This window comes from Protomyctophum parallelum (assembly GCF_964188405.1).
Source record: "Protomyctophum parallelum genome assembly, chromosome: 18".
NCBI classification, from domain to species: domain Eukaryota; kingdom Metazoa; phylum Chordata; class Actinopteri; order Myctophiformes; family Myctophidae; genus Protomyctophum; species Protomyctophum parallelum.
This window is the reverse complement of record NC_139716.1, coordinates 37,584,995-37,657,083: the sequence shown is the minus strand read 5'-3', so window position 1 is coordinate 37,657,083 and position 72,089 is coordinate 37,584,995. Positions and strand designations below refer to the sequence as shown.

At 43.6% G+C, this 72,089-nt stretch overlaps 1 protein-coding gene and 1 long non-coding RNA gene across 2 annotated transcripts; one reads left to right on the top strand and one right to left on the bottom strand.

The window, feature by feature from the left end:
• The first annotated feature begins 34,994 nt into the window (after window positions 1–34,994).
• On the top strand, window positions 34,995–51,505 carry LOC310875834 (protein TEX261). The gene is made up of 7 exons (XM_083789232.1): window positions 34,995–35,181; window positions 46,586–46,665; window positions 47,295–47,448; window positions 47,984–48,051; window positions 48,666–48,768; window positions 49,230–51,299; window positions 51,350–51,505. The coding sequence occupies exons 1-6, from the start codon at window positions 35,112–35,114 to the stop codon at window positions 49,343–49,345; spliced, it is 591 nt and encodes a 196-aa protein (XP_083645358.1). The 5' UTR covers window positions 34,995–35,111; the 3' UTR covers window positions 49,346–51,299; window positions 51,350–51,505.
• On the bottom strand, window positions 49,618–53,720 carry LOC310875835. Its single transcript, XR_014570691.1, has 2 exons — window positions 51,753–53,720; window positions 49,618–51,549 (listed from the first exon to the last, which is right to left on the bottom strand). It is a non-coding gene; the product is annotated as an uncharacterized lncRNA (long non-coding RNA).
• Between the last annotated feature and the right edge of the window lie 18,369 nt (window positions 53,721–72,089).

Sequence of the window (72,089 nt, the reverse complement as noted above, 5' to 3'; positions counted from 1 at the left end):
GATCCAGTCGCGGTGTGCCGCGGGTTCGACTCCCGGACCCGACACGGCCTTTACCGCATGTCATCCCCCCATCTCTCTCCCGTTTCCTGTCAGCCTACTTTCTATCCCTTGAAAAATCAATAAAGGCGTAAGCCGCAAAAAAATATCTTTAAAAAAAAAAAAGTACTAAAACTAATCTAAACTAAAACTAAGACTTATTTCACGCTAAATTAAAGTATAGCGAACAAACGAATTACAACAAGTAAACTGAAATTCTAAACATGAAGCCAAAACTAAATAAAACTAAAACTGTATTGGCAAATTGAATTAATCAATTAATCTATTATTGTGAGAATTGTTGTTGCTTTTGTAGGAGGCCTTTATTTTATGCTACTTCGGATAAATTCATACATTTTTACAGCGCCAGTTGATGCTTCGTTATGCATTATAATGATTAAGATGCTTCACATTGTGACGTTTTGTTTGTTTGTTATATTGTTTAAATTAAAGCAATAAGCCACAAGAGGTCTCAGGTTATCCTGTTATTATATAGAGCGTCGCAGTCCCGCCCCCTTTCATGACGTCGAGAGACGCGGAAAATAATTCCCCGTTCATTTTCCTCATAGACTTTTCAAAAAGTATTTATTTAAAGATGTTTACGCTGCGGACAAAGCCAACTGGAGTTGTGACAAATCATGACAATAAACACAACGTTTTGGGCCGATCAAATAATTTATAAGAAGAAAAACAAAACAAAAGGTGTTGTATCCTGTCTTTTTTTCTCCTTCTTTCTAATTATTTGATCGGCCCAAAACATTGTGTTTATTGTCATGATTTGTCACAACTCCAGTTGGCTTTGTCCGCATAGTGTCTTTAAATAAATACTTGGCCCAGGCCGTAGCGTAACGGTCTGGGCACCGGACTGGTAATCCAGTCGCAGTGTGCCGCGGGTTCGACTCCCGGACCCGACACGGCCTTTACTGCATGTCATCCCCCCATCTCTCTCCCGTTTCCTGTCTGTCCCTTCAAAAATCAATAAAAGGCGTAAGCCGCAAAAAAATATCTTTGAAAAAATAAAATAAAAAAAAATACTTTTTGAGGAAAATAAACGGGGAATTATTTTCCGGGTCTCTCTCGAGGGGGCGGGGCTGCAACGGCCTATTTTAATGGCTGAGATGCGTGGTGAGATGACGCAGATATTATACAAAGTAACCTCAGACCTCGCGTGCATGGCTTATTGCAATAGCAATGATAACATTATAAAATCCTAATTCACAAAAGTAGTTACACTTTGCGCCCACAGAGAGAGCCCTTGTTTACTCAGGGAGCCCAGCCAAACTTCAGTCTCATGGTACCTAACGTATTCGATTCAAATTAATATATTTTTTAATCCAGATTTAGCTGATATGTCTGTGAACATCACGTCAGCTGTTCTCTGTGACGGGGGAATATAGGAGGCGCTTGCTGTCTTTACAAGGCCGCCCTGGAGCCACACATTCATAGTCCTATAGAGTGCGGGCGGTGCTTAGACGGCCGCACGGCGCAGGGTTTGTAAGGAAATCAAGCGCTTCCATTCCCTAGTTCAGCTACAGAGATGCTGGATCACGCTAACGCACCTGGGATTGATATAAAGTGATTGAAGGTGCAAATTATCATGAGATTTAGGCTAAGTGGTCTAATCAGAAACCAGCCAATCAGAATCAAGTATTGGGACTAACCATTTTAGAACGTTTAATTCAGAAAAATGCACATAAAGTGCACAAAGACCCGCACACCGTCTGCACACCGTCTGCACACCGTCTGCACTTTATACGAACTTTATTTAGGTAACGTTTTGGTCAAAGATATTATATCTGGTATTCTCCAGATGGATGGATGGATGGATGGACACAAATCCAGTATTTTATTCTCTTATAGTGTTTTCTCTAGCTCTGTTTGGATCCTCATATCTATACGATTTGGCTCCGAGAAGAGGTTCCATGTCAGGATATCCCTGCATCGTTAGAACGGGTGTTGAGCCGTCCAAAAACAGTGACGAAAACCCTTTTGCAGTATCGTTTCCAAAAAGTAAAGGTATCAGCACCGAGCTACATGATAAACTTAGGCACGTGCAATTTTAGGACAGTGCAGTGTTGTTTTTGGCAGCAAATTTCTATTTTAGTTTTAGTCATAGTCTGTTGAATAGTTTTAATTTAGTTTTAGTCACATTTTAGTCACCTGGGATGTCTAGTTTTAGTCAACTAAATCTCATACGATTTTAGTCGACTGAATCGACAGTTGATTTAGTCGATCAAAATGTATTTTGGCAGGCCTTGATGCCGTCATAATGACAGATCTACAAGCTCACAACGTGTCGCAGTGCGATGCGTTGTGGGCTTGTAGATCGACTATTTTCAGCATGCAACTAAAGGTAAAATGTCTTCTACTGGATCTCTTGTCCACTAGTCCCTTCCTAACATTTTAGTCTAGTTTTTATTTGTTGACGAAATTGTCAGTATATTTAGTCTTAGTTTTAGTCATCATAGCTTAGTTTTCATTTAGTTTCCATTTAGTTTTCGTCAGTGAAAAAAGGTAGTCGACGAACATTTTTCGTCTTGGCTTTAGTCGACAAAAACAACACTGGGTGAGTGAAAACCGTGAAACAACTGCTTAAATCAGGCTTAAATTAAATAAATAAAAACATGGTACTGGCTGACTTCATAAGCTTTGAAAGTGGTTGTTTCTAAAAAATGTTATGTGCCTATCCTAAGTTAAATCATCTGTAGTCTATACAATTAGACAGAAGACTACAGTACATTAGAGAACGTAGAAGACAATATTGGCCTGTTATCTCTCCTAATGGTACCACATCAATACAGCATGGAAATGTGGACAAAATATTATCTAACTATTACAAAATATTCCATTGTTTTGGGATGCCAAATAAATAATGATGACCTTGATATGAAAAGGTTCAGAGCATTCAATTTAGCTTGTTTTCTATAGCTCTCTGTTGGTGATTGTAATTATCGATCCAATGCAGTCAGTCCAAGCTCAATTTGCAGCAATTTGACCATGAAGGTCTGATTGAGCAGTGATGGAAAGAATTACTCAATTGTTTTACTAAAGTAAAAGTATCAATACTGCAATATAGAACTACTCTGTTACAAGTAAAAGTCCATAATTCAAAGTGTACTTAATTGAGTAAAAGTACATGTATATGTAAAGTACATGTGTGTATAGGGTGGCAGTGAGTAATACATGTATTTATTATTATTATTATTATTATTATTATTATTATTATTATTATTATTAGTAGTAGTAGTAGTAGTATTAATAATAATAATACAAATCTTCAAAGTAACTATTAGTCGACTAAAATGTATTTTGGTTGACCTTGATTGCGTCGTAATGGCTGATTTTACATTTGGTTGTATGCTGAAAGTAGCCGATCTAAGCTCATGTGTCGCACTGCGTTGTAGATTGGCGTTGTAGATTGGCGTTGTAGATTGGCTATTTTCGAAGCGCAACACCCGAGCGCAACCATGATCTCTTGTCCACTATAGTCCCTCCATAACATTTTAATCTAGTTTTGACAACATTTTCAGTATATCTATAGTTTTAGTCATCATGGCTTAGTTTTTATTTAGTTTTCATTTTGTTTTCGCCAGTGGAAAAAGGTAGTCGACAAAAACCTTTTGTCATAGTTTTGGTCGACTAAATAAAAAATGGAATGGCTGCTATAGGAGACAGATAAAACCTGAAATGAACCGTCCGGAAGTGTACCTCCGTCTCCCGTCCGCCTCAATGTAAACATATTCATGTCTCGGGTCTCGTTGGAGCCTTCAAAATAAGGGTCTTCAACTGAAACCCCCCCCCAAACAAACACTGGCAGTGCATGGCGGGATAATGGCTCAGGAGGTAGAGCAGGTGGTCCAATGTTCCCCTCCTGTTCCATAGACTGTAAAAAATATGGACAAAGCGTTCCCCGGGTCTAACATGAACGTAAAATGAAGCCTGAAATCCCTTGCATTCTAATGCACTGTAAGTCGCCATCTTTCAAGATCCGTTTTGGCCCAGCTGGCCATTGGCTGGCCCAGACAACGAGGCGGGACTTCCCCCCTTCTTCTCCGTTGGTTTTTATTTTGACTCGAGTGGGTGGGGGATCCCGATCATAGACTGTAACGGTAGCCACGCCCCTCAGAACATACGCGACTTTATGGTAATTTCTTTTATAAATGGGACCATCATTTTCCAAAAAGAATATTATGACATTAGAAATGAGACTTTAAACTAGTGACTGGAAGCAGAAAGTATTCATGACCATGTTTATTAAGGTAATACAGTCTAGGTGAAGTTGGGCCAAAATACATGGGCCTCTATGGAGCTATGGGGCTTTTTGGGTCCAGTCCAGCGCCACAACAGGCCATTATATGAACTACCGATTTCAAATGAGGCTTCACGAAATATCTGGCTGACTGCCCCCCTGTCCTGTTCACATGTCGAAGTGGTAAATGGTGCATTCATATATAGCGCTTTGCATAGATGTGTGTGTGCATTACATTCACGCATACATTCACACATCAATGGCGGAGGAAACCATGCAAGGCACCTCGGGAGCAATTAGGGGTTCAGGCTCTTGCTCAAGGACACTTCGACACTAGCCCTGGGGGAACCCAGGATCGGACCGGGAACCTCACAATTTATCCATCCGGCCCTTTTACCTGATACTCTACCCCTGAGCCACTGCCTCCCTTGTCCGTGGGCAAGACACTGAACCCTATACATTGCCTCCAATGTGCTTTGAGCACTTGGTAAAGCGCTTATAAAAATGCAATTAATTAATTATAATGAATGAATACCTGCCACTGCCAGTCAATGTGTTAATAATAATAATGCACACCATTACTCATCATAATCTTCATCATCAGGCTGGTGCTGACCACATGGGACACTGCTTTACCCTCTTGACCCCCGGAGGTCACGGCAGGTTGTCTTCATTAGTGGCATACACCCCCCCCCCCCACCCCTACAATGACCACACAGATATACTGGGGCGCCGTGACCCCTGCACATGACCTTTGACCTGTGAAACTTCACCTTCACTCATCCTGACATGGCTGCTGCTATTTGGTCTGTGTGGTCATTACGCACGAACGCACGCACACATGCACACAATTGTGAGCTTGTAGATCTGCTATTTACAAAAAATGTTTCAATGTTAAATGAATGGCAGCCCTGCGAAGTGAGGGGCGCTCTTATCATCATATACGTCATCATACATCATCTCATTCTCAACCAATGGCACATGATCTCCCTGCACCCAAACACGCCGGCCAATCACAATTTGAGTGTGTAATTTGCACACTTTTGTCTTCAGTGTTTGTGTTTTCACAAACACTCAAAAGCAGAGCAATTCTCCATTCATTGTCAATGGGAATGTAATGTTTGTGGACAAAGTTTGTGGACAGACTAGACACCAAAAGCTGGATAGGAGGGGCTAGCGCCCTCAAAAAGTACTTTTCCGCCACTGCTAGTGGTGCAGAGAGAGAGAGAGAGAAGAGAGGAGGAAAGTATTGGGCGAGAAAAACTTGGAATGACCGTCAGAGAGGAAGCGGGGGGCGGCGGGGGGCAGCGGATGGGCCTTCTCTTTTAAAAGCCCCCCTCCTCCTCCTCCCCCACTTTTCAACGGACGTGTGAACAAAGGCGGAGCTCAAACTGTTGGACCGCTGCCTGGGGTGTTTACAGACGACCCCCCCCCCCCATACACACACACACACACACACACACACACACACACACACACACACACACCAAACTGTTGGGAGGCAGACTGGGGTGTTTACAACGCTTGTATCTATAACCAACAAATCAAGACCACTCCCCCCACACCGGCCGGCCCCACAAGCCCCCCCCCCTCCCTCATTGGGGGCCACATTAAGGAGCCCGTCCAGTCCAGCTGGGTGTGATCTGCAATTAGCGAGCGAAAGCTGTCAGCACGCATTATGACCGGCGCGCTTTTATTTTGGAAAGAAAGGGAAGGGGGGGCGGGTGAGGGAGGAAAGGATGAGAGAGAGAGAGAGAGAGAGAGAGAGAGAGAGAGAGAGAGAGAGAGAGAGAGAGAGAGAGAACTTAAGCTCACACCAAACGGAACATACGGCCAGGGTCATTTATTTATATTCATCACCACCACGGCATGCTAGGTCGTGATGGACATTTTCATCAAACCTTATGTCTTGCCACAGACATTATATGAAATGAGCCGTCAACAATATCACCAGAATAGACGTACGCCGTAAATGTATGCCACATTTGACAAGTGAGGATGACGACAGAATAGTTTTTGGTTGAACAGGAAGGAGTGTTCCGTTCCGTTCAAAGGGGATCTTGAACACGTCCAGGCCTCCGACCATCTTAGCAGAAATCTCCTCTCCGACCCTGGTTCTCATCTTTGTCATCATCACTTCAGCTGCATGTCGATTTGGCCGCTCCATAAAACATGCACAGCGATCGTTCCGGAGTACGACTCTTTCCCCCCGACAACGTCAGGCAGTGGTTCTAACACTCTGTAAAGGCCTATTAATACAGTTTTAGGTGATAAGGTGACCACCGAAACTTAGTAAGCTTAGTAAAAACAGAGAGATGTGTTGGACCATCTTTAAAAGAAAATTAGACCGACGTCTAATAGACGACTATTTCTCAGTGGGTGAGGTTAGGGTTAGCGACCTGCGTGACCGGTTAAGACTGAGTTTAGCTTAGTGACCTATATGTGACCGGTTAAGACTGAGTTTAGCTTAGCGACCTATATGTGACCGGTTAAGACTGAGTTTGGCTTAGCGACCTATATGTGACCGGTTAAGACTGAGTTTAGCTTAGCGACCTATATGTGACCGGTTAAGACTGAGTTTGGCTTAGTGACCTATATGTGACCGGTTAAGACTGAGTTTGGCTTAGCGACCTATTTGTGACCGGTTAAGACTGAGTTTGGCTTAGTGACCTATATGTGACCGGTTAAGACTGAGTTTGGCTTAGCGACCTATATGTGACTGGTTAAGACTGAGTTTGGCTTAGTGACCTATATGTGACCGGTTAAGACTGAGTTTGGCTTAGCGACCTATATGTGACCGGTTAAGACTGAGTTTGGCTTAGCGACCTATGTGTGACCGGTTAAGACTGAGTTTGGCTTAGCGACCTATATGTGACTGGTTAAGACTGAGTTTGGCTTAGCGACCTATATGTGACTGGTTAAGACTGAGTTTGGCTTAGCGACCTATATGTGACTGGTTAAGAGTGAGTTTGGCTTAGCGACCTATATGTGACCGGTTAAGACTGAGTTTGGCTTAGTGACCTATATGTGACTGGTTAAGAGTGAGTTTGGCTTAGCGACCTATATGTGACTGGTTAAGAGTGAGTTTGGCTTAGTGACCTATATGTGACCAGTTAAGACTGAGTTTGGCTTAGCGACCTATATGTGACTGGTTAAGACTGAGTTTGGCTTAGCGACCTATATGTGACTGGTTAAGAGTGAGTTTGGCTTAGCGACCTATGTGTGACCGGTTAAGACTGAGTTTGGCTTAGCGACCTATATGTGACTGGTTAAGACTGAGTTTGGCTTAGCGACCTATATGTGACTGGTTAAGACTGAGTTTGGCTTAGCGACCTATATGTGACTGGTTAAGAGTGAGTTTGGCTTAGCGACCTATATGTGACCGGTTAAGACTGAGTTTGGCTTAGCGACCTATATGTGACTGGTTAAGAGTGAGTTTGGCTTAGCGACCTATATGTGACTGGTTAAGAGTGAGTTTGGCTTAGTGACCTATATGTGACTGGTTAAGAGTGAGTTTGGCTTAGCGACCTATATGTGACCGGTTAAGAGTGAGTTTGGCTTAGCGACCTATATGTGACCGGTTAAGAGTGAGTTTGGCTTAGTGACCTATATGTGACTGGTTAAGAGTGAGTTTGGCTTAGCGACCTATATGTGACTGGTTAAGAGTGAGTTTGGCTTAGCGACCTATATGTGACTGGTTAAGAGTGAGTTTGGCTTAGTGACCTATATGTGACTGGTTAAGAGTGAGTTTGGCTTAGCGACCTATATGTGACCGGTTAAGACTGAGTTTGGCTTAGCGACCTATATGTGACCGGTTAAGACTGAGTTTGGCTTAGCGACCTATATGTGACCGGTTAAGACTGAGTTTGGCTTAGTGACCTATATGTGACCGGTTAAGACTGAGTTTGGCTTAGCGACCTATATGTGACCGGTTAAGACTGAGTTTAGCTTAGCGACCTATTTGTGACCGGTTAAGACTGAGTTTGGCTTAGCGACCTATATGTGACCGGTTAAGACTGAGTTTAGCTTAGCGACCTATATGTGACCGGTTAAGACTGAGTTTGGCTTAGCGACCTATATGTGACCGGTTAAGAGTGAGTTTGGCTTAGCGACCTATATGTGACTGGTTAAGAGTGAGTTTGGCTTAGTGACCTATATGTGACTGGTTAAGAGTGAGTTTGGCTTAGCGACCTATATGTGACTGGTTAAGAGTGAGTTTGGCTTAGCGACCTATATGTGACCGGTTAAGACTGAGTTTGGCTTAGTGACCTATATGTGACTGGTTAAGAGTGAGTTTGGCTTAGCGACCTATATGTGACTGGTTAAGAGTGAGTTTGGCTTAGTGACCTATATGTGACCAGTTAAGACTGAGTTTGGCTTAGCGACCTATATGTGACTGGTTAAGACTGAGTTTGGCTTAGCGACCTATATGTGACTGGTTAAGAGTGAGTTTGGCTTAGCGACCTATGTGTGACCGGTTAAGACTGAGTTTGGCTTAGCGACCTATATGTGACTGGTTAAGACTGAGTTTGGCTTAGCGACCTATATGTGACTGGTTAAGACTGAGTTTGGCTTAGCGACCTATATGTGACTGGTTAAGAGTGAGTTTGGCTTAGCGACCTATATGTGACCGGTTAAGACTGAGTTTGGCTTAGCGACCTATATGTGACTGGTTAAGAGTGAGTTTGGCTTAGCGACCTATATGTGACCGGTTAAGAGTGAGTTTGGCTTAGCGACCTATATGTGACTGGTTAAGAGTGAGTTTGGCTTAGTGACCTATATGTGACTGGTTAAGAGTGAGTTTGGCTTAGCGACCTATATGTGACCGGTTAAGAGTGAGTTTGGCTTAGTGACCTATATGTGACTGGTTAAGAGTGAGTTTGGCTTAGCGACCTATATGTGACTGGTTAAGAGTGAGTTTGGCTTAGCGACCTATATGTGACTGGTTAAGAGTGAGTTTGGCTTAGTGACCTATATGTGACTGGTTAAGAGTGAGTTTGGCTTAGCGACCTATATGTGACCGGTTAAGACTGAGTTTGGCTTAGCGACCTATATGTGACCGGTTAAGACTGAGTTTGGCTTAGTGACCTATATGTGACCGGTTAAGACTGAGTTTGGCTTAGCGACCTATATGTGACCGGTTAAGACTGAGTTTGGCTTAGTGACCTATATGTGACCGGTTAAGACTGAGTTTGGCTTAGCGACCTATATGTGACCGGTTAAGACTGAGTTTAGCTTAGCGACCTATTTGTGACCGGTTAAGACTGAGTTTAGCTTAGCGACCTATATGTGACCGGTTAAGACTGAGTTTGGCTTAGCGACCTATATGTGACCGGTTAAGAGTGAGTTTGGCTTAGCGACCTATATGTGACTGGTTAAGAGTGAGTTTGGCTTAGTGACCTATATGTGACTGGTTAAGAGTGAGTTTGGCTTAGCGACCTATATGTGACTGGTTAAGACTGAGTTTAGCTTAGCGACCTATTTGTGACCGGTTAAGACTGAGTTTGGCTTAGCGACCTATGTGAGGCCCCGTCCCCTTTCCCACCAGAACCCTGGTGCTTTCTAGAGAACGGGCCGCCAACCGACTTGCGTTTCCTACCAGATTTAACCGGAGCTTTTGTGCTCCGGTTCAGTTGGTGCAGACGCTAAAACGTACCTAAACATCTGGAGCTCCCGTTTAGAAGATTCGATACCACAGAGTTCAGGGACTTTGTTCAAACTGTGATCTTTAAGGGGTTTTGGTATAGGTCATTCCACATTATGGTGGCAGAATGCATTTCCCAAGCTTTCCTTCTCCCCCATTGAGATGCATGTTAAATATCTCTGTATAAAACATCGGTCATTTCAGTAGCAAGAGCTTCAAAAGGCCTGCAGTATATAGGCTCTATATGCACTGGAGAAATGTGCATGACATTATTTCACATAAACTACAAATACGAGGAAATGAGTGAGAAAAAGTATCCGACTCAATCAACGGTAGAACTACGGTGATTAGTGTTATTGCCATCACCTGGGTGGGTGAGTCGTGTATACTTTCCCGATGTTAAGCTGTGTTGTGTGTTCAACAACACAGCCATGATGCTGCCCAGGGCAAAATTACATTGACAGAGCCATGAGGTGGCGAAAGCTCCTTATAGCAACAGTTGCTATAAACTATTTGGATAATTGGACAATCACCTATTTGGCGTGGGATTTAGCAAAAGGCTAATTCTTGCGCAGAGTCCCAGAGAAAGGAAATGGTCTCGTCTCATGCATTTATCAAAATCGGGGTCCATCCTCGATATATATAAATATTAAAAATATATATCTAGAATCCTAATCACCGCGTGCTATATACTGTAAATGATACGAAGATGTTAAAAAATCTGGTACACGCACCTCCCCCCCCCCCCCCCCCCCCACCCCCTCTTTGTCGATGCTCACTGGCACAGGAGGGGATTCCTAGTAGCACCCCCTCCCACCCCCCACCCTGCCCCGGCCAAAGCTTTTTTTTCTCACAACACAATGGACACATCATTAACTTTTCGCTCCGTCGGAATGCTGAAAGACCCCCGTCAACCCCCCCCCCCCCCCCCCCCCCACCCCCCCATTACCCCAGTACCGCTCCTCATTTGCGAAGGCCAGGTGTGCCTGGACTCAAAGGAGGGAGGGAGGGGGAGGGAGGGGGAGGGTGGGAGGAGCATTGGAGCGAACCATTATGAGGCCCCTGAGCTTGTGTGTGTGTGTGTGTGTGTGTCATGCCACACAGATGCCTTCCTATGCAGCGCTTGCACCTGCAAAGACTCAGCTAGCCTGCATGCATGCAATCTCTCTCACTCACACACCCACCCACACACACACACACACACACACACACACACACACACACACACACACACACACACACACACACACACACACACACACACACACACACACACACACACACACACACACCGAGTCATTGTCTGTGTGTGAAAATGTGTGCAACAGGTCAATGGAGGACGAATGGGGGGGACTACAAGTCGATAGGGAGGGTGGAGAAAGAGAGAGATAGAGAGACAGAGATGGGGAGGGTGGAGAAAGAGATAGAGAGACAGAGATGGGGAGGGTGGAGAGAGAGATAGAGAGACAGAGATGGGGAGGGTAGAGAGAGAGAGAGAGATGGGGAGGGTGGAGAAAGAGAGAGAGAGAGAGAGATGGGGAGGGTGGAGAGAGAGAGAGAGAGAGAGATGGGGAGGGTGGAGAAAGAGAGAGAGAGAGAGAGAGAGAGATGGGGAGGGTGGAGAGAGAGAGAGAGAGAGAGAGAGAGAGAGAGAGAGAGAGAGATGGGGAGGGTGGAGAAAGAGAGAGAGAGAGAGAGAGAGAGATGGGGAGGGTGGAGAGAGAGAGAGAGAGAGAGAGATGGGGAGGGTGGAGAGAGAGATAGAGAGACAGAGATGGGGAGGGTGGAGAGAGAGAGAGAGAGATGGGGAGGGTGGAGAGAGAGAGAGAGAGATGGGGAGGGTGGAGAAAGAGAGAGAGAGAGAGAGAGAGAGATGGGGAGGGTGGAGAGAGAGAGAGAGAGAGAGAGATGGGGAGGGTGGAGAGAGAGAGAGAGAGAGATGGGGAGGGTGGAGAGAGAGAGAGAGAGAGAGAGAGAGAGACATAGGGAGTGTGGTGCTAGAGAGAGAGAGGGGGTGGATTAGCAGGACTAATTGTGTGTAATTGGAGTGGATGGGCTGATCAGACGCAGGTTGTGGAGTAATGGGAGTTGTCACAGCACATCAGAACCGGAGGGCTCAGAGTGTTCGCCTCATGTGATAAACTGTAACCTAGCCTGAGAGAGGCCCAGGACCCTTTGTCCAGAGGAAGGGCCGTTTCTAAGACCCTCACCCACCTCCAGGACCCTCTGTCGCCCCCCCACCCCCCCCCCCCCCACACCCTCACCAACCTCCCAACCAGCTCAGTAACTAACCTCGTGGTTAGAGTGTCCGCCCCGCACCGAAGAGCCACCGAGGGGAAGCATTTGAAGCCAAATGGACATGCTGGCCCATCTGCAGCTCTTGCGCCACTGGGCCAATCATCGTATATCTACAGGGGTCCTTGAGGGAGTCCCCACCCAGCTAAATGATAGTTAGGAACCAAATGAACCCTTAGGGCCGATTCATATACTCCTATTGTACCGCTGTTTCGGCACTGTAGTGCCGAAATGATTTCTGCTCGTCAGAAAATTTCAGTAGCACTGAAGAGTCGACTTTAGGACTGTACCCGTCCCCCCCGAACCTCAAATGACGTCACATTGTAGGCTCTACAGAGCCCAACTGACTTTTATTCGGCTCTAAAATAGGAGTATGAATCGCGCCTTAAGGTGGTTGCACACTGGACGCGTTTTTCGGAAAACCGATGGAGAAAAGCCGCAAAAAATCCGAAACATGCGCTCTGTGTGCAGGGACCTTTATGGGTCTGTAACTAAATTAACATTGATTTTACAATATAAATTGGGGTCCCAGAGATATAGGAATGCCATGCCAATGGGGGTCTGTAGACTAATATATGCATGTCAAACTGGGGGGTCCATCTATAGGTAGGCCAACCCAGCCAGCCCACCACCACCAGCCCACTACCACTGTCTCTACCACATAAGGTTTTGGCTGTGCATTCATTGACAGCCCAGCCACTGCAGCAGGCAATCGAATATAGACTGTCATAAACGTGCATTGGTCACGGTGTCATGGATCACCACAGTGACAGAGACAACTAGATAAAGTGCCAATCGGCACAGGTCTCCACCAGGATTCTTCCTCAGCCTAGTGGGAATATGCGTGCACAGTTTCATCGCAATCGGACGCTGCGTTGAGGAGTTGTGGCCATTTGCTACTCCTGAAAACTGTAGGAGCCAATCGTGGCCAATCAGGATGGAATATGAGAAATCAAAAAATCCTGTCTTGATCACATGACTATGGAGATCATGTGTACCGATTTGCGTGAAATTTGGATAAAATCTGAAGGAGTAATAATAGAAAATGTGTTTTACATATGTCGGCCTCCTGGTGGCGCTATAAAGAGCAGATGTGAAAAATTCCAGACAAAGGTTTTTCCTTGGCCTCTAGGGAGTTGGCATACAAAGTCATCCACAGATCCGTGCAGTTAGAGGTAAAAACACTTTTCGGCCAGTTATAGCGCCACCTTGAGGCTGAGTTGAAATTGTTCATGTGGCATTTCGTCCTCGGCCTAGTGGGAATGTGGGTGCACAATTTCACGGAAATCACGCAATGTGTTCATGATTTGCAGCATTTTGTTTGAAACTGAGCACTCCTGTGAACTTTGGAAGCCAATCTTAACCAATCAGGATGGAGTCTGAGAAATCTGAAAGACCCGTTTCGTTGAATGGCTCTAGAGAGACTGTGTACCAATTTGCGTGATGTTTGGACAAAATCTGTAGGTGTACTGTGCAAAAAGTTGTTTTGCACAAAGCGGCCTCCTGGTGGCGCTATAACAGGCCGTTCTGGAAAGTTTGGGGCAGAGGTTCATCGTTGGTATCCAGGGAGTGTGTGTGCATAATTTGGCATCGACCGGGTTAACGGTGGCCGAGATTAGCTGCTCACGGACACACGGACGGACGGACGGACACACGGACGGACGGAGTGCAAAACATACTCTCCCCACATGCCTTCGGCCTGGTGGAGACAAACAGGACAGGAGGTTTGCAAAACAGCAGTGTGTGTGTGTGTGTGTGTGACTTGTGTGCGCGGTTGTCACGGGCTGTGCACGTCCAAACTCATTTCCAACTAGAAAAAGTGCCCCTCTGGGCACAGGTCTCCACCAGGCCAGGTCAGGTTGTGGCCTCCTGGTGGCGCTAAAATAAGCCAATGTGAAGCGAGGCGAGTGGAGGAAACTTTTTTTTGGCTTTTTCCATCATGTAACCATGGTTTCACCATGGTTTCCATACATTGTTTGGTCGAATTGCAGTTGTTCATGTCCAAAAACGAGGCTTGATTTCATAGGGCGTGCCAGATTGATTTCAGCCGTCACATTTGTTAACGCTCGGAACAAAACTAAGGAAGGATCACCTGTTTGCGATCACTTCATTAATGTCATGCGGTCAATGTACTCCAAAACTGACACTCGAATTCGAGGCAGATTTTACACTCCATTGATAAATGAGGGCCATAGTGTCTATTTTACATCATGATGATGTATACGATGATAACGGGTGTGATTTTTTCCCTTCTTTTTTTAGGGGCGTGCCTATAGTGTCTATTTTTGTCCTATGCACAAAGTGCATAGGACAATGAATGGACATTCCATTGACAATGAATGGACATTCCATTCATATGTACCACCCAGCAAAACATTTCCCTCAAGTAAGTGTAAACAAGTAATTTACAGAAAGCAGGTTGATTTCTTGGTACCTATATACTAACTGTAGTCATTAATGTAGTGTGATTTCATGTAAATAAACATAGCACTCTATGGTGTATAAGTTTCATTATATAGATATTCATATTCCACTGTTGTTACTCCACTGTTTCTTGCACGTATGATTCTTGATGACTATTTCTATGTATTTGACGTATTACATTACGTAATACATGTAATAGTTGCTTACTGTAAATCGCTCTGGATTAAGAGCGTCTGATAAATGTCTACATTGTGAATTGTAAATTGTTTGGACGACCCATTTTGGGCGGGAACCCCTTTTGGTGTTTTGAGCATTATGTTATACTTTAGCTAATGAAAAATAGCAGATCTACAAGCTCATACGAGCTTGTAGATCTGCCATTTTTGAAAATGTGTGAAAATGTGGTGCAAATCTTTGAATATTATATATTCTTTCAGAGCGAACGTTTTAAACTCAAATCTTTGCTTCAGGTGATTTAGTCGACTAAAGTGTGTTTTGGCGGGCCTCGATGCCGTCGTAAAATGACCTATAGGCCTACTGTTTCTTTTGTCCACTAGTCCCTTCCTAACATTTTAGTCTAATTTTGTATTTGTTGACGAAATTGTCAATATATTTAGTCTTCGTTTTAATCATCATAGCTGAGTTTTTATTTAGTTTCCATTTAGTTCATCAATACATGACAATACATCATACAAATACAAAGTAGTTATCATGAATCATACGTAAGCTAAACGTAACGGAATATCTATACAATGAATATGCATATAAATATACTATATAGTGCTTGCTATATGTCTACATAAACGCTAAGTCTACATAAAATGCTGTCTAAGTTACATAAGTTGAGCCTTTGCACACGCCTGTAGGAGGTCGAGGCGAGGGCAAGTACTACGGAAAGTGCTACGGGCTAAGATTCTGAAGAGGTGGGTTTTCAGACTGCGGCGGAAGACTGGGAGTTAATCCGTAATTCTGATTGCAATTGTAAGTGCATTCCATAGTTTTGGAGCCAGAAGGGAGAAGAGTTTGGGACGTGTGCAGCGTTGTCACGGCATTTTTAGCGAGGGTACATGCAGCTTCCCTGCATTGGCTAATCTGAGTGCTCGGGAGGGTTTTTAAGGTGATTGTTTTGATTAGAATCTGAACCTGGGATTAGAATCCGAGATAAATCGGTGTTAATATTTCGGCTATCGTTCAAGTCAATGATTTATGCCTTATAGACAAACGAGACACTGATAGACAGTAGGCCTAGTATAGCACGATCTCAAGCTGAATCAATATAAAACATCAACAGAGATAGAGAGGAGCTGAATGGGTCTGCCGCGCTATGAGCTTGTAGATCTGCTTAAAAAAAAAAAAAAATTATGATCAGTACTTTATTTTAGATTTTTTACAAACACATAAAACATAAGACCTACAATACAAACACAAGCAACAACAGCAGAGTACGTATTCATGGATAGACAATTAAGATAGATAAGATAAACAAAAGAAAATAAAAATAAAGGAAAAAATAAAGGAAAAATCAAATTAAAATGTGAAAATAGTTTACATTTACACGACCAAACGCAGCATCATCAACCGTATCATAATGTGTAGTAATACAATAAACAATCAAGAGGGCATTGCCTGACCATGGATCACACCTAGGGACCTGCAACATGACTGAGGAACACGTCCCACTTCAGATCATATTTATCCAACTGATTATTCATCTTAAAGGATAACCTCTCCAAAGCAGCCACAGTACCGAGCTGAGTGAACCATACATGTGCTGGAGGTAAAACCTCAGACTTCCATTCCTTAACAATGATCTTCCTGCCCACCATTAATGCTGTTTGAATCCAGTCAGCTAGAGGTGCAGGGAGGTGTTTTAGTGGCGATGGATCACCCAGAATAAAGAGAGCCGGTGTATAAGGAATATCCTGGTTTGTGATTTGCATTATATTCTCATGAATAGCACACCATAGTCTGTACCCTAGGGCACTCCCATAATACATGAATAAGTGTACTGAGGTCCTCATCACACCTCCAGCAAACCGGACTATCTCTGAGCTTAGCCTTGAACAATCTTCTCGGAGTCCAGTAGACTCTATTCATTATTTTAAATTGAACTAATCTGGTTCTAAGTTCACGGGACATCTTCTTTGAGTTCCGTAGAATCATCTTCCATTCACCGTCAGTAAAGGATTGATTTAAATCGACCTCCCAAACACTCCTTACGCTTGAGGGCTGACCTTGGTGTGCTATCATAATTGAATAATATGTTGACGCCTCATGCCCAGTTCCAAATATTGCTAACACTGTTTTCAAAAGGTCAAACTCTGTCGGCATATTGGGGTGAGATCTGCTATTTTTCAATAGCTAAAGTATAACATTATGCTTAGAACACCAAAAGGGGTTCCCGCCCAGAATAGGTTAACACATTGACTGCTATGATTGTTTCAGTCGACGTCCATTCATGTAAAAAGGCCCAATCGAAATAACACCATTTTAGTGACATCATAACCTTAACCCCCCCCCCCCCCCCAACCCCTCCCACATTATCATACAACAACAGCTGAGCGGACAAGGCTTAAGTTCAGGTGGGAGGTGCTAAGGTGAAAACCAGGTATACTTAATGAACTGGTGGGTGTGGCCACATCAAAAAACAACAAAAAAACATAATTTTAACACTTTCTATACTCTTTTTTGAAATAAATCTTCCTCCTAGTATAATCATTGTACTTGATGATTATGTTTTAGGGGGGGAAGTGAGGTGTGGGCCTTATTCAAGGGGCAAGAATTACACCGGGCCTTAAACTGGAAGTTACAATTTACAATTTAAGCATTTTAGCAGACGCTCGTAATCCAGAGCGATTTACATTAAGCTAGGACAAAAAACATGACAATACATCATACAAATACAATTATCATAAATCATACGTAAGCTAAACGTAACAGGGAATATCTATAACATTAATATGCATATAAATATACTATATAGTGCTTGCTATATGTTTACATAAAATGCTATAAGTCTACATAAACTGCTCTCTAGATCTACATAAAATGCTGTCTAAATTACATAAGTTGAGCCTTTGCACACGCCTGTAGGAGGTCGAGGCGAGGGCAAGTACTACGGAAAGTGCTACGGCTAAGATTCTGAAGAGGTGGGTTTTCAGACTGGGAGTGAATCTTTTTTCAGAATCAGAATCAGAAGACTTTATTTCCATGACATGTAAACATTGTAAACATGTTAGGAATTTGGTTTGGTGGCGCAGCAGAGTGCAGTTACAACAACATTAGGAGTGCAAAACAGGACAAGACAGTCTGTAATCTGAAATTCTGATTGCAATTGTAAGTGCATTCCATAGTTTTGGAGCCAGAAGGGAGAAGAGTTTGGGACGTGTGCAGCGTTGTCACGGCATTTTTAGCGAGGGTACATGCAGCTTCCCTGCTCGGGAGGGTTTTTAAGGTGATTGTTTTGATTAGAATCTGAACCTGGGATTAGAATCTGAGATAAATCGGTGTTAATATTTCGGCTATCGTTCAAATCAATGATTTATGCCTTATAGACAAACGAGACACTGATAGACAGTAGGCCTAGTATAGCACGATCTCAAGCTGAATCAATATAAAACATCAACAGATAGAGAGAGAGAGAGAGGAGCTGAATGGGTCTTTCCTAAATCTGCAGCAGTCCAATTAAGTAGGGTTTCATCTCCACTGCATATCGCACAGGCACACACACACACGCACGCACGCACGCACGCACGCACGCACGCACAGTCGCACACGCACAGACACACACACACACACACACACATGCGCACGAACGCACGCACGCACACACGGACACAACCAAACTTAACACCGCAGAGGCGTAGAAGCTGTGCACAGTCAGCTGTGGCTTGCCAGTAGGCAAAAGTAGTGGTGGTGGGGTTGCCTATATGCGGGTCATGGAGGTGTGTGTGTGTGTGTGTGTGTGTGTGTGTGCGTGCGTGCGTGCGTGGCGTGCGTGTGCGTGTTTGGAGACTTAACCCTGGCAAAGCCTGCTGCTGCGAGAGGTCATGGCCTTTACAGATTCACTGCCTCTGCATGCAGTAGGGAGGACATACCACTGCCTCTGCATGCAGTAGGGAGGACATACCACTGCCTCTGCATGCAGTAGGGAGGACATACCACTGCCTCTGCATGCAGTAGGGAGGACATACCACTGCCTCTGCATGCAGTAGGGAGGACATACCACTGCCTCTGCATGCAGTAGGGAGGACATACCACTGCCTCTGCATGCAGTAGGAGGACATACCACTGCTTCTGCATGCAGTAGGAGGACATACCAGTGCCTCTGCATGCAGTAGGGAGGACATACCACTGCCTCTGCATGCAGTAGGGAGGACATACCACTGCCTCTGCATGCAGTAGGGAGGACATACCACTGCCTCTGCATGCAGTAGGGAGGACATACCACTGCCTCTGCATGCAGTAGGGAGGACATACCAGTGCCGACCCCATGCAGGGAGTTGGCCAAAATGTCCTCAAAGTCCCGCATCCATCTGATGTTTCTGCGTGGTATCGTTGTGTACATTTTGCCTGTCATTAATGTTTTCGGTGAATTGAGTATGTGAGGACCCTAATGGAAACGAGCCATTCATTATTAGGCTTTCTTGGTTCCATCCTTTTAGCAGACCTTGTATTGGACTCTACTTCCCTGCATGTGCTTGTACTGTTAATAAAGTAATCAATCAATCAATCAATCAATCAATCAATCAATCAATCAATCAATCAATTAATGTGTAGAAAAGAGTCCCCCTGGCCTATAGAGCGTCGCAGTCCCGCCCCCTACCAGGGCCCAGGAAATGATTCCCCGTTCATTTTCCTCATAGACATTTCAGAAAGTATTAATTTTATAGACCTTTTAAGCGTCGCACAAAGCCAACTCGAGTTGTGAGAAATCATGACAATTCTTTTTGTTTTTCTTTGTAATTATTTGTTTGGTCCAAAATATTGTGTTTATTGTCATGATTTGTCACAACTCGAGTTGGCTTCGTACGACGCTTAAAAGGTCTTTAAATAAATAGCCTACTTTTTGAAATGTCTATGGGGAAAAATGCATTGGGAATTATTTCCTGGGCCCTGGCGTCGCCATGAAAGGGGGCGGGGCTGCGACGCTCTATTCCCATTGATTGGATCCACCCCACTCACCTGTCCTCACTCGCTCCTCGTTAAGGCCTATTCATAGTCTGGATTTTCGGTGGTAAGGTGACCACCGCTCCGGTGGTGAGCTGACCACCGGAGCTGAAATAACGTTGAGCGGTGGTGAGTAAAAACAGAGAGAAGGGCTGGAGCGGTGGCGGTGGTTTGCTCTTCACCGCGGCTCGTGACGTCATGTTGTAGTTCGGTGGTCACCACACCACCGTAAATCCAGACTATGTATGAGCCTTTAGTGGCCGACTATATAATGTGCTTGAGTGCCTGTCCATGCAGTCATTGTTTGTCAGCAGCAGCAACTCCACCTGAGGGTATGATTCACTTACCTCCGATATCGATACCCAGGGTGCCGTATCAATTTATACTGCGAATATTAATTATATTGCGATTCGATTCGATATTGCAATTTATTGTGATTATTTTCCCCTCAATTTACTTTGCTTTTATTATATTAGAACATGTTAAAACAATTCTAAACAATATAGACATACATGGGCCACTGGCGGCCTGGGGGCCACACGCGGCCCCAACACCTTCACATGGGCCACTGGCGGCCTGGGGGCCACACGCGGCCCCAACACCTTCACATGGGCCACTGGCGGCCTGGGGGCCACACGCGGCCCCAATACCTTCACATGGGCCACTGGCGGCCTGGGGGCCACACGCGGCCCCAATACCTTCACATGGGCCACTGGCGGCCTGGGGGCCACACGCGGCCCCAATACCTTCACATGGGCCACTGGCGGCCTGGGGGCCACACGCGGCCCCAATACCTTCACATGGGCCACTGGCGGCCTGGGGGCCACACGCGGCCCCAATACCTTCACATGGGCCACTGGCGGCCTGGGGGCCACACACGGCCCCAATACCTTCACATGGGCCACTGGCGGCCTGGGGGCCACACGCGGCCCCAATACCTTCACATGGGCCACTGGCGGCCTGGGGGCCACACGCGGCCCCAATACCTTCACATGGGCCACTGGTGGCCTGGGGGCCACACGTGGCCCCAATACCTTCACATGGGCCACTGGCGGCCTGGGGGCCACACGCGGCCCCAATACCTTCACATGGGCCACTGGCGGCCTGGGGGCCACACGTGGCCCCAATACCTTCACTAAATCTGATATAATACTCATATATTTCAGCTGTTGCAATTCCAAACATGCAAACATGACCCGCATGAATTACTTCAGTCGATATATAGCATAATGACTATTATTAAAATGTTATTGTCTTTTTTTTGTGTCAACTGTATTTGTGTTTAGTTCATAGAGTTAACATAATTTTAACTAAATTAATTTGAAATTGGTTACTTATCAGTATTCCAATTCAAAAATAGCAAAAAACGAATTCAGGATTTGAATTAATATCTAACAAAAATAGCCGAAAGCTCATGCTATGACAGTAATAAGCAATGTGGCCCTCTGCAGTGAGTGTGGAAATATAGTGGCCCTCTGCAGTGAGTGTGGAAATATAGTGGCCCTCTGCAGTGAGTCTGTAAATATAGTGGCCCTCTGCAGTGAGTCTGTAAATATAGTGGCCCTCTGCAGTGAGTGTGGAAATATAGTGGCCCTCTGCAGTGAGTGTGGAAATATAGTGGCCCTCTGCAGTGAGTGTGGAAATATAGTGGCCCTCTGCAGTGAGTCTGTAAATATAGTGGCCCTCTGCAGTGAGTGTGGAAATATAGTGGCCCTCTGCAGTGAGTCTGTAAATATCTGCAGTGAGTCTGTAAATAATATAGTGGCCCTCTGCACGGTCAAAGTTGCCCACCATATAGACCAGACCACCACTGACACATTGAGTGCAACAGGTGGTCCAAACAAAGAGTTACGCTGCCCCCTACAGGCGGGGGGAGGGGGCTAACCAGGGATTTTAGACCAGGGCTCTTTGCAGTGGTGGAAAAAGTACTCACATTGTTTACTTAAGTAAAAGTATAAATGCAATATAGTTACAAGTAGAAGTCCGGAATCCAAAATGTACTTGAGTAAAAAGTATTGGCATCAAAATTAATTTAAAGTGCCAAAAGTAAATCTATACTCATGGTGCAGAATGTCCCCAAGTGTGTGTTGAAATGTCTAAAGATATTTTGAAAATTGCACATTTAGTGAAGTGGAAGTACAACATTTGGAATCCAAGATGTAGTAGAAGTAAACAAATACCTAAAAAAAATACTTAAGTACAGTACTTAAGTAAAGTTACTTTCCACTACTGGTGCTTAATTACCGGCATGACTTAACCCATTCTGACTGGGCACCCATTTTGGTGTCAGCATCATGTTGTGCTTTAGCTATTTAAAAATAGCAGATCTACAAGCTCATATCGCGCCACCGAGTGGCGCGATATGAGCTTGTAGGTCTGCTATTTTTGAAAAATCGAAGAGCGACTGACATTTCTAGAATCTGATCTCAGGTCAGAATGGGTTAATCAGACCAGTGTGTGTCCAGTGGAAACCTCGTATGAATCTGATCTCAGGTCAGAATCGGTTAATAGTCAGAGTTATTTAAACTAGAGCGGTGCCCGGCTGAGAGCACCGAGTCGGTAACGATGGAGGTTGGAGATCCATGCCCCACCCGGCTGTGCAATACCCGCGTCAGAGTACCCGTTGTACCCGCGTCAGAGTACCCGTCACACCCATCTGTCTGTGTCCCTTTTATGCCCATATATGGACATTTCTGTATCTGTCTCTCTGGTCCCTTTTCCACCGGTTCATGGGAACCGCTTCAGTTCAGAACCAGTTTTTAGTCCATGAGCCAGACCTCCAAAAAATTGGAACGTTAATTATCAATTGAGTGTGCAAAACCATATATAAAATTGTTTATAGGATTATCATATATTAATTTACTTTTACAATTTAATAGCTTTTACCCCGCTCAATTCATAATCTATACGTTCCAATTTTGGATGTCTATGTCCCTTTATTACTATGGAGTTCTGTATCAAGGCATGCACAGATATGGAGTGTTGTGATGTCAGAACAGGCCAGCTCCATATATGGGCCCGCCCGAGTCTGGGCGGAGAGGCGGTTCTGGACAACCGTGGGTCCGACCGACACGACACCGGGCCCTGCACGTCCCTGTGGGTGTGTGGAACGCGTGTGTCGAATTTGAAGTCGGTGAGACGAACGGTTCTGGAGTTACGTGGTTGTACGTACACAGACAGACTTACAGAGAAATGGTGCATTTACAGTAGATGATATCAGGGCACATTAACCATGTGTTCATTGTATAATGATGATGATATGTAGCTGGTAGCTTATGGAGGGGGAGGGGCTGATGGCAGATGGTTGAAGGAGACTTGAGGGTCAACGGAAAACCATACACGAGAGATATAAAGGCTCATACATAGTCTGGATTTACGGTGGTGAGGTGACCACCGAACTACAACATGACGTCACGAGCCGCGGTGAAGAGCAAACCACCGCCACCGCTCCAGCCCTTCTCTCTGTTTTTACTCACCACCTCTCAACGTTATTTCAGCTCCGGTGGTCAGCTCACCACCGGAGCGGTGGTCACCTCACCACCGAAAATCCAGACTATGAATAGGCCTTAAGTCTACCACCGCTCCAGTGGTGAGCTGACCACCACTCCGGTGGTGAGCTGACCACCGGAGCTGAAATAACGTTGAGCGGTGGTGAGTAAAAACAGAGAGAAGGGCTGGAGCGGTGGCGGTGGTTTGCTCTTCACCGCGGCTCGTGACGTCATGTTGTAGTTCGGTGGTCATCTCAGTGACGTCATGTTGTAGTTCGGTGGTCATCTCAGTGACGTCATGTTGTAGTTCGTTGGTCACCTCAGTGATGTCATGTTGTAGTTCGGTGGTCACCTAACCACCGAAAATCCAGACTATGTATGAGCCTTTAGTCAACTAAATATCCACATATCTTATTTTATATTTTTTAAGGTCCGGATTTTCACCATGTACCCTTATCCCTTATCCCTGAACTTTGAAAACACATATTAATGTAAGTTGAACATTTTGTTCAACTTACATCGACATGTTGTGAGCCTGTAGATCGCCTATTTATATGGTACTAAATAGTCAAAATAGTCAAATGAAAAAGGGGCAAAGACGTTTAGGGGTATATAAGGCACTGGTGAAAATAGAGTCAGTCAAATGGAAACCCAGACGTTTTTATTTCCAGGAATTAGTCAAATACATGTTTGGTTTGATTTAATTGTAGTAGGCCTACCAATTGACGAAATAAGTATGGCCATGATTCATTCTGACAGTAAATTCCAATTTAGTCTTAATCTTATATGAACACACCATTTAGTTTTAGTCCTACTTTAATCACCTGAAATTGTTCAGTCTTACTCTTGTCTTAGTCGACTAAATATAAAAACTCTTTTTAGTCTTAGACTGGTTCAATTAACACTGACACGCACGCATGCATGCACGCACGCACACACACACACACACAGAGAGAGAGAGATAGGGTGTTTTGGTTCAGTGGAGTCACCGGGAGTTCAATGATATCTGGGAGGCTGTGGTGTCACAATGAATCTGCTCACACACGCACACACACACACACACACACACACACACACACACACACACACACACACACACACACGCACACGCACACGCACACGCACACGCACACGCACACTCCTCGACCCTCTCCTCTATATTTTATCCTCACTCACTCTTTGTCGTTGTGATTCTTTTGGACGTTGGTGATGTTTTATTTAGACAGGCGACTGGTCCTGTCTCTTGACGGGAGTCAGATTTGAACCGGGGTCCCATGGTGGTGCACGGCGACTCCCCATGCATACTGGCGGATGTAGGGGAGACGTCCCGCTCGACGTCCCGATGTCCATATTATAGCGGGACGTCCCCTGAATGCGTCGGCACTTCGTTTCTGTGTGTTTTCAGGTTAGCTTGTTGCGTGTCAACGTTTCAAGGAAGGAGGCATTGACGGGAGTCAGATTTGAACCGGTGACCTGGTGGTGGTGGTGAGTGGTGAGCAGGGGACGTGCACACGTAGACATCAAAGGGGTAATAAAAGGATAGAGACCAAACCGGAGCGTTAGCCCAGCGTTTTGTCCCCTGCCTCACGGGGTGACCAATCAGAGCCCACTATATTCAAAGTGAGATTTGTTGTTTTTGTTTTGCTGCTATGACGTGCAGGGAATTTATTTGTAACCCCGCCCCCTTTGGAAATAAATCGTATTATAGTCCCAGACTAATATTCTCTACGCAGTGATGTTATATAGTCTGGAACTTTCCCATGCTATGGCACATTTGTCTGGTTTCCAGGCTGTATCCCCTCCCTTCCTCCTGGGTCTACAGAGACCCCGTGACCCGGCCCTGGCCCTTGTGTGACCCCTGCATGCAGGTTATAGCAGCGTCGGCAGCTGATGGTGTAAGACCTGATAATCCTATAACTCTGTTATTATCGCTGAGTATGTACAGTGTGTGTGTGTGTGTGTGTGTGTGTGTGTGTGTGTGTGTGTGTGTGTGTGTGTGTGTGTGTGTGTGTGTGTGTGTGTGTGTGTGTGTGTGTGTGTGTGTGTGTGTGTGTGTGTGTGTGCGTGCATGCGTGTGTGCGTGTGCACGTCTTTGCATTTTGCACGTGTATGAGAGTGCGTACATATGAGTTTTTTGTAAATCAAACTAATCTATTGAATCAATACAACTATATTTCGTATTTCTTTTGAGGGGCACTATAGCCAATCCTATAAACAGCTACACTGTGTGTGTACTATGTCAGTCGTTCTGAAACATTTTCATGTCAAGGACCCCCGAAGATATATGTAATAGGCCCGCCGACCAAAGATTTGAGTTAAAAACATTCGCTGTGAAAGAATATATATATTCAAAGATTTGCGTCACATTTTCACGATTTATCAAATATAGCAGACCTACAAGCTTGTAGCGTGGCACTCGGTGCTGTGCTATGAGCTTGTAGATCTGCTATTTTTCAATAGCTAAAGCGTAACATAGTGCTTAAAACACCAAAGGGGGTTCCCGCCCAGAATGGGTTAATAAAACATATTTTAAATATTGCTTTGATGCTCATATTAACCTTATGAAGTATTAAGTTGTTTTTATTTAATAGCACATGTGCGTTCCATATACAGGGCTGGAGTCGGACAAAGTACAAACACTCAACAAGTGTTTCAGGATACAGATCACGGATAGAGGAAACATCGCCTCCTCCATCACACACGCACACACACACACACACACACACACACACACACACACACACACACACACACGCACACGCACACGCACGCGCACGCGTGCACATACAAAAGCAGTTTCTTGCTGCCCCCAGCTGCTTCTGTAATGATGGGCCTTTTTCTTTGGTAAAAACAACACAACACTCGGTACAAAAGTGCCCCAACCCCCCCCCCCCCCCCCCCCCCCCCAACAAACCCTCTCACCCCAAACCCCATAATTAGCGCTCATCACTGCCAGAGCAGGAGAATAGAGCCATTATTTTCTTTAAAGAGACGCCTGTCTTCTTCGCCCCCGACAGACAATGTTTTGCCTATACAAGAGTATCAGTGTACTGTCCACGAGAAACCTTGTATCTCCATGTTTAAAGGACCTATAACATACAATTCTACTTTTTCCATTTATTTTGTGTTTTTGGGGCTCCCATGTGTCTATCCCTGCACAAATAACCAATTTAGAACAATCAGGCTTTCATATCTATATGGTTATATGGAAATTGCTCTCAGGAACAGCTCAACTGATTTTGTCCTCATTGTGATGTCATCAATGTCACCCTACTTTGTATAATTCCTCCTCTTCTTCAGTCTTCAGGTCCAAATTTGCATTTCCACTTTGTTTACAATTTACGATTTGTTTACAACCATTGTTGATTTTCCAAGCTGGCATGGAATGGAAACAAGCCTGGTTTTATAGCATCAGTATAATGACTCAAATATTAAATCATCTGCACATCAGCACCCCCACCACCTCAGGACATTGTGGTACTGCAGCTAAAACTGCTTTCAAAGTCCAGAAATAAATGACATGGACTGGTTATATCAGAGTGGTGATTGAGGCTCAAACCATTAGAAATAACTTTGAGGGATATAGACAATATGATATTAAATATTAAAAGCCGTTTAAAAATGCATGTTATTTGTGCTTTAAATGTTTGATGTATTTTCCCGTTAGTGAATCCCCTATATTTTGTCATAAAACATATTTAAAATAAACTGCCCATCTGGCCCAGGCTGCCTGTGTGGTGGTCCGGGCACCTTATAGGCTGCAATGCCACCCTGAGTGGTGTGCACTGACATTTTAAGGCGCAGGTGCTGAATTGTAAAAAAAGGGCACCATGTGCGGCACCAGCTGGAACCGCCGGCTGCGTTTATAGTGTGTGAGATTTATAGATTATTGGGGCATAAATAGATAATACATTAGCAGCTTTTAATCCATATCATGGGCCACATACTGTACCATGGGCCACATACTGTAACAGGGGCACCCACACTTTTTTGACTTGATAGCTAATTTCAAAATGCCCAACTAAACGAGATCTATACCCACCAAAATAAAAATATCCCATTGCTGAAAAGATAGCTGAAAATAGTCATTTTGGAGTACTGACGCTGATGTTACATATAAGGTGAAAATGTAATTGGTTTTATTTTTATTTTATTACTTTGTAATGCTTGAAGTCTGTGTGCAACATTTGAGCTGACAGGCCATTTTTATATCAATCAATCAAGTCAAGTTTTTATATCAATCAATCAAGTGATAGATTATAAACATTTAGGGGCATGTGATCTAGCTGCACAGCCTTTGTGATCTACTGGTAGATCATGATCTATACCTTTTGGGCACCCTAACCCTCTCACCCCAAAGCCCATAATTAGTGCAGAGCAGCAGAGCCGTTTTCTTTAAAGAGACGCCTGTCTTGTACACTGTACAAAAATAAAATCCCTTAAAGAGGGCACTTTTGGACAAAAATAGCAAATATAGCAGATCTACAAGCTCACAACGCGTCGCGCTGCGACGCGTTGAGAGCTTGTAGATCAGCTATTTCCGGGGCGCAACCCAGCACTCTTTAGCTACTGGAGATATATGTAACGACATGGTTTTCGAAACAAATTAGTTCAACGCAGTAAACGTTGGGAGGCGTCCTATCATCCGACAGGGGTGCGCTGCGGGTCGGGAGAGGGTTGCGGTTAGGCGTTTTGCATTTCTTTCACCATGTAGTAAACGCTGCATTCGTGGTCTGGAGAGGGCAGTTGTTTTACAGACGGGTAAAAGGGCAGGGGCTGAAGCCCCCTTTGAGGTCTATGTGTGCACGTCCCTGCTCCCCATCTCTCTCCCCATTTCCTGTCAACTGCCCTATATCAATAAAGGCGTAATAGCTCAAAAACAAATCTTAAAAACTAAAAAAACTAAAACAGCTGATCTAGATGTATAGTGGTTAATTACAATTTACAATTTACAATTTAGGCATTTAGCAGACGCTCTTAATCCAGAGCGACTTACATTTAAGCAAGAACAAAAGCATGGGAATACATCACATAAAAGCATTTATCATGAGACATGCGTAAGCTAAGAAGGTAACAGTGGAATATCTATATGATGAAACTATACATACACTATACATAATAAACTATACATATTCACTACTATGCTATACATATGTACTATGGCGTGCTATGACTATATACAATACAATTATAGTGCTGTCTACATAACATGCTATAAGTCTGTGTCAAATGCTATCTAAGCCAACAGAAATGCTATCTAAGGGGTTAGGGTAAGTGCTATGGGCCATGATGGAGTCTGAAAAGGTGGGTTTTCAGGCTACGGCGGAAGATTGGGAGTGATGCTGCAGTTCTGACTGCAATGGGAAGTGCATTCCACAGTTTTGGAGCCAGAAGGGAGAAGAGTTTGGGACGTGTGGAGCGTTGTTGGAGTAGTCAGCTGTGGGGTGGGGGTATAGGGAACTGTGACGGACATTGTTTGTTTAACTGTATGTAATGTGTTTTATTTTCGTTTTATTTTTCGTTTTGTCATTATTATTTATTTATTTTTGTTCTTTATTTATTGTTGTCAAAACATTTCGTGATGAGATTTTGTTTGTATTTGTGCTGCCATGGGGATGTGGGGGGGTGGGGGGGGAAATATATGTAAATTGTTTTGAAAATACTTGTACCTGTAAAGAAAATCAATAAACATGTTTAAAAAAACAGCTGATCTATACAAGCTCAAGCTCACGATGCTGAAGTTGCAGATCATGCGATGAGGTTTTCCTTGTTTTCTTTTCGAAAGTAGTTTTTCAATTTAAAGTGAACTATAGTACCATTGATTGATTGCGCAATGTCAAACTGTTTCAGGTGAGAACCAAAGAATAATAAGTCCTTTATGTGGGTTTCCTTCTCTCACCGTGAGCTTGTACATCTGCTATTTTTGAACATTTCTGAAAAAATATTGAAAGTGTGAGAACTACTCATTTAGAAGGTCTTGCTTTGTGACTATATGAAATAATAACAGAATATGTACTAGCGTGTGGTTTTATGTTTTTCCTGCATGTAAAGTTTTGGACATAAAAGGTTTTGACACGACAGAGACTATAGCAAGTGTCGCTTTTGTACACCCCCCAAATGACCCCCCCCTAACATCCACCAACCACCAACTGACCCCCCCACCCCATGCACACCCGTCCCCATTTAGGCACAAAGGGGGCCTGGCAGGGGTCCTTACCTGTGAAAGGGCCTCCAGGGCGGGCCCCCCCACCCAGCCCAACGCCCCCCCCCCCCCTCCCCAGGTTTGGTGAATGGCTCTATTTGTCTGTTTTCATAGACATTTTGAAAACATTTGAAAACACCGGCCATTCACACCCCCTCAGACAGGAAGCAATGTGCGTGCGTGTGTGTATGCGTGCATGCGTGCGTGCGTGCATGAATGATGATGATGATGATGATGATGATTGCAGAAGCCATTTAACAGTTTTTCGTATGTAATTAATTATTATGATTTCTGTTTATTATTTAGTCTATTCAGTTTTGAGATAATTATTTAGATAATTGAATTTAATTGATTAGTTCACTGAAGGGCACGCCTCCCCAGGCCTAATTGACAGAGAAGAGAGAGCATATCAAGGCTGGAGTGGAAACACGGCTTTTACCATGCAGGCCAGCCAGGAGAATGCCACAGAGAGAAGCTGTTTGTTCTGTAATGCACTTAAAAAAAAAAAAAAAATCAACTTCTGGACAATGGTTTCTTCTTGCCTGCGTATACAGCCCAAGTCTGGGTGCAGCAGTGAGTTTTGTCTGTTTGTTTGAAAGCTGACAGCAAGTACAAAGTAAAAGCCATTTCCATTGAACTTGGAACAAGAGGGCTCGAGCCAGGAATTGGACATTCTGGTGAAACAAGAAGAAAAATAATTGGAAAAGGCCAAAGGATGGAGAATTGGAATCTGCAAGGAATGCAACACCAACAGCACAAAGACAGCAACAGCAATAGGAGTCAGCTGGTACTGTATAGAAAACAAACATCGAATTTAAAAGGCTGTATTTTTCGTGTTTGTCACTGCTACCTTGTTTTGGTGACACGTTTGCTGGCACTGCCGTCCATTGTTTTATTATTGATGTGTTTGCCACTGCTGGACTTTTATTGGTGTTTTCTTTATTTTGGGCAGTTGCAATATTGCAACTGCCACTGAACTATCAACAGCGCGGCTGCGCTCCTTTGAAGTTTATGTATATGCACTGACTGCACTTTATCGTGTGATGAAAGGGAAATTGCAAATATGTTTGACAAAGACATGCAGCAGGATGACTTTCCCCAACTTTCATGGTGGGATCTGGATGATGAACTTGAACGTAAGCTACAATCTGAAGAAAGGAGCCTGGGACAGTGATGGACTTCTTGAGTTCAGTCAGAAGGACAGAGCACTTGCTTCCTCAAATGGAGGTGCATCTCCAAGCCGGATAAAGGGTCTGAAGGAGCACAGAGAAATTACTTTTGTTCCAAATGATGATGTGAAGGAAGGAAAGGCAACATCAGAATGGATGGAGACGGGATGCACACTCCTCCCCTCCCCCTACTCACCAAGTGTGTTTGTGCTGCAACAGGAGCAGTCACTTATTGGAAAAGTGTACACAGTTTGAAGAAACGTTGAATGAGGAAAAGATTGACTTCATAAAGGAGAAGGTAATCTGTGTAGGCTGCCTTATGGGGGGGGCATCAAGAGCTGTCAGGAGCAGCTACAATGTGTGTGTGGCCAAAATCACCCAGCAGTTCTTCACATGGAACACCAGGATACAGGAACATCCTCAGAACAAATGGAACACTCAAGGGAACCAGATGACCTCAATGCAACTGCCGCACCTCAGACATCATGTGGTCATATTGGGGCCGGTAGTGACTCTGAGGACAATTGTGTGATTGGACCAGTCCAGGTTAGTATGTCCAAACAAGATGACAGCTCATATCTTTGTATCCTGCTGGTAGTTCTGGTACAGTCTGCACAAATGGGCCCCATGCAATGAGAACCATGAGGGGTGGGTTCTTAGTGCACGACAGGAGCAAGAGGGGCTGCTCCACCATTACCACCAAGCAGCACGACTTCATGGAGGAGACTTCAGAGGGCCCGCTGACATGTTGAAACAACGCGTCACCCTGAAGAGACTACACAACTTTTCTCATTGACTTCCCAGGAAGCAAGCAAGGCTGCGCTGCAGTTGACAGAGGAAAGGGACACTGACTTGTCTCACTTTCTGTGGTGGCTTGAGGGCTATGTCAAGCCTTCTCCAGAAGACCAGTACCCTGAAGGGCCTTGCAGTGACAACATTAAAAATGTATTTTGTAATTGTGTTTATATATTATGCACAATTAGGGGCCGGAGTGTAGAAGCCATTTAACTGTTGTATGTAATTATTATGATATTATTTAGATAATTGAATTTAATTGATTAGTTCACTGAATTATTGGCTAATTGACACCAAGGGCACGCCTCCCCAGGCCTAATTGACAAAGCAGAGAGAGCATATCAAGGCTGGGGTGGAAATACGGCGTTTACCAGGCCAGCCAGGAGAATGCCACAGAGAGAAGCTGTTTGTTCTGTAATGCACTTTAATGGCGAAGTAAATATGCAAACAAAAAATAATTCAACCTGTGGACAATGGTTTCTTCTTGCCTGCGTATACAGCCCAAGCCTGGGTGCAGCAGTGAGTTTTGTCTGTTTGTTTGAAAGCTGACAGAGCCAGTACAATGAGGATGGAGATGAAGATAATGGATGGATGGATGGATGGATGGATGGATGGATGGATTTTAGCCTATTCAGAGCTGAGGTGTTCTTGATAGAAGAGATCTCTCCGGTGAGATGTGCATCTTAAGTGTCTGCTTTTATTTTCACACCTCACACACACACGCACGCACACACGCACGCACGAACACACACACACACACACACACACACACACACACACACACACGCACACGCACACGCACACGCACACGCACACGCGCACACGCACACACACACACACACACACACACACACACACACACACACGTTTGCATATATACTCTACTTGAAATGTAATGAATGCCATAAAAAATAAAAGAGTTTGCATTACTCTACTTAAAGTGTGATGCCATGAAAAATTAAACAGGAGGTCACTTTTCACCCTATAACCTTAAGCTGATATAATAGACCTACAAGCTCACAACCCATGCCTGATCCGCATTTCTTTGTGACGATGGTTCGCAACTAAGTATAAAATCAGACATATTCTGCATTAGATTTTTAAAAGTTAAAGATCTACAAGGGTCCTCCATCATGTAGCTGGGGAACAACAGGAACCTCCCCAAGGACCACTGGTTGAAAATCACTACCCTAAACCTCTACCCTGCATGGTCAAAATGTATTTGTATATTCTACTTTTAGACTGATGATATTGATTGGTTTATTATGATCCTAGTTTAAATTTTCTATTTGATGTAGGCTATTACCTTGTGTTGTTCTTGCTTAGGCCTATTGTAAATCGCTCTGGATTAAGAAGAGCGTCTGCTAAATGCTTACATTGTAAATCGTATGGATGATTTTAAACTGGATCTCTTGTCCACTAAAGTCCCTTCCTAACATTTAGCCTAGTTTTTATTTGTTGACGAAATTGTCAATACATTTAGCTTGGTTTTAGTCATAAAAGCTTTGTTTTCATTTAGTTTCGATTTAGTTTTGAATCAGTGAAAAAAGGTAGTCGACGAAAACAACACTGGGGTGCGGATCGATGCAATGTGAAAGCATTGAATACATGAAGTGTACTCGGATGTGGAAGAAGAATCAAGGCCAATGTGATGTATCATGGTCAGCGGGGATCAGTCAATCGTATCCGGCTTGAATCTGTGTATAAAAACCTTTGTTTGTCCATAAAAATATATCTAAAATTCTTCTATACATACAGTATGTGGACATTCTGGTAGTACACGCACGTATGCGTGCACGCGCATCAACAATCAACAACATCAACAATCTTATCCAGCAATAACAAAATATTCTTTATAGTTTTGGGTCTGGGAGGCTAAAGCTCATCAAATGGTGGTCCGTGGCTCAAATGCCAAATAAATAATGGACTTTGATATGACAATGGAGTGAATGGACGGTTGAAAACCACTGGTTTAAAAGCATTTGGAGGGAGAATATATAGAGAGTAATTGCTAGTGTTGACCATGGCACCATGGCGGTGTCTTCTTCACACCATCGGACATGAATGATGAATGATTCTTTAGCTCTTAAATCCTCCTAGGGGAAGACGCTCATTTTATCACCTTCACTCACATGCATCTTTTATTGTCTTTCTTTCCTGGAATCATCTCAAAGGTGTTGGTTTCTAGAAATAACAAGATATATGCAGTCACTCACAACCCATATAGGTTACATGCCTCATATAACCTCCATTAGTTAGGGGTGTGTGTGTGTGTGTGTGTGTGTGTGTGTGTGTGTGTGTGTGTGTGTGTGTGTGTGTGTGTGTGTGTGTGTTCTATTGTTGCTATTGTTTATTGTTTGTTTGTCATTGTTCATTGTCACTGCTACAAGGTTGAGTTAAGGAACGGAAGTCAAATAAAATAATTGTACTCTTAGCTAAGATAAATAAATCTATTATTATATATATTTTTTAAACTTTTGTCGTTTTCATTAAATTCTAGATGGTGGTCAGCCACAAACTCACACTCACAACTGGCCAATAAAAATATACTGGTTCTGTTCATAATTTGTCGTCTCCCGTCATTCCACAAAATATTGGAAAAAGCTCAATAGTGGGCTCGATAAAAGCCATGATTGATAAGGTGCTCATTATCCATATGAGAATTAACACGGCATTAGGCATTACATTTAGTGTGTTGTGAGCTTGTAGATCGGCTGTCTTCACAATATTTGCCTCTTATTACGTACATTTTTGACAATTTGGACATTTTGGTAATAAAAAGGTGACAAAAGTCCTTAAATTGTCACTTCATAAATGTACAGATACCCTGTGTGTACAACACACTTCTACTGTAAACTGTATGTTCATTGGTTTGTTTACTGTTGAGAAAATGTTGCACTGTTACATTCCCCTTTGTATGTCTAGGGGTATATCAAGGTGAGGATGCAACACGGCTGACATAAGAGTTGTTATTTATTCAACGTTAAAGTGAAAAGGTATAATAATAATAATAAACAATAAAGAATACAACTGGAATACAACACAAAAGTCAGGCTGTCCCTATTCTAGTATCACACAACACTCTTACCTAACTCTAACCAATAAATTAAATGAAATGTTACATGAATTCAATCTACCTAAACTGTCTACACTAACTACTGCCCTAACAAAGATTTACAAAAAGTACGCACCCATACGCCGTATTTATCTATATTATATTATATACTATATATCTAATATCTCTCTATATATATAACTATAATATCAGTTTTATCTTTAGCTCAGGAATACAGATCAAAATATATTATATTATATTATATATATCTCTCTATATGTATATATATATAATTATAATATATTTTGATCAAAAAAAAATGTTGCACATTAAGATGGGAAAGATGAACAAAACAAAGCTGCACTTATCATCACCAGAGGGGGCGCTGTAACCTCCAGCACACACCCAGAGTCTCCTCTTCTCTCCTCTGCTTCTGTAATACGTCACACAGGAAGGAAGAAACCAGTCAGAGGAACTACAGTGAACGGTGTTAGCATTTAGCCTGCTGGCTAACCCTCCTTCCTCTGTGTTTATATCTATATATATGTCTGTTATTGGTGCTGTTCTACATGTGTGTCAGGCATCATGTGGTTCATATATCTGCTGAGCTGGCTGTCTCTAGTCGTCCAGATAAGCTTCGTCACGCTGGCTATAGGTGAGTGGCATGTAAACACTGCTAATGCTGCTAATGACGCTAAGCTAGTCATATACCTAAGTCTACACAGTGTGTGTGTGTGTGTGTGTGTGTGTGACTGTGTGTATGACTTTGTGTGTGTGTGTGCGCGCGTGCTTTCCCTTTACGTCCTCATCGATCGGTCATGATCGATATTATTGTCGACAATATCGTGTTTCAGACTGTCTGTAACTGTAACACATGATGTAACCAAATGAACCCGTCATGTGTTTACAGTTCACAGTTAATATATACAGTACAGTGTCTGTCCTACTCATTCATTATGATATGACATTTATACTGAGCACACGCACTCACACACACGCACGCACGCACGCGCGCGCGCGCAGGTAAACAACAGTGAGTCCACGTCAGTCGTGGCCACGTATCCAAGCTCAATGTGCACAGACAGACAGACAGACAGCAGGTTATGCTAATGATCTAATATACATTCATGATATACCGGTATATCTGTAAGTGTCTTCTAATAATTCTTCTTTTAATGTAGTAGCTTCAATATACAGATTATTATTGTTCATAATATTGGATTGTTTTAGACGGATGATGATGATGATGATATGGTTCATTGTCTACCTGTTGCATTATGTTGATTTGAATACGTTTTTATCCTGCAGTTTGCAGGAAAGTACAGTTCAATACAAGGTCTGCTAAGAGGATTTAAAAACCATGAAAGCGGGTCCTTTGTACTCAATTCATCAGAACATTAAATGACATGGATAGAGATAAAAGATAGAATATAATACAATAATACAATATACAATAATATTGGTGCAGCAATGCAGAAATGTGTACAGACAGTGCCCACTGAGAATGGGGGCACCCTTACAGACTGTGGAACACGTGCTGACCAGCTGCCCATATACCGGCCAGGCGGCCACCGAATGGTGACCGTGGGTTAATTGACCTAGACGATGACACACTGGACTGGCTGCAAGTCTGGCTGCAACGGAGCTGAAGGTTTAAGGACATGCGACAGAAGAAGAAGGGTGCATTTTGCATCCCAAAACGCAGTTTATAGTTAAGGGACGCAATACAACAATGACCTCTGCATCCACGGGATGCACTATTGTACTCAGCATGTACAGTAAAAAATAATACATAGCCAAAATAATATGAAATATGTAGAGCATTTTTTTTTATTCTAGTTTATTTTGCTAGCTTTAGTTATAATAATAATTTATTCATCTGTTTTCTACATAAATATAACCATATAAAATGGTGGAATGGGACTTGAATGCTGCAATTTGTGAAAATGACAATGTATGTCTCTTAACGTCGCTGAAGTGGGACTCATCAAGTGTCCCTGGGACTCATCTAAAAGACCACCCCTGCATCCCGGGACTCATTACATTGAAAACCTATTATCATCACTGATCATGAAATGTTCTGGTGAATTGAATATGAAGGACCCCAATGGTACAGTACTATGCAAATACATCATATAGACAGACTCTGAAAAAGTCTCTGAACCCCTAATTGCTTCCGATGAGCAGGTTGGTGCCTTGCATGGTTTCCACCGTCATCGGTGTATGAATGTGTGTGTGTGTGTGTGTGTGTGTGTGTGTGAATGTGAATGTAATGCACAATCTATGTAAAGTACTTTGGATAAAAGTGCTATATAAATGCACCACATTTATTTGAGAGCAGTTTTGAAGGAGAATAGGGATTCACATTCTTTTACGACTTTCTATGTTTTGGTTTACCGTAAATCTCTCTGGATTAAGTGTGTCTGATAAATGCCTACCTTGTAATGCAATTGTATTATTCATTATTGTGAAGTACCGTAACCTATGTGTGAGGGGACTTAATTTAACCCACTAAAATATGCTTAGAAAGAAAGGTTGGCGAAAGGGCCTTTCTGTGTGGAGTTTGCATGTTCTCCCCGTGTCCCCTAGGGTAGGTACCCTCACAAAAAACATGCAGTAATCCTGGTCTCTAAACTGCCTCCCCCTGGCCAGCCGGGGTGGAGGGGAAAGGAACTGGTTGGAAACTCCCCCCTGTCAGGTGTAAAGGAGCAACGTGGACACTCTTGCATGAAGGAAGTTCGTTGCTCTCCCCAGGTTGGCGGAGGGTGTGTAGAGCCCAGGATCACATTTGATAATTGACACAGGGGTGAAAAATGGGTTACAAAATCGTGGGATAAGAATTATTAAAACAAACTATTTAACTTTAAAAGGAACATCCTATTTCTTGCACTTGACCGTGAATCGTGATCACCCTCCCCTGTGCCCAGGTTGGCGCCTGTGTGCCTAAAGGTAGTCGTTCAGATCTTGATATATATATATTTGTTTCCAGTCACTTCAATCTCTTCACTTTGGTCATGCATGTCAGCGCTGGTTAACAAAACAAATGTTCCTTCACTCCAGCTCACTATCTTGAGCAAGTGAGATCAGTAGCTCTCTTCCCCCTCCCTCGAGTGGTGGATTATATTATTTGATTATTGATATAATATTGATATAACCGATATAGGAAGTAATCAGTGATTTAACTTTGACAGTGTCACCAAATGGACCTTTATGGATCCATTTGGTTTAATTTTACGCTCTCAAGAGTTAAATTATTGTTCAACATCTGCATTACTTAATTTACAAGAAGTCTACACAATTAGAGAATGTAGAAGAATTCTTATATTTGATCAACGTTTGCCTGTTATCTATACTAATGTAGCAACATCATGACAGCATGGAATTGTGGGCAAAATCTTATCCAACGACAACAAAATGTTCTTTAGTTTTGGGTCTGAGAGGCTACATTTCATGAAATGGTGGTCCGTGACTCAAATGCAGAATAAACTAGAAAAAGTGCCCCTCGGGGCACAGGTCGCCACCAGGGCAGGTCAGGTGTGACCTCCTGGTGGCGCTATAATAGGCCAATGTGAAAAGGGTGACATTTCTTCTTGGATGGCAATTGGATGATTCAAGGCATTTTGTTCCAAAAATGTGTTTTGCAAAAATCCACCTGTTGGTGGCGCTATAAAAGGGCAATGTGAAAAGGGTGGGATATATTCCTCAGCCTAATAGTAACGTCTGTGAAAGATTTCACGTAAATTGCACGCTCTGTTCATGAGTTGAGGCTTTTTGTTCAAAACGGTCCAATCCTGCAAATGTTGAAAGCCAATTTTAGCCAATTGGGATGGAATCTGAAATATCAGACAGATCCGTCTTGAACACATGACTATAGCGCTATAACAGACAGAATATTTTGGGGCAGAGGGTCATTGTTGGCATCCAGGGAGTGTGTGTGTGTGTGTGTGTGTAAAATTTGGCATTGACCGGGTTAATGATGCCGGAGAATAGCTGTTAACAGACGGACACACACACACACACACACACACACACACACACACACACACACACACACACACACACACACACACACACACACACACACACACACACACACACACACACACACACACACACAAACGGAGTGCAAAACATACTCTCTCCCCATGCCTTCGGCCTGGTGGAGACAATAATGGACCTTGATATGAAAACCACTGATGAAAATCTACTAGCCTTTGCTAAGCTTGTATATGTGCAATTTTTTCATCATTCATTTCTCTTTATATCTAAGCTTTGACAGAGGAGACAGCTGTGTGTGTGTGTGTGTGTGGACATTACATAATAATGTTGTTTAATTAGCAGGTCATAGAGAGTTCAGTGTACACAGTACATGGATCATAAAAGACATCATCGTAGCTCTTAGGGCTATAGAAGAATATACCAGATGTAGCTTATCTTGTATTGCAAGCTTGTAGCTTTAAATAGATAACCGATTTAGACCTGTTGTAACCCATACGTTGTTATACCTTTCAATCAGGGAGCTACCTCTGTCTGACATGTCTCATTAATTGTTGCTATACATGTAGCAATTTATTTTTTTGAATAATGGGTGTAGCTGCAGAAGCTGTGGTGCTTAAACTTTAACCCATTTAAGCCTGACGTCGAAATAAAAAAAAACAGGCTGCAGTTGCGCCATGACTGTCATGATAATCATGACAGTCTTGTTTCAGGGCTAGCACATGGGCTGCCAGAGTAGGCTATCATTTGTTGTTTTTCTTGTTTTTTCGCCACCTCTCTTAGTTAGACTAAACTGACTGGGCCTCTGGACCCTACGCCGTGATCACACACACACACACACACACACACACACACACACACACACACACACACACACACACACACACAGTCACACACACACACGTCACACACACACACACACACACACACACACACACACACACATTCAAGGTGGGTTGATGTTGATTCAATGCTGTCATGCACATGCATGGTCATGCAGCACTTGAGGCAACTCAGGCCGCAGGGCGCAAGACTCCTGTCCCCTCTCTTAAAAGTTTCCTCCCATAAACCTCACTTGAAAATTACGTTTAAGAAACTTTAATAATTATGTTGTTTCAATGCTACTCTGCACAGCACGTCTCTCTGTCTCTACACTCCTCGACAACTCCATGCAGAGAGATAGCTCCGCCTCTGCAAGCCACAAGCCTACAACGCGCCGCTGATGCAACGCGGTGTAGGCTTGTAGATCAGCTCTGTTCCCTGCGCACCTATCAAAAGGGTAGAAAATAAATAAATATCGTGTGACCGCGTGTCTGTGGGAACCGATAGAGAGAACCGAAATTGAATTATTGTAATGGATACCCGGTACCAAAGTACGTTCAGTTCGGTACATACTGGACCCACCCCTACTCACATCCCTACTTGACTGTGGCAGAGATTAAAATAGCCTGCGTTTTGCGTCCCAAAACGCAGTATAGGCCTATATAAATATGGGATGCAACGAACCAACAACCTCTGCATTCACGGGACGCACTACTGTACTCATGTACAGTAATAATAATCCACCGTGAAAAGAAATCTCGGAAGAAAAATGCCGTAAAACAATAATTCACGGACACAATCACTTTTGCATGGCCGCATCCGACCTCATCCTATGTTAACTTATATACACTAAAATCCACGTAAAAATCGTTGTAGAACCACTAGTTTGTAATAATAACAACACTGTCTGACGGGCGCCGCCATCTTGCTCGGAGACGAGCGGTGTCAGTGACATACGGAGAGTGGAGCGCAGCCTCGAGACCAGAGCCGTTTAGAGAGAGAGAGTGACGACAACATACCGTTCAGTGAGTCATGCAGCTCCATGAATAAACAGTGAACGGAGTTGTCGCAACTCTCTCATCTAAACGGCGCTGCCTCTGACAGAAAGATTTAGGTTTAGGGGAACATGTTGTATGTTTCTCCTGCGTGCGTTGTGGTGAATGAATGTGGTGACACTGGTGAGTCAATAAAGAACAATACTTTATAGACGGAACAAGTGCTACAGAGACTTTATTCTTTTTCAGTTTTTAATCCAGATCATGGATTGAACAATGGAGTCCCAAATGCACTGTCTACAAACCATTTATTTTTGTCAATGAGTCACTTTAATTGAGCTGTGCTGCAGTGCATTATAAATGCAGTGAATGCACCATACTTAATTTAGCTCACTGAGTGCACCACAAAGTAATTATATTTTAATTTATTTACTGTTCTGCGTACTTTGCACTGTTGTTTGCAAAGATCTTTGCAGATTTGGTATTGTGGTTGATTTCTTTCAGATACATTTCTACATGAATATAACCACATTTTAACCATGAAAAAAATGAAATGGGAGTTAAATGCTGCAATTTGTAAAAATGACAAAATATGACTTGCTGAAGTGAGACCACCCCTGCACTCATTAGATTGAAAACCTACAGTATTTACATCACTGCACTGTGTGGCTGTGGACCACTGGACTATAGTCGCGGTGATGCAGCTCCCTATTCAAACCCACTGTGGACTATAGAGCGGCGCAGTCCCTCCCCCTTTCAGAACAACGAACGGCCCAGGAAATAAACGCAATGCATTTCCCCATAGGCAGTTTTTTTTAAATTAATTTAAAGACCTTTTAAGCGTCGTACGAAGCCAACTCTTGTCGTGACAAATCATGACAACACAACACACACAATATTTCGGGCCAAACAAAGAATTAGAAAGTAGAAAAAACGACAGGTTACAACACTTTTTTTGTTGTTTTTCTTCTTTGTAATTATTTGTTTGGTCCAAAATATTGTGTGTGTTGTCATGATTTGTCACGACAAGAGTTGGCTTCGTACGACGCTTAAAAGGTCTTTAAATAAATTAAATAAAAACTGCCTATGGGGAAATGCATTGCGTTTTCATTTCCTGGGCCGTTCGTTGTTCTGAAAGGGACTGCGCCGCTCTATAGGTGATGCAGCTCCCTATTCGAACCCACTGTGGACTAGACGCGGTGATGCAGCTCCCTATTCGAACCCACTGTGGACTATAGACGCGGTGATGCAGCTCCCTATTCGAACCCACTGTGGACTATAGACGCGGTGATGCAGCTCCCTATTCGAACCCACTGTGGACTAGTATAGACGCGGTGATGCAGCTCCCTATTCGAACCCACTGTGGACTAGTATAGACGCGGTGATGCAGCTCCCTATTCGAACCCACTGTGGACTAGTATAGACGCGGTGATGCAGCTCCCTATTCGAACCCACTGTGGACTAGTATAGACTAGGGCTGGGCGATATGACGATATATATCGTATTTTCGATAGAAAATGTCTATCACGAAAAAAAAGCTATATCGCTTATATCGCCGTTTCGCTTTACGGCAGTATTTTACGTCACAGCGCAGCCCACCGCGCGCACTGAAAACAGTGAGCGAACACCTTTCGGATGTCTTCTCTATTATATACTCTAAGCAGGCCAACACGACCACAACACAAGCCGAGGTGGTGCTTGCACCTAAAAGAGGGGCAACGTCTTCCATTGTATGGATATGGAAGTGGTTTTGATTACATGAAGGGAGATGATGGCTGACGAGATTCAGAGCGGTGTAAGGGGCACGTTCGGAAATACCACACCAGAGCGAACTCATCTATCAGTTTGCATTGCACAATGCACAGTCCGCCTAGTGCGCTATTTCCGAACGCGCCCTAAAGTAACCGGTCATTCACTGTTATAAATGCAGGTTTCATGTTGGGTCAAATTGATAAATTGCGTGAGCCACGCATGTTTTACACAGTTGAACAATAAGCTTGTCCGTCGTCGGGTGCACTGCAAACTTCTTCCAAGACGTTCCTCTTACCTGTGCAGTCCTCCTGCTGCGTGTCTCTGTCTTGTTTTATTGTTCCAAATAAATTATTCCATTTGAAAAGTCCTTAATTCAGCAACAGCTTACAACAACAACACAAGACGCTGACTTTGTTGTGATCATCAAAAAAAAGGAAAAGAAAAAGCCCCACTCGTCCCAGACTCCCATATACGCACTCTCCATGGGCATGGAGAGTTGACGACAAGATCGCGTTCTCTCTCACTCTATCGCCTGTAGTCAATTAAACATCGTTAAGCTGCCCAACGTCTTTAACAAACTAAACTATAACTACAACAGAACATGTTGATTCCCTATACAGAGCTTAAATGAACTGAAACAACTGTAGTGACAAACTGTGACATGAGATATTTATTTTTTCCTTAAGCCAATTTAATGCAGACACAGGCCTGTACTTCTGTGTCTTATTTCTTTCTTTTTTCTTTTTAATTGTCATAATAATAATAATTATTATTAATAATACTAATAAAACGTTATTTGTATAGCACCTTTCATGACATGAAATGCAGCTCTCAAAGTGCTTTACAGAGCAATGGAGAAAAAAAGAAAAGCAAGGCAACGACATTAAAAAACAAGCAGTAATGCAATACAGTGAGGACATGAATAACAAAAAATAAAAGATCAATTAAAAGCAATGTTGTAGAAGTGGGTCTTGACTTGAGCTGTGCTTTAAAAATGTCTACAGAGGCTGAACAATTGAGTTCAGCCTCTAATTATTATTATATACATTTTATTTTGTAATATTTTGTACTTGCTTTGGGCCTGTCTGTGCATGGGAAGGGCATCAGTATTATATTCATATAATTAGACTGGATAATGTGAATTTAATTGTTTTTTGAGTGGTGCAACCATTATAGACAGCTATGTGTGTCCCTGTCCCTGTATCCGAGCACGGAAATAGCATAACTATTGTCACCAACAAGTGTCACTGTTGTGCAGCCTAACACAGACAGAGGCCAGGGAGGAGAGCTTGTACAGTACAGTACAGTACAGTACAGTACAGTACAGCCCAAGTACAGTAAAGTACTCGACCTGAACAAATATTTATTCTTTTAGATAAAAAAAATAGGTATCGTAAAAAATATTCTATATCGTGAGTATATCGTTATCGTGATAAAATAAATTCTATATCGTGATATGAGATTTTGTCATATCGCCCAGCCCTAGTATAGACGCGGTGATGCAGCTCCCTATTCGAACCCACTGTGGACTAGTATAGACGCGGTGATGCAGCTCCCTATTCGAACCCACTGTGGACTATAGACGCGGTGATGCAGCTCCCTATTCGAACCCACTGTGGACTATAGACGCGGTGATGCAGCTCCCTATTCGAACCCACTGTGGACTATAGACGCGGTGATGCAGCTCCCTATTCGAACCCACTGTGGACTAGTATAGACGCGGTGATGCAGCTCCCTATTCGAACCCACTGTGGACTATAGACGCGGTGATGCAGCTCACTATTCGAACCCACTGTGGACTATAGACGCGGTGATGCAGCTCCCTATTCGAACCCACTGTGGACTATAGACGCGGTGATGCAGCTCCCTATTCGAACCCACTGTGGACTAGTATAGACGCGGTGATGCAGCTCCCTATTCGAACCCACTGTGGACTATAGACGCGGTGATGCAGCTCCCTATTCGAACCCACTGTGGACTATAGACGCGGTGATGCAGCTCCCTATTCGAACCCACTGTGGACTATAGACGCGGTGATGCAGCTCCCTATTCGAACCCACTGTGGACTATAGACGCGGTGATGCAGCTCCCTATTCGAACCCACTGTGGACTATAGACGCGGTGATGCAGCTCCCTATTCGAACCCACTGTGGACTATAGACGCGGTGATGCAGCTCCCTATTCGAACCCACTGTGGACTATAGACGCGGTGATGCAGCTCCCTATTCGAACCCACTGTGGACTATAGACGCGGTGATGCAGCTCCCTATTCGAACCCACTGTGGACTATAGACGCGGTGATGCAGCTCCCTATTCGAACCCACTGTGGACTATAGACGCGGTGATGCAGCTCCCTATTCGAACCCACTGTGGACTAGTCGCGGTGACGCGGCTCCCCTCGGGCTTGTGAGTCGTGCGGGTGAAGGAGGTGAAAAGTTCAGGGCAGTGCTCGCTGGAGGCCTCTCTGCCCTTCCTCCTGAGTGTCTCTGTGACAGCTGTCAGTCACCTTGACTGTCTGTCTGTCCTCCCACTGTTTTGACCTCTCCAACCACGCTACCTGGAATAACCTCCGCTCCGCTCCATTATTTATTCGGGCATTTGAGCCACGGGACCACCAGTTGATGACGGTTGATGACATGTAGCCCAAAACTGAATTGATGTTGGTACCATTAGGAGAGATAACAGGCAAACTTTGATCAAAATAACAATTCTTCTACATTCTCAGACTTCTTGTAAATTAAGTAATGTAGTTGTTTAACAAAAATGTAACTAAGTTAAAGATAATACATGTCCATTCTCTCATCACTTATCTGGGGACCACCTGGAACCCCCTCACAAGGACCACTGGTTGAAAACAACTGCGTTCATTAGTAGCATTATGAATGTGATGTGTGTTGGTTTTAATGTCTGTGTCAAAGTGTTTTGGACATGACTTGACTTACAGTAGTGTGGGGAAATCTATGGCTGTTCGTTTTGTCATAGTATTACTAAATAATTATAATTTGGAATGTATTTATTAAAGTTTGTCAATTTGATGATTAGCTCATGTTGTTGAAACATTGCTACATTTTTAGATAGATAGATAGATAGATCTTTATTGTCATTGCTTGCATGAAACAACAAAATTCAGTTTAGAGCTTCACCTCTGGCATACAAAACAAATAAATAACCATACTGTACAATAACCCATAGTGCTGGTGCAATGTAATAGTGCAAAGTCCAAAGTTCAGTGCAAGACCAAGTCCATTTTCAGTACCCTTTTAATACTATAGGGGCTCGGGGATGGGGGGGCGGAGGGCAGGTTTATGTCAGTCAGCAAGTGCAAAATCGATTAAAATAAATCCCTATGAATTGCAACATATCAAAGAATCACAACATTATCGAACCCAAAGACTCGCGATCCAACAGATGCTGATTCCACCCTCGCTGATGTAATTTGTGTGTTACTTACAGGGGAAATTAATGATATTTGTGTGTGTGTGTGAGTTGACGGCCTCATTCATCCATCAGAGAGTCATTAATGTGTAGACATGTTTATGTGTGTTTATTTTAATTTCTTTCAGCTGTTGGTAATGGTCTGTACTTTTATTTTATTTAACCCTTATTTAACCAGTAATAATCTCAAGGAAAGAACAGGAATATCTAATAAGATGACCAATACAACTCGACAATGTTTGCTACTAAAACTAATATAGGACTAGAGCAAACATTTCCTTTACGTTGAAGCAGGAGCAGTGTCTGGGAAAGGTGCCCAGGCTGTGACAACCTTTTAAAACTCACCAGGGGAATTGAGTTTGAATCTGGATTTGTAGGTCAGGGCTCAGAAGAACGCAAGGCTTCCCCCCCCCCCCCCCGCCTCAGATTTAATTGTGGGTACGACTGCTACGACATAGTGCAGCCAAGCATTAAAGGTATTATGACATTATTTATAACATAATTTTAACAACATTAAAAGTCTTGGCCATGGTCCTTCAAACGTGTCTAAAAAGTTTGAACACTCAACTCCACTCCAGTATTTCTTGCCAGGAGTTTTTGTGTATGTGTAATCTGCATCCTGAGAAGCCATGGAAAAACACATTCTTTTAGCCTGTAGATGTCGGTAATTCCCCCTTTCCTGTCAACCCAAGATGCGCTTCTTTGACAACGTGGTAGGAACGTCACCGTCAAAAATAAAAGTAATCTAAAGTCATCCAAAGAAACAAAGTCGCGGTCACAATGAGGAAGCGGAGAGGGGCGGAGAAGAGAGGGTAGGCAGGGAGCAGAGGGGAGGGGGCCTGCCGTCCAACCAGATGAGACATTTTTGCATAATTATTCACAAAAGTCCAGACAGCAGAGAATACACTGAATGTTCAAACTTCGTTTTTTTGTTGGTGAAATTGATGTCAAGAAAAGCCAAAAAAATCTACAAAAATGTGTTTTAAATGTCACAATCCCTTTAAGATCCGAGATCAGAGTACTGTATCTGTTTAAATGTGTTGTTTATGGTTGTTTCAGCTGCTGGTCTGTACTATCTGGCTGAGCTGATAGAAGAATACACAGTGGCCACCAGTAGAATCATAAAGTACATGATATTGGTGAGTATGTGACTCTACTGTTAACTACTGTATCAAGTATACGATATTAGGGATGTCACGATTACACATTTAAGTTGACAATTAATTGCCAAACAAATAATTGCATGCGATTAACGATTCAATTACAATTTGTATTTCTGTTTGCCTATTAGGCTTCGTAATCACAAATTGGAACAGGGCAGATATGACGAATATCTTAAATATAAAACCAATAAAGTGACAAAATTGTAGAAATTGTTGAAACAGTTGATCTCCAAGCTTACAACATGTGCATAGGAGGCCTTCGCTATGTTTCACCAGTTTCCACCTGAAACGGGCCTCCACCTTCAGGGGGGCCTCCGAGCTATGACTGACCGCCAGACGACATTCAACACCCCACCACTATGTGTCAATACGCCTGAGTAATTATGTCATAGGTATATATGGGGGCCTCATATGGTCATGAAACGGGCCTCCAGATTCCTCAGGCCACCCCTGAACAAGGTTGGGGCCAGGCCAGGCCCCCGGGGTTAAATGGTGTATATGTTGTATAGTTTTCTACAGGTGTTCTGTATATTAATGGTGTATATAATGTGTCTTTAGTTTTCTACAGGTGTTCTGCGTATTAATGGTGTATATATTGTCTTTAGTTTTCTACAGGGGTTCTATCAGGCCTCTACCTGTTTGAAAGCTTCCCAGCCTTCATGGTGGGAGTGGGGCTGTTCACCAACCTGGTGTACTTTGGTCTGCTGCAGACCTTCCCTTACATCCTGCTCAGCTCGCCCAACTTCATCCTCTCCTGTGGTAAGAACTAACTAACTTAATAACTAGTTAACTTATTTATTAACCGAACTATGCTGTCCTGTGGAGAGAATGTGCAACTAGCTTCATCGAACTTTTGCCCCCGTCCAGCCCTGCTCATGTCTCACAGCACACGCAAGCTTCAAATGACTCGACATTTCACACAACAATTGCTAAGTACTCTGCCAAGGTTTAACTCACAAACAAACAAGCAGCACTCCAAAATAAAAGATGCAAGACTGGCTCGGATGCAATTTCCTCATGTTTATCTGAGAACACTGATGCGTTTTGGCAAACAGCATTCTTCAGAGCAGGCTAAAAAGAACTCTGCCGAGGTACTAGGCTTATTATCCCGCCCTCAATGTCTTCACGTGTGTGTGTGTGTGTGTGTGTGTGTGTGTGTGTGTGTGTGTGTGTGTGTGTGTGTGTGTGTGTGTGTGTGTGTGTGTGTGTGTGTGTGTGTGTGTGTGTGTGTGTGTGTGTGTGTGTGTGTGTGTGTGTGTGTGTGTGTGTGTGTGTGTGTGTGTGTCGTCCTTAGTGCTGGTGGTGGCGAATCATTACATGGCCTTCCAGTACTTTGCAGAAGAATATTATCCATTCTCAGAGGTAAGATAATAAACCAAGAGGTCTCAGGTTACCGGGTAATTTATTAAGGCTGCCAGTTTTTTGGTGATAAGGTGGTTAGTAAGAACAGAGAGATGTGTTTGGGTGAGCGGTGAGTCCCTTATCACCGCGGCTCAGTGACGTCATGTTGTAGTTTTTAGTAAGAACAGAGAGATGTGTTTGGGTGAGTCTCTTATCACTGCGACTAAGTGACATCATGTTGTAGTTTTTAGTAAGAACAGAGAGATGTGTTTGGGTGAGCGGTGAGTCCCTTATCACCGCGGCTCAGTGACGTCATGTTGTAGTTTTCGGTAGTCCCCTTATCGCCTAAAACTGGAGTATGAATAGACCATTAGTCCTAATGCCCTGTCACCAACCTTTCGAGGTGTGCATTGGGCTGTTTCTAAAAAGTAATAGGCAATTTACATCTATAGTCAAAAAGTTCCGATCTACAAGGTCACGATGCAACGCATTGTAACTTTGAAAATGTTCTATTGTCAGCATGTGATGACGGCGTCACACAAGAGTATAAATGCACCATAGTCTTGGTTGTGCTGTCTTCCTGTTTACAGGTTTTGTTGTGCAGTCATTAACCCACTCGTTCTTCCCGATTGCAGGTGTTGGCATACTTCACCATCTGCCTGTGGATCATTCCCTTCTCCTTCTTCGTGTCGCTCTCGGCTGGAGAAAACGTGCTTCCGTCCACCGTCCAGCAAGGAGGTGAGCGTCTGGCTGCCGTCAAGTTCACTGGAAGACTGGATACTTAACGTCACGTCACCCTACAGATAGCCATAGTCGACGCTAACAAGAACTTGACGTCATACAAATACTTGTATTCATCAACCTGTTTCAGAGGGGTGTTAAGTGTTTTTATAATGTGGTTATTGTTGGACTTGCATATATTTACATAATGCATACATTTATCCTAATATATATATATATATATAGAAATCATCTAAGCATATATAGCTTGCTGCTTAGCAGAATAAATTAGAAAAATGCTCTAAATATATTTTAAAATATATGTTTGTGAACGGAAATGACAAGCAGATTTCGGGAGGTGTAGTTCCAGACTATATGTAGCATTCGGAGATTGTGGAGTAGTTGTCTGCCTACGCAAGACTATAGTAGCAGCGCTAACGTGCGCTAACGTGCGCTGTTCCCGGTGTCTTCTCTTCCAGATGACGTGGTGTCAAATTACTTCACAAAGGGCAAGCGGGGGAAGCGGTCCGGCATCCTACTGGTCTTTTCCTTCCTCAAGGAGGCGGTGCTTCCCAGCCGACAGAAAATGTACTGAGGAGGAAGGGAAGGGGCCAGCGGACACAGGGTGCATCGTGGGAGATGGAGTCCGTCAGTGAGTGAGGGAACAACGGAGGTACTGCCAGACTATTGTTGACTTCAATTCTGGACGGGAACTTAAAAAAAAAAAGACAAACAAACAAACAAATGACGAAGAAACAGGAAGTGGAAACGGAAGGAGGGCACATTTCGGGGACGGACCAACAAAACAGACCTTCCTGTTTTTCTTTTCTTTATTCTTTTCTTTTTCTAATTTTTTTTTTTGGAGGGGGGGGGGATAGTTTACGCCGGACGTGTTTTGTCTGCTTCTTATCTACGTTTAGACAACAATGCCAACAATATGGTGGAGACCCCCCTCTGTCTACCCAGCCAGGCTCCGTCGGACTGCTCTTTTCTATGCTTTTCGGTATCATAATGAGTTTGTGGCTGGATTGGGGTTGGAGTCGACCGCATTAATTCCCCGGGGCGTCCCTGCTTTGGGCTTTTCCATGTAGACAAAAAGTCGGCGAAAATACACAATCTACGAGCTCAGAATTTGTGATGTTATAGATCGGATGTTTTTCTCGACATTTTGCCATTATTCCCCCCCCCCCCCCCAAAGAAAATACATGTTTCGAAAAGTGTAATGAGAGAATACATCCTTACGACTTATTATTTATTAGGAACCAGGTCGATTCTTCCCTGTGACTATAGACCGATTCACAGAGGGTTTCCTGGGTGCGGCCATTACTGAGGTGTACCATTGAGTGCAGCAGCACTGATTAGCTACACCTGGCCTATGCAGCACCTGCTCAATGGATTACCCCTCAGTAATGGCCGCGCCCAGGGCACCCCTCTGTGAATCGGTCTATAAAGGGCCTTTCAAATGGGAAGCGAGGAACACAGGCGTTGTTGCCTGGATCAACGACAGGTCTGCTCAAGAGGGGCGCAACAACGCAACCGTGAAAAAAAAAGCTAAACAGTACCCAGGTCTGGTGAGTCGTGTGCACGAAACGAGCACGCATGCAACAAATTCACGGGACCACGCTCACGTAAATACGCTTGCGTTGTCGCACCGCGACTGCTCCCCAGTGCTCTGCGCCTATAGTTCATTGAAAATGAACTGTAGACGCGTTATATCGCTTCATGTTTGAAAGGCCCTTTAGGCATCAATCTGTATGAACGAGGCACAACATATAGGAATAGGAATAAAAGAATGCAGAATATTTGACACATTTTTTGGATCGTTCTCCTGGTGTACAAATTAAGACCTTAGAGGACAAATCCCTTTGTACAGTTAAGCGTAGCTACCAACCAAATGCTAACGCCACCATCCACACTGCCAGCGATGCGAGCGAGCCAACGATGAATCTCATTAGAATACATGTTCTTCAATGAGACTGTCCTGACGTACCGCGAGCACGTTGTCCACCCCTCCTATATTCGCTCGCAGAGTCTCTGTTTGAACGAGGTTTCGCGGGCCCCAAACGCTTTTATTGGTTGAGATATACACACTACAATGTATTACTTGCGCAAGCAGAGCGTGCAAGTACTGCGATCTATATACGCTACTATTTATTGGTTATTTGATTGGTTCAAGCTACGTCTCAACGCGATCACAGTTGAGATCTATACGCTACTATTTAATTGGTTATTTTATTGATCAAGCTACGTCGCAACGCAATGGACGACGTTCCATATCAGAACAATCTTTCACGTGATATCTCTGTCGCCTGCTCGTCCCTTGCCTGTGCAGATGGTGTGTAGGACCTGAGGCCTATTCTACAAAAAAAACCTTCTAAATTCGTAGTTCTCACACTTTCAAGTTTTTTTTTTTTTAATGTTCCAAGAATAGTAGATGTGCAAGCTTAGCTGCATATCTGCTATTTTTGAATACCCAACGTATAAAATCAAAGAATGACGGGATTGGTTAACTCATTTTAGGCGGGAACCCCTTTTGGTGTTAGCATTACGTTATGCTTTAGCTATTTAAAAATGGCAGATCTACAAGGCGCGCTACGAGCTTGTAGGTCTGCTATTTTTGAAAAATCGAAGAACGACTGACATTATAGAAACATGGCTTTTTCAGAAAACTGTCATTTTCAAACAGACATTTTTTAAATCTGATCTCAGGTCAGAATGGGTTAATGCAAACAGCGGCAGGGCCACCATGACGTGCCCAGATGCCCATGGGGTGTTCGTCTCGACAGGCCACAGTGACACCTCATTCAGAGGACAGGCCACAGTGACACCTCATTCAGAGGACAGGCCACAGTGACACCTCATTCAGAGGACAGGCCACAGTGACACCTCATTCAGAGGACAGGCCACAGTGACACCTCATTCAGAGGACAGGCCACAGTGACACCTCATTCAGAGGACAGGCCACAGTGACACCTCATTCAGAGGACAGGCCACAGTGACACCTCATTCAGAGGACTTGTGTCATAAAAACGTATAAATAAATGGCCGCTATGCACACGCCCATAGAAGGGAGTCGACAAAAAGAACTTGCCTGTTTTCAGATGATACAAACGGAGCATATAAAAACAGATCTCACAGATCTCTGGAGGTGTCAGCGCGGGGTCCCGGGGTCCTTCAGGGGGGTTTCCGGGGGGTCCACAGCATAAGTGATCCATAGTTATTATAGGAGCTAAAATGGAACCCTTTGACGGTCATCTGAGACACTCGGAGAGTCTTAACACATTAACACTTAACAACAGGATTTTACGGTATAGAGTGTGTGGGGGTCCTTGGGAGATTAAAACAGGGTGTTTTTAAATGGGGGTCCGTGTGCTGATACATATCAAACCGGGGAGTATTTTCATGTGACTGCAAAAAGGGGGCTCATATCTCCATTGAGTATTTTTTACATCATCACTAATCAAAACAATCGCTGTTCGTTAATACCGTTCTTTATTGGGACTATTTTTAATAACTGGGTAATTGTTGTACGTTGTTTTTATCATCATTTTGGTGGAGACCCATGAATGATGTATGAGGTGGATCCTGTGCAATGATTGGTTTGTACCGCTACTTGTCGGGTGTTGTGTGCATAGATATTAAAATCAGATGCCTCATTGGCCGCTCCAGTTCGTTGGAGCGATGTGTGTTGACAGGAGGGCGGAAGAATTTACACTGGGAGAGGAAGTACGCTGGAAGTGTGGAAGGCACGCTACGTCACGCTGCCACTCAAGTGATTACTGGCCAATCACAGCACATCTTTTCCGGGACTTACAGACCCGAACATGCGCTCTGTGACGCACACTCATGCTTCCGCGGTGCTTCGCAAGGAATCGGGAATGTTTTGCCCTCCCTTGAGCACATACGCTCCACAGCCGCCGGAAATGGCGTCTATGTTTATATGTCTATGGTTGTGTGTGTGTGTGTGTGTGTGTGTGTAGGGGGGGGTGGCAGTGGTTCTTAAAGTGGTGTCCGGGGACCCCCTGGGGTCCTTGGGAGGGGGTTCCAGGTGTCCCCAGAAATGTATTTTTAATACAGCATCAAAATCAGCTCAACCACCTGCACCCTATGTGCATTGGCTCTTTGAAAACAGCCGATCTACAAGCTCACGTTCAACGCATGTTGTGAGCTTGTAGATTATTTTCAAAATAGACAACACAGCCTCGCATTGGCTCAGAATCCTTTCAGATGGTGGTTCGTAGCCACTCGCAGGAAGTCAGAGGTCCTTGACAAGTTTGAGAACCGCAGTTTTTTGGCTTGAGTGATTTAATGATAAACCATTAAAGGAGTCTTTAGAGGCGGTCTCTATCATGTCTGTAGAGGCGGTCTCTACCATATAAGGTCGTCTGTAGAGGCGGTCTCTACCATATAAGGTCGTCTATAGAGGCGGTCTCTATCATGTCTGTAGAGGCGGTCTCTACCATATAAGGTCGTCTGTAGAGGCGGTCTCTACCATGTCTGTAGAGGCGGTCTCTACCATATAAGGTCGTCTGTAGAGGCGGTCTCTACCATATAAGGTCGTCAGAGGCGGTCTCTACCATGTCTGTAGAGGCGGTCTCTACCATATAAGGTCGTCTGTAGAGGCGGTCTCTACCATGTCTGTAGAGGCGGTCTCTACCATATAAGGTCGTCTGTAGAGGCGGTCTCTACCATATAAGGTCATCTGTAGAGGCGGTCTCTACCATATAAGGTCGTCTGTAGAGGCCGTCTCTACCATATAAGGTTGTCTGTAGAGGCGGTCTCTACCATATAAGGTTGTCTGTAGAGGCGGTCTCTACCATATAAGGTTGTCTGTAGAGGCGGTCTCTACCATGTCTGTAGAGGCGGTCTCTACCATATAAGGTCGTCAGAGGCGGTCTCTCTACCAATCAGTGGGCGTGGTTTAATTGTAGGTCCGTGTGCACACATCTGTACAGATCAATAAAGAGCTGCAGAACATCACATGGTGTTTATTTTTAATTAGATCACATGGTGTTTCTTTTTAATTGGATAAAATGTTTATTTTTTATTAAGATCACATGGTGTTTATTTTAATTAGATCACATGGTGTGGTTATTATTTATTTAGGCTCAGATGGTGTGTTTTATATGAATTAATTGTCAGCAGGTGGTAACGCAACACGAAGGACAGACTAAGATTCCTCAGTAGATGAAACGGTTTACAGTCCGCTTGGTAGAACATTTCTCTATTTTAAAGATGAAGTGCCGTGATTTCTTTCCACCCTAAAACATGATCATCAGGTATTATTATATAAGGAGGGAGATTCTTTAAAAAAAAAAGTGTACAGTATTTGTTAAAATGTCGTTTTTATGTAGAAACGCCCACCAGTTCATTAAGTATGCCTGGCTTGCCTGGTGGGTGGTGATTATGGGTGGCTCTGGATTAAGAGCGTCTGCTAAATGCCTAAATTGTAAATTGTAAATTGTAAATTGTGATCCACCTGAACTGAAGCCGCACCCACAAGCTGTTGTTGTATGATAAAGGGGGAGGGTTAGGGGAGGGGATGATATTGTGATTGTCACTATATCACTTTTTTTCATTGGCACGTTTGTTTGACTGTCAAGGTTTCAGCCTCCAGGAAGAAACCCTAAATACAAAGAGAAGACATCATTGCACATGACAACCACACCAAGGGGTCTAATGAAGTACTGTCACCTCATAAATACATGATAAACTGGAAAGAATATACGATAATCACGGCACTCCATCTTTAACAATAATGTTTCTTGGCAATAACTACAATACCGTTAGAAAGCCTGTTTACGTTTTTAAATGGAGTCTCATTTGTAAGCAACATTGCATGTGCCATGGAGGAGCCCCGGTGGCAGAGCAAGGATCAAAGGGGAGGATTGTATCTCCAAACTGGCCCTTGGAAGGCCTCTGGATCCCCCAGGAGGAAGGCCTCTGGATCCCCAGGAGGAAGGCCTCTGGATCCCCCAGGAGGAAGGCCTCTGGATCCCCCAGGAGGAAGGCCTCTGGATTCCCCAGGAGGAAGTTACTGATGCTCTGGAGCTGCTCTCTGGTGGAGCTGTTGGACCCGACTCTGGATAAGCAGTTGAAGTTGGATGGATGAATTTGTAGGACGAGCAGCACAGCTTGGGTGAGTTTATCCACAACAGCCTGTAGGAATACTGTAGTACAGTACAGTGACGGATATCACCAGTGAGGACAGTTGACAGGCTATCATCAATATGTCTGTACACAGAGTTGTTCTCAAATGGGTTTTTTGCAACGAACCCCCATAACTCAAATGGAACCAAATGGACCTGTAAATATCCATTCATACTTTATTCCATACCGTGTGTGTGTGTGTGTGTGTGTGTGTGTGTGTGTGTGTGTGTGTGTGTGTGTGTGTGTGTGTGTGTGTGTGTGTGTGTGTGTGTGTGTGTGTGTGTGTGTGTGTGTGTGTGTGTGTGTGTGTGTGTGTGTGTGTGTGTGTGTGTGTGTGTGTGTGTTGACACTACACACACGCAGAAGAACTGGGAGGCGGGAGTGCTTTGCGTCCTTAACATGGAATAGTTTGAGAACCACTGATATAGAAACACAGGGTTTTCAGATTTAGAAGGCATTTGTGCCTCAGGTCTCATGTAATGCTTGTAACAGGTTCTAGTAGTGTCCGGGCTCCAGCGCCACCTCAGCCAGGTGCATTGCCACCTCCGTCCAGGGGGAGGCGCTCTGGCCCTGCAGGGGTCTCCCCCCCAGGCCGGGCAGCTCCAGGACGCTGGGCGTGGCCTGGAAGTCCCCGGGGTGGCGCTCCATGCGGGACGGGAAGTCCCCGGGGAACAGCAGCCTCTCCAGCACCTCCGTGGGAAGGTGTGGGGCGGGGGCCGCCACGCCCCCACTCCACCTGGTGGTTGGTAGGCGTGTCACAATTATCACGCTATATTACGTTTAAATAGCTGATCTACAAGCATCCAACACGTCACTTCGTGGTGGGGATGTCGCAATTATTACATAATCGTCTAATCGCAATTATAAATATGTGACTAAATTTGACTGAGGGACTGCCATTGGACTGTTTTGAAATTTAGTTTTTTCATGTCATGTGAAAGCAGGGAATCAAAGCTTCAAATTGACATTGGTTGTTCAGTTTGACCCACCGGTTTTGGAGATATGGCTTAATAGTAATGTCTTGCAGAAAACGGCGAGTTGAGAAAACAGGCTTGAAAAGTTCACTTCTGTGGTCTCTAACATTATACCTAGCTACATGTTTAAGCATTTATTTAATATTTGCATGTCGATTTCATCTCTGACACTTATTTCAGACATGCTCTAGTATGTGAAGAGTCTGCACTCTGCATGTGCTATTAACTCATTTTGAAAAAAAAGAAAATAACAAGTTTTTCTCCTCTGGTGAAAAGCTGGAGGCGATGGCATGGCAGGCTCTCAGTCAAATCTGGTCACATATGAGATAATCGCAATTATTTTGTCATTGTCAATCGTTTCCATGTTCAAACATGTCCATTTTCATAAATAAATAAATAGCTCATCTACAAACTTACAACACGTCACGATGTGACGTGTTGTAAGCTTGTAGATGACCTATTTATGCTATGTCGTACATTTCTAGGAAAGGAAACGATATTAAAAATGAATAAATGTGTCCCTGATTTCTTTGGTTATTCATCATATCTGCCCTTTTGGAATTTGTGATTACGAAGCCTTAAAGGCAAACAGAAATACAAATTGTAATATTCCAATAATGTGCAATGTAAAAAACACAATTTAATCGTCAGCTTAAATGTGTAACCGTGACAGCCCCACCTGGTGGTGTAAAGAGGTGCACCGTCTCCGGCTCTGGACAGTACGACGCTGGAGCGCAGGTCTGGCTCCGCCCTCGGAGGGGCGGGGCTTCCCATCCGGACAGCCTGGGGTCCGGAGAGCGAGGTCCGAGGAGGCGTGGCTGGGTTGGTCGAGATGTTCCAACGCTCCTGGAGGGTGAGGATGGGACATTAGTCCTTGTCTTTTATCGCTAGGGTTGTCCCCATCCGATCACGTGATCGGAAATCGGGGTCATTTTCAAAATGATCGGAATCGGTTCGTGAGCAAAAATAATAATTGATGGGGACATCCCTGGTATCAATAGTATACCCATATCATGATATTAGAATAGCTAAATTAATAGCTAAAGTATAACATAATGCTAAAACACCAAAGAGGGTTCCCGCCCAGGATGGGTTAAAATCCCCTTGTATTGTACTGTACTTTTCTGTGCTTTTTAAAGCAATCAATCAAACGCAATAATTACAAATAATTAACAAATAATGGCTCCTTAATCGTTAAAGGTATATTCAGTGATTTCACTTAATTCAAATATCACTTATTTTTTTGTTTTGTTGTGATAATCCTCCCTACTATAGAGTGTGCTGGCCATATAAGGAGTTCCTCTCTGTCCCCAGTTAACCCCTGGGGGTCAAAAAACCTTAGGTTTCGTTTTTGACTCTCTATCCTGATTGGACGAAAGGCTGGGTCCCACAGCCAAAAACGAAACCTAAGGTTTTTTGAGTGAAATCACTGAATATACCTTTAATCGCAAATTAGTTTGCCACAATCGTGATGTGTAATTTTCACAACGCCCCATATCCCTACCTGCGGGCCTCCTCCCAATTGACGCGTGTGCTTGCCTCGCTCGGCTTTGGGTTCAGGTTCAGCTTGCGGTTGGCCCGGCTCCAGAACCGTGCAGTGTCTGTGGTACTGGCTCGGTGGACCATTCCTCGGGGTCTCCATCAGAAGGGTCCGTAGACCTTTCCTGTTGGCCCACTGTGTGATGTTCTCCTCCACAAGACCCCGTCTCGCCTCCTGAAAACACAACATTTACAAGTTAACCCATTCTGACCGGGCACCCATTTTGGTGTCGGCATCATGTTATGCTTTAGCTATTGAAAAATAGCAGATCTACAAGCTCATATCGCGCCACCGAGTGGCGCGATACGAGCTTGTAGGTCTGCTATTTTTTTTTAAATCGAAGAACGACTGACATTTTTAGAATCTGATCTCAGGTCAGAATGGGTTCATCAGACCAGTGTGTGTCCGGCGGAAACCTCGTATGAATCTGATCTCAGGTCAGAATGGGTTCATCAGACCAGTGTGTGTCCAGTGGAAACCTCGTATGAATCTGATCTCAGGTCAATATTGTTGATTTGGATGAATCCAGAATTAATACTCTTATATTTCCCCGTCGCTAGGCATCGCTTGCTTCCGCGTTGTGACGTCATTGAAATCCAAAAACTATGTTCACTTACATTACACGCACGATCTTTAGCAGCCTCCCTCCTATATACAGGTTTAATGTTTGTTTTTAGTTAAACAAATATGACCCTCCCAGAAGCAAAGATTTGAGTTAAAAACATTCTCTCTGAAAGAATATATATTCAAAGATTTGAGGCACACTACAAGTTCATAGCGCGGCACTCGAGCTTGTAGATCTGCTATTGTTCAATAGCTAAAGTATATAACATAATGCTTTAAAACACCAAAAGGGGTTCCTGCCCGGAATGGGGTAAGTAATTAATCTTACAATGGTGTAAGATTCTTTAGAAAATTATGATTTTTGTTAGTATAAAAAGACTAAATGCCACCCAGGGTAAAGGGTTATGGCACATAGGCCCCTTTTCCACCGGTTAGTTCCCAATGGCAACCGGTTCACTTCTTTTTGGTTCTTGGCTCCAAAAGTGGAACGTGGAAAGTGGAACGAACCAAAAAGAACTGAACCGGTTCCCATTGGGAACCGACCGGTGGAAAAGAACTGAACCGGTTCCCATTGGGAACCGACCGGTGGAAAGGGGGTCTCAGAGCTTTGGGTTGTGCCGTTTGTTAGCTTGTCATGTATTGTCATGTTTGTTGTAACGCTCATTCAAAACGGTGTCTCAGTGTCTTGCGTTGCATGATGAAACTGCAGTTAAAGGTTGGATGGTAACCGCAAGGTTTCCAGTTCAAACCCGGGCTCCCCCAGAGTTACTGTCCTTGAGCAAGACACTGAACCCCTAATTGCTCCTGATGTGCTGGTTGGTGCCTTGCATGGTTTCCGCTGCCATCGGTGGATGAATGTGTGTGTGTGAATGGGTTTATGTGAATGTAATGCACAATCTATGTAAAGCGCCTCGGATAAAGGCCCTATATAAATGCACCATTTACCATTTACCAGGCTTTCCACATATTCTGAAACTTTAGCCGTGTGATCCGGGGACATGGGGAGCAGTGTTGTTTTCGTCGACTGAAACCAAGACGAGAAATGTTCGTTGACTACCATTTTTCACTGACGAAAACTAAGCTATGATGACTAAAATTAAGACTATTTTTTACAATTTGGTCAACAAACAAACAAAAAACTAGACTAAAATGTTAGAATGGGACTAGTGGACAAGAGATCCACTATAAGTCAGTTGCATTAGTTGCATGCTGAAAATAGCCAAGCTGCGATGCGTTGTGATGCGTTTAAATCGAAGAACGACTGGCATTTTTAGAATCTGATCTCAGGTCAGAATGGGTTGATCAGACCAGTGTGTGTCCAGTGGAAACCTCGTATGAATCTGATCTCAGGTCAGAATGGGTTAATATTGTTGATTTGGATGAATCCAGAATGAATACTCTTATATTTCCCCGTCGCTAGGCATCGCTTGCTTCCGCGTTGTGACGTCATTTACATTACTTACATTACACGCACGATCTTTAGCAGCCTCCCTCCTATATACAGGTTTAATGTTTGTTTTTAGTTAAACAAATATGACCCTCCCAGAAGCAAAGATTTGAGCTAAAAACATTCTCTCTGAAAGAATATATATTCAAAGATTTGAGGCACACTACAAGTTCATAGCGCGGCACTCGAGCTTGTAGATCTGCTATTGTTCAATAGCTAAAGTATATAACATAATGCTTTAAAACACCAAGTAAGTAATTAATCTTACAATGGTGTAAGATTCTTTAGAAAATTATGATTTTTGTTAGTATAAAAAGACTAAATGCCACCCAGGGTAAAGGGTAATGGCACATAGGCCCCTTTTCCACCGGTTAGTTCCCAATGGGAACCGGTTCACTTCTTTTTGGTTCTTAGCTCCAAAAGTGGAACGTTAATTATGAATTGAGTGTGCAAAATCATACCTATATTAGTTATCGCCATAAAACATTTTTAAAGGTTGCAAATGAGGCATTTTGTAGGAAAATATGCAAAATAATCGAAAATATGAAAAAGTTACTACTGTGGAAGGGTTATCATGTATTAATTTACTATCCTATAAACAATTTAATATAGGTCTAGTTTTTCCCACCAATTTTGGAGCTCTGGCTCATGGACTAAGAACCAAGAAGAACTGAACCGGTTCCCATTGGGAACCAACCGGTGGAAAAGAACTGAACCGGTTCCCATTGGGAACCAACCGGTGGAAAGGGGGTCTCAGAGGTTTGGCTTGTGCCGTTTGTTAGCTTGTCATGTTTGTTGTAACGATCATTCAAAACGGTCTCCTCAGTGTCTTGCGTTGCATGATGAAACTGCTCTCAAAGCCACAGAAAGGAACACAAACAAAGTTAATTATACCATTTATAAATTCTCCTTCGGTTTGAAAACCAAAAATAAACGAAGTTGTGGGAGTGCAAGTATGAAATATTCATGTTGAACTCTGGGCCTCAGTCTCAGAGCTTCCCTATGTCACTTCTGGATGCAAACATTCTGTTGAGTTCATAAAATATCCATTCTGTATATTATCATTCTAATGTTGCATTGTCTTTAATAATTCATACATGCCGGTCCCGGTCCCTCAGCTATAGGTCAGGAGGTAACGGGGTGCATGGCCCAAAAACGGTTTGGGGGAACGCTGAGTATCTGTTAAGTCCTGATGTTACCCCATTATCCCCGGCCTAGGCTAGGCCTAGGCGGAAAGCATAATCAGGGACATTCACCACCCCAGCCACAGCCTGTTCAAGCCGCTGCAGCACCAAGGCCGCTGCAGGCAAGCGTTTCAGGAGCATCGGGAGCAGTACTACGAGGCTCTTGAACAGCTTTTATTTGTCAGCAATCAGATTGCTGAACAAGAGCTAAGTTTTAGACTTTTTGCCTAGTCGTATACATACATGCACCCATGATGAACTCTATTTCTTTTTGCACTCACTTTGTTATGTTATGCATGTTCTTTCTCTCTACCTTTAACTGCAATATGAGCCTGCACAACCAAGGTTTTCACCCACCTTACTTGTAATGTGACAATAAAGATTGATTCTGATTCTGAGGCTAACCAAAGAGCGGCCCTGCTATTCATTTCAATGTAAGTTGCTCAGTTTGAAGCATCCGGAAGAACACCCTACTTCCGCAGTTTCTCGATTTGGGCAGCAGAGTTTGGTGCCCAAAAATGCGGAACTCCATGCCTGAATGGATTCATGATTCATGAACTCCATGCCTGAATGGATTCATGATTCATTAACTCCATGCCTGAATGGATTCATGAACTCCATGCCTGAATGGATTCATGATTCATTAACTCCATGCCTGAATGGATTCATGATTCATTAACTCTGAATGGATTCATGATTCATGAACTCCATGCCTGAATGGATTCATGAACTCCATGCCTGAATGGATTCATGATTCATGAACTCCATGCCTGAATGGATTCATGATTCATGAACTCCATGCCTGAATGGATTCATGATTCATGAACTCCATGCCTGAATGGATTCATGAACTCCATGCCTGAATGGATTCATGAACTCCATGCCTGAATGGATTCATGAACTCCATGCCTGAATGGATTCATGAACTCCATGCCTGAATGGATTCATGAACTCCATGCCTGAATGGATTCATGAACTCCATGCCTGAATGGATTCATGAACTCCATGCCTGAATGGATTCATGAACTCCATGCCTGAATGGATTCATGAACTCCATGCCTGAATGGATTCATGATTCATGAACTCCATGCCTGAATGGATTCATGATTCATGAACTCCATGCCTGAATGGATTCATGATTCATTAACTCCATGCCTGAATGGATTCATGATTCATTAACTCCATGCCTGAATGGATTCATGATTCATGAACTCCATGCCTGAATGGATTCATGATTCATGATTCATGAACTCCATGCCTGAATGGATTCATGATTCATGAACTCCATGCCTGGATGGATTCATGATTCATGAACGAGTGCTCTGTGTTAAACCCCAGCTGCTGCTGCTGTGCGCTCTTTTGCTCGCGCATGCACGTACCTTCTCTCTGTGATCGTTCAGTCTGGTCTGGTGGATGAGGTGGAGGCGGAGCTTGTGCACAGACTTCCTCCTCTGCATGTCTGTGTGTTTGTCCTGCTTCCACATGCAATCCTTTAGATACCTGTTCAAGCGCGCGCGCACGCGCGCACACACACACACACACACACACACACACACACACACACACACACACACACACACACACACACACACACGTTGAGTGGTGGGGATATGAGTTACCATTCTGTCTCTTATCAGAACATAAACTCCATAAACTGTCGACTTTAGTTCGAGACCAGTCAATGGTTTGACATTTTGGTCACGTTTGTCCCAAGATGTCACCTATAAAAGATCATTTTGCTACCAGTGTTAGAGTGGCTGGATGGTAACCGCAAGGTTTCCAGTTCGAACCCGGGCTCCCCCAGAGTTACTGTCCTTGAGCAAGACACTGAACCCCTAATTGCTCCTGATGTGCTGGTTGGTGCCTTGCATGGTTTCCGCTGCCATCGGTGGATGAATGTGTGTGTGTGAATGTAATGCACAATCTATGTAAAGCGCCTCGGATAAAGGCGCTATATAAATGCACCATTTACCATTTACCAGGCTTTCCACATATTCTGAAACTTTAGCCGTGTGATCCGGGGACATGGGGAGCAGTGTTGTTTTCGTCGACTGAAACCAAGACGAGAAATGTTCGTTGACTACCATTTTTCACTGACGAAAACTAAGCTATGATGACTAAAATTAAGACTATTTTTGACAATTTGGTCAACAAACAAACAAAAAACTAGACTAAAATGTTAGAATGGGACTAGTGGACAAGAGATCCACTATAAGTCAGTTGCATTAGTTGCATGCTGAAAATAGCCAAGCTGCGATGCGTTGTGATCGGCTATTTTCAGCAAGTGTCATTGATGCCGTCATTTTGACGCCAAAATACATTTTAGTCCACTAAATCAACTAGATTTAGTCGACTAAAATCTTATGATATTTAGTCGACTAAAACTAGACTAACACTAAAACATTCCAGGTGACTAAAATGTGACTGAAACTAAATTAAAACGATTGAAGAATAAAACTTGTCTATAGCTGTGTCCTTGTGACAGCACACGCACACACACGCACGCACACACACACCTGGCGGTGTCCTTGTGACAGGCGATGCGGGCCAGCTCCAGAGGGGTGTGTCCCTGGCGGTCCAAGGCGTACAGGTTGGCTCCGCCCCCGGCGTGCACGAGAAGCTCCGTGCACGCCCGCAGACCCTCTGACGCAGCCAGGTGGAGAGAGGTCTGACCCAGCTCTGTGGTCCTGAATACACACACACACACGCACATACAATTTAACAATTTAGGCATTTAGCAGACGCTCTTAATCCGGAGCATAACAGACTTGTTATGCATAATCATGAATATTTTTTAAGAGTTTTATGAAGCCTTATAGACACAACCTTAAAGGGAAACTTCACCCTTTTTGCGAAAAAATATATGGTAATGAAGTTTAGAAGATTTAGTGTGTGTGTGTGTGTGTGTGTGTGTGTGTGTGTGTGTCAGCTGTACATGTGGAGGTTCACCTTGTGTATAAAGTATGGTGAATAAGGTTTTTTTTATGTCATGAAAGCAGGGAATCGTATAGCTTCACATTGACATATTGGTTGTTCAGTTTGACCCACCAGTTTTGGAGATATGACTTATAGGGCTGTATTTTGCGTGTCTTAAGTACCAGGTCTTATTCCCTAACTTGAGTAAACTAATGACCTGGAGGCGTGATCAATGCTCTTTGGCCACTCAGAATAGCCAAATGGCATTGATCATGCCTCCAGGTCTTTAGTTTACTCAAGTTAGGGAATAAGACCTGGTACTTAAGACACGCAAAATACAGCCAATAGAGTAATGTCTTGCAGAAAACAGCGAGTTGAGAAAACAGGCTTGAAAGGTTGACTTCTGTGGTCACCTAGCTACATGTTTAAGTATTCTTTTCATATTTACATTTTCAGCTCTGACATTCATTTCAGACATGCTCTTCTAGTATGTGAAGAGTGCCTGTGCTATTAACTAATTTTGGAAAGAAAAAAAGTTTTTCTCCTCTGGTGATAAGCTGGAGTTTGGTAGGCTCTCAGTCAAATCTGGTCATATTATGTGATGGAATGCATGTTTCAAAAGTTGGCCTCCTGGTGGCGCTATAAAAAGTAGATGTGTTTTTTTCCTTGTCCTCTAGGAGGTGCCAGTGCAAAGCTTCACACGGTGAAAACACAAAACAGTTATAGCACCACCATGAGGCTCATTGGAATATCTTTCAAGTGTAATTCTTTCCTCGGCCCGGTGGGAATGTGAGTGCAAAATTTCACGTAAATTGCAAGCTGTGTTCATGACTTGAGGCATTTTGTTCAAATCGGACAGATCCTTCCAAACAGGAAGTCCTTGCCAGAATTGCACAAACAACTGCTGCCCTGGCAAAACTCAAGCCCATATGGAAAGACAAAAACATCAGTCTGACATCAAAGGTGAGACTGCTGCGTTCACTCGTCATGTCAATCCTTCTCTATGCTTGTGAAACTTGGACTCTTACAGCTGAGCTACAGAAGAGAATACAGAGTATGGAAATGAGATGCTACAGAAGACTCATTGGTATCTCCTACACCCAACATGTCACAAACGAGGAAGTACGGCAAAAGATCAGCCAAGCCATCGGCCCACATGATGACCTTCTGACCACTGTCATAAAGCGCAAACTGAGGTGGTACGGACACATCACCAGATCCTCAGGCCTTGCAAAGACCATCCTGCAAGGCACCGTACGAGGTGGCAGGAGAAGAGGGAGACAGAAGAAAAGATGGGAAGATAACATCGGAGAATGGACACACTTGAAACTCAGCGAGGCAATGAGAGCTGCCGAGGACAGAGAGGGATGGAGAGAGCTGGTCAACAGATCGTCTGTGGTGCCCCAACGACCCTCCGGGGTTACGGGATAGGTGGAGGTGAGGTGAAGCCAATCGCGGGATGGAATGTGGACCATGGGACAGATCTGTGTTGATCACATGACTATATAGTGTGTACCGATGTGCGTGATTTATGGATACAATCTGTATGGACTGTAGAGATGCGTGCTCGCTCTTCTGTTACTGGTTACATATTACATTAGTGATTAGTGAGGACAAATTATATGAAGATAGGTTGCAAAGTGGTGAAGTGGTCCTTTAAAGTGAAGTGTATATGGTACGTACATGGTGGGGTCCAGAAGGTAGGTGGAGGGGGGTGGAGTCAGGTGGGACTGGAGACGCACAGAAGCAGCACCTCTGGTGGTCTTCTCTGTCGATGTCCTCCAGGTCAACAGTCTCTCTATGGAGACCAGCTCAGCCAGACATTCTGCTGTGTTCAACTGTTAAGCACGCACGCACGCACCAAACTATATGATAACATCCTAACTCTGACAGTGTGTGCAAATGGACCAGTATGGACCCCTATGGGGGTCCCTGGACCACCACAGTTTGAGAACCTATAGACTGTCTGTCTGCTAGCCCTGGTCCAGTGCGTCAGCGAGACGCACTGGACCAGGGCTATCCGTCTGCCTGCCTGTGTGTGTGTGTGTGTGTGTGTGTGTGTGTGTGTGTGTGTGTGTGTGTGTGTGTGTGTGTGTGTAGCCTATGTATATAAAGCAAATGTTTGATAAGCATCTGTTGAACTATTTGTCCTACATAGGCTATTGTTGACAAGTTAAAAGGTTTCGATAACTTATATACAAATAATGCTTTTATTAATTAGTTGTCCTGTCTTAAAAACCAACGTAACCAACTGATGAGCTAATTTGAAGTGTCATAGTGACAACATTTACGATCAGGTCAGATGTAACAAAAGTTAAAATGTGAATCTCACCCCAGATTCATTCCTCAGTGTGTCGGCTGTCATTGCTGTTCCTTTTTGGCATGTTTTGTTGACAAATTCCATGACAACGGTTACCAACACACGCCACGTTGACGCCCAATTCAGTCAAGTACAGATAGTTTCAGGCTGGCCTATATCATTCTCAGAATATTAACAACAACACGATTATTTTACAGATGAAGCTCTATAATTTATTCTTGCATATTACCGAGAGTGTCAATGGAGTTGTGTGTAGAGCATAGCAGTGTGCGTGGCTTTCTGGACAAACTTAAAACTCTCCAATATGTCCCATAGAGATTTACAAAAATATTGATATAAATTATTCTAAGGCTAGATTCCAGCCATCCAGGATCCTGGTGAATCATGACCCTATAAAACCTTTGATGCTGTGAAACGCCCACTGCTATGCTCTATAGACCGACAACAAAACAGCCAACAGGACGTGTGAGCTTGAGTGCTCTTTTCACTATAGTTTTGAGTCCTTGTGCAAACGAATGTCTAATTTCTCTTTTGGGTCACGGGCTAAAAGGCTATTGACCCACTGTGGACATAGATACTTCCACTTTTCCATATGGGGCCCGCATGCATCTCGCTGGCACTCCGCAATCCAGCAGCCCCGGGGCCACTTGGTATAGCTCTATGGAGGCTGCATTAGGACGGAACACGGATGGGTCGGTATGTACACGTCTGTGCCATGCCGTGCGAATCACAACAGTGATATATATTCTCAATGTCTGTGTGCCCCGGGGGCGCTGATTGATGATCACTGATGGATGATCACCGATAGATTGTCTGTTCTCGAGCTGATCAGAGCTATTGACCCGCTTGAACTTTGGATGAACCGCGCGGCGGTGCGTTGGGGCGCGGTGCAATGCTTCCAATCACGTCCATGCTAACAACTAACCCGTGGCTGGGTTAAAACTCATCCGTGCCTCCCAACAACATGCACGGCAGGTTAAAACTAACCTGTGGCAGGTTAATACTAATCTGTGGCTTCCTGTGAGGTTATTGTTAGGGTTGGGTTTTTTGTGTAGGGTGTCGGACATAGACATAAAAAGGTAGACGCCTCCTTCGGCTCGGGGCCGTCTGTCTCTCAACAACATGAGGCAACAGAAGGCAAGCTTTCCCAAGATTCCTTGCGAAGCATATAAGCTTATAGTTCATTCATAGCTTATTATGCTACAGAGCCCATTCTGTGTGAACATTTACCTAGCTGTTTATCGACTACAGACCCCATTCAAGTTTATAATGTGAACATTTACCTAGCTGTTTATCGACTACAGAGCCCATTCAAGTTTATAATGTGAACATTTACCTAGCTGTTTATCGACTACAGAGCCCATTCAAGTTTATAATGTGAACTATTTACCTAGCTGTTTATCGACTACAGAGCCCATTCAAGTTTATAATGTGAACTATTTACCTAGCTGTTTATCGACTACAGAGCCCATTCAAGTTTATAATGTGAACATTTACCTAGCTGTTTATCGACTACAGAGCCCGTTCAAGTTTATAATGTGAACATTTACCTAGCTGTTTATCGACTACAGAGCCCGTTCAAGTTTATAATGTGAACTATTTACCTAGCTGTTTATCGACTACAGAGCCCGTTCAAGTTTATAATGTGAACATTTACCTAGCTGTTTATCGACTACAGAGCCCATTCAAGTTTATAATGTGAACATTTACCTAGCTGTTTATCGACTACAGAGCCCATTCAAGTTTATAATGTGAACTATTTACCTAGCTGTTTATCGACTACAGAGCCCGTTCAAGTTTATAATGTGAACATTTACCTAGCTGTTTATCGACTACAGAGCCCATTCAAGTTTATAATGTGAACATTTACCTAGCTGTTTATCGACTACAGAGCCCATTCAAGTTTATAATGTGAACTATTTACCTAGCTGTTTATCGACTACAGAGCCCGTTCAAGTTTATAATGTGAACATTTACCTAGCTGTTTATCGACTACAGAGCCCATTCAAGTTTATTATGTGAACATTTACCTAGCTGTTTATCGACTACAGAGCCCATTCAAGCTTCTGAATATGAGCGTCGGCTAAACCACTGTTTCTCACACAGTCAGTCTGACTCTGGACCCATTAGTTCACGTGATGTGTTGTGTGCTTGTAGATCTTCTTTTTTCCACTATAGTTTGGGAACTTTGGGTCCTGGGCAAACGTCTAATCTCTCTTGGTCTTCAAGACCCCTGGAGGGTCCCCGGAACATCCAGACCCCCAATCTAAACTGATATCCAAGCTTGTACAGTGACTACACTTTACAATGTATCAAAGTGTCATTTCTTCAGTGTTGTCACATGAAGATACATAATTAGTTAATTACATATTTGCAGAAATGCGAGGGCTGTGCTCACTTTTGTGAGATACTGTATATTTAATAGAATTATTGCATTATATCTGGTCTGTCAGATGGAGTTCTATTTGCTCTACTCCAGTCCCCCCCCCCCCCCCCCCCCCCCTGGGAGGGTCTCGCTCTCTACTGTAGCCTATACAGCCATTAGGATAATGCACTTCCTGTGTCCGTAAATATATTCCAGATACTGTACAGGCATGTCAGAGCACAAGTACATATAGCGTCGATGTCGGGCAGAAACCTCTTATCTCCCTTATTTCTGCTTTTAGCTGTTGAAAAATGGCAGATCTACAAGCTCAGGTGCCGCGCTACGAGCTTGTAGGTCTGCCATTTTTGAAAAATCGTGAAAATGTGGCACAAATCTTTGAATATATATTCTTTCAGAGTGAGAGTTTTTAACTCAATCTTTGCTTCTGGAACAACATATCAGATGGGTACATATATTTCTGGAGGCCCTCGACATGAAATAGTTTGAGAACTACTGACATGGAAACAGGTTTTTCAGAATTTAGAAGACATTTGTAGAATCTAGTCTCGGGTCGAAATGGGTTAAACGAAAGAAAACATACTGATGTGCCATTTGAGAACTTGAGAACTAAATTGCCAGAACATTGTCAGTGCGAAAGGAGGGCTTTTGCCAAAAGTGTTCTATGCTATTCAGATTCTTTTGAAAAGATGTGTCGAAAGGTGACACTTGTTTTCATTAATAGAATAATTAGCAAGGCTAAGCAGTGAAAAGAACCTCGGGGGGGGGACGGGGGGACGACAAGTATTTCCAGAACAAATGCACTAGGAAGTTAGGAACAGTGCTAGGAAAGCCTGAAGGGTTTGAATGGCAACGCACAACAACAACCTTATTCTAGTTGCTGGTGTTTTGTTTTCATAAATTGTTGTCCCGACAGAGACCATAGTACTGTATAGACCTGTCTATGCGCGTGTGTGTGTGTGCACACTTGAATGGCCCGGGTCCATGGTAGGGTCAAGGTCGGGTCATGTAAACATGGCTCACTGCCGGTGTGTGTGCGCGTGTGAGTGTGTGTATGTATGTGCATGGTCTTAATACTAGTTGTTTTTTTGCACTGCTACATAAAACCCAATGAAACGAAACGCACACCAAAGCAGAGTGACATGTTGTCAGATTTCTGCACGCGTGCATAAGACACCACGGTTGTTAGTTTAGTTTATTTGATCATCTTCACAGTAACAAAACAGCTTATTTGTTAACACACGGTTACATAAAAAAAAGGAACTGGAGTTGATCAAAATGAATAGGCTGAAGCTGAAAGCTTATAAATGCCTATCCTACGAACAGCAACATATAAAATCCTCACGTGGTTACAGCAATTGACGAGAACCAACACGATACCTCACCCACCCCTGTGTCACCAGGATGCCTGTTCCAGGGACCCCTCCAAGAAGCAAAGATTTTAGTTAAACGTTTGCTCTGAAAGAATATACAGTATATTCAAAGATTTGCGCCACATTTTAATTAAAAGAATTAAACTATTCAAAAATAGCAGATCTACAAGCTTGTTTTCCCTGAGGTTCTTTTCACTGCTTAGCCTTGCTAATTCTTCTATTAATGAAAACAATCGTCACCTTTCGAGCTTCTTCACTTTTCAACCCATCTTCATATAATTGGTCCTTACTAATGTTCATGCTAAAATGCGACAATTGTTTTCTACTCTGTCTGTGTCTCATAGGAGGACTGTTGGCAGTTCAGAAACCCGTCCACCAGTGACATCATCGTCGGGGAATCCAAGCTAATAGAAACGGCAGGCTTTCTAGTGCTGAAAAGTTGCAATGCGAAAATGTAAGCCATCGTTCTCACTGTAATAAAAATCAAAATATTAAAACAAATCTTTAAAAAAAAGAAGATTATGTCACTGGTCAATGTCAATGGAACCTCACGGCATGGATCCATTTGGTTTCATTTTACTCTCTCAAGAGTTTAATTATTGTTAAACATCTGCATTAATGCTTAACTCACAGAATGTAAAATAATTGTAATTGTAATCAACATTTGCCTCCCATGGTACCAACATTAGATATATATTTCTGCGCATCAAATCGGCGGGCATTTCCATGTCATCTTATGGTTTAAACTTGAAGGTGGTCAGTTAGTATTGAGCTTCAAGTCAGAACAGCTCTGCTGCAGCTAATTGAGTAATTGAGTTGACCTAGTTTTACGTCTTTTGCTATAGTGATCGTGATGTAATCAATGAATCATTTGGGACCACCTGTGTATAGCCTATTTAACATTAAATATTTCTCTGTCTCTCCCCCTCATGTACACACACACACACACACATGAAGACTCACATGCTTTGCCATAACTTGCGTGGCGGCGGCACATGCTTAAAATAAAACAGCCTGTCGGAGTGGACCAATAGCAGCCAGCTGCAGCCTGCAGCCTCGCCAAAAGCCAAAAACAACGAAGCCTGTTAGCAGAAAACACCTCCCGAGGCAACAGAACAGAGAAGACAAAAATATATATATAGTTTGATTCACACCGTCAGCTTGTTCTTTTGTTGTTCTCACTGTCTTTGTCATTGCATCGCTTTGATTACGTTAATGGACTTCTGGTATCGTCGCATTATTGCGAACGCAGTGAGCCACTTACTATGACAGCGAGGGCTGAATGTCTGTGTGTGTGTCTGTGTGTCTGTCTGTCTGTCCCGCTGTTACACCACCCGCCCGCCACCAGAGGGCGCAGCTGTAACACACACACACAGGGCGCAGCTGTAGCGCACACACACACACACACACAACCACACACACACGAGCTGCGTTCGCTTCCCGCGTTTGCGCGTCTTACTTGTTATTAGTAGTCTATTTGAGAAAGCCCATCAAGTCAAGGGTTGCCTTTAGTCTTAAAGAAAGAGAATAATGACTGTGCTGGCATTATATAGCCTACTGTATAGCCTAGGCTATACAAGTCAAGCATTATAGCCTAGGCAATACTATTTTGATCAACTCACATCAATAATACCGGGTGAAAGAAATATGTCACATATTGTACAATAGCCTATGAAGTTAATATAGGCTATATTTAATGGTTTGCACTGCAATGACATGACAATGATGATGATCTGAAAAATGAATGAAAATCTATTGTGCCGTGCCGTCGCCCCGGATCGCACACAAATAAAATAAATTGCCAAGACCACTAACATTTTATTTAGGCATATCTCGCTCATTTCTTATGCGATTTTTAAAATTTAAATATCACCATAATCCTTGGGAACTCTACTTTCAATTGGTGTTGTCAGCCAAGACTGTATTGTCTTCCAATCTAACGATATAGTCACATTACGCACAGGTGCGCACAGGGGCTGCATGCGTCTTCCTGTGCTGTCATTACGAGAGAGAGAGAGAGAGAGAGAGAGAGCGCATAGTCTGATATAGGCTATATTAAAGGCCTGTAGATATAATTGCTTGCATGCGCTGAGAGAGAGAGAGAGATGCGCTCCAAGTTTACCATACCGTACATACCATTCCGTGTACATCTGTACAACTTGTACATCTGTTATTTTTGCGCATGTGAACCACGCTGCCATTACATTTGCGCTGCGCAGTGCGCCTCGACATATATGCGTCTACTATTAAAATCAGACTGTCAGCTCAATAGTGATCCCCGTAAAAAAGACATGCTTTTATAACTAATTATTAATGCAGCCTCACAACTGCCGACGCCCGACGGCTATTTTGGCTATCGTACTGTATTTGGTCCTCTATAAAGTCCGAATGCGTTCACACCAGTAACGAACCGCACCGTGGTTCGTTTGGAAGCGAACCGAGTCCGGCCTTTTTTAGCGGACCATGGTTCGTTTCTTTGATCCGCACC

Excerpts from the sequence above, each read along its gene's own strand:
- LOC310875834 (XM_083789232.1), top strand. The coding sequence starts at position 35,112 with ATGTGGTTCATATATCTGCTGAGCTGGCTGTCTCTAGTCGTCCAGATA. Across the intron at positions 35,182-46,585 it reads CTTCGTCACGCTGGCTATAG|CTGCTGGTCTGTACTATCTG; the intron begins GTGAGTGGCATG and ends TGGTTGTTTCAG. Across the intron at positions 48,769-49,229 it reads GTCCACCGTCCAGCAAGGAG|ATGACGTGGTGTCAAATTAC; the intron begins GTGAGCGTCTGG and ends CTTCTCTTCCAG.